This window comes from Saccopteryx leptura, unplaced genomic scaffold (genome assembly GCF_036850995.1).
Source record: "Saccopteryx leptura isolate mSacLep1 unplaced genomic scaffold, mSacLep1_pri_phased_curated manual_scaffold_15, whole genome shotgun sequence".
NCBI lineage: Eukaryota > Metazoa > Chordata > Mammalia > Chiroptera > Emballonuridae > Saccopteryx > Saccopteryx leptura.
The window spans coordinates 2,625,400-2,697,488 of record NW_027095697.1 but is presented as its reverse complement, the minus strand read 5'-3'; the positions used below and the strand labels follow the sequence as shown (position 1 = coordinate 2,697,488).

General features: G+C 41.4%; 1 protein-coding gene and 2 pseudogenes across 1 annotated transcript; all 3 read left to right on the top strand.

The window, feature by feature from the left end:
- Positions 1-14,123: 14,123 nt before the first annotated feature.
- Positions 14,124-24,548, top strand: LOC136386821 (histone-lysine N-methyltransferase PRDM7-like). Its single transcript, XM_066357958.1, has 3 exons — positions 14,124-14,354; positions 14,734-14,801; positions 24,409-24,548. Exons 1-3 carry the CDS (start codon positions 14,124-14,126, stop codon positions 24,503-24,505), a joined length of 396 nt encoding a protein of 131 aa, XP_066214055.1. The 3' UTR covers positions 24,506-24,548.
- A 292-nt stretch (positions 24,549-24,840) lies between these two features.
- LOC136386825 (histone-lysine N-methyltransferase PRDM9-like) lies at positions 24,841-26,102 on the top strand (annotated as a pseudogene).
- Positions 26,103-48,209: 22,107 nt separating this feature from the next.
- Positions 48,210-52,727, top strand: LOC136386824 (histone-lysine N-methyltransferase PRDM9-like; annotated as a pseudogene).
- Positions 52,728-72,089: the final 19,362 nt, after the last annotated feature.

Below are 72,089 nucleotides of genomic sequence, written 5' to 3'. Positions count from 1 at the left end.
TTTTGAATCTACACTATAAAATGGGGGCAGAACGACAGCTTGCTCTCTTGATTCCTGAGATTATCATTAGAGGAGAGAGCAGAGCAGAGAGCAGAAGGAGGCCACATGGAGGAAGCCAGGAGAAGCAGCCAAGATGGTGGATTGTTGAGTGAGAAGCCAGTTTGTGCAGAGTTTGTGCAGGAAGAAGGAAGGAGATGGGGAACAGAGGTGAATAAGGCTGGTGAGCTAGAAACCTTTGATTCTAGGAAACTCGGGTAAGTCAGCAGCTCTGTGAGCACTATATGTGAGTGGGTTTTGGAGCCCACAGTGTATGTTTTTACTTGCCCGCCGGGTGCAAGCTAGGATTAAAGGTGATGGCCCATCAGTTCTTGGCTCCGTTGTTTCTTTACCAACTGTCCAAATCCAATGCAAACCTGCATGGGCCAGGCTGCTGTGATGGTAGTAGTGGCCCTGGCTACTGGCTTTACAGGTATATAACCAGCTCCTGAGATGTATTTGGCGCACATGATTTGGGCCTGCAAATGCCCCATGTCAGCATATGCGGCTGGAATATTAAATAAATCTCCTTAAATAAAACCCTTCAAAACTCATCTGGACTTCTTGTCTCTACATAAACCCACAGAAGTAAGGTACAGTACTGTAAAGGCAGTAATCAGGGCCAGGGCCACTATCAGAGCCGCCTGGCCCATGCAGGTTCGCATTGGATTCGGACAGTCGGTAAAGAAACCATGGAGCCAAAAACTGGTGGGCCATAACCTTTAATCCTACCTTGCACCCGGCGGGCAAGTAAAAATACACACTGGGCTCCAAAACCCAGTCACACTCAGTGCTCACAAAGCCACTGACTTATCCGAGTTTCCTAGAATCAAAGGTTTCTAGCTCACCAACCTTATTCTCCTCAGTTCCCCATTTTCTTCCTTATCCCAGATACAAACTCTACACAGACTGGCATCTCACTCAGCACTCCGCCATCTTGGCTGCTTCTCCTGGCCTCCTCCACGTGGCCTCCTCCTGCTGCTGGCTCTACTCTCTCTGCTCTCTCATGCTAATCTCAGGAACCAAGCGGCAAGTTCCCGTTCTACCCCTATTTTATAGTGTAGCTTCACAACCTTTAATCCAATATACAAAATAGGGTAGTCTCTAATACAAAGTCACTTCTCTGAGGCATGATTGGATTGTACCGCCCTACAGCAAAAAGGGTGGGAAAGGCTTAATCCCAAAACCAAGCCCCAGGTTACAACAATCTCCAACACACATTAATATCACCTGGGCGATGGCCTCTTTAACAAAGTGAGCATAATACATTTTATCTGCCCAACAAGTACTTTTCAGCATCTGGGGTATGCTACTTTACAATAGTAATTAAATATATAGAAATAAAAATGTTGTAAAGTCCTACCACCATCTTTGCTGCTTATATTCTCCTCCACGTGGCCTTTCTCTGCTCTCCTTTAGCATGGGCCCCTCTGCCCCATCTTTTAGTGTAGAGATCAAAACCTTTAATGCAATATACAAAAAAGAAAGTCTCTGATACAAAGCCACTTATCTGAAGCATAAATGGGATTCCTCATAAGAGTGTACCACCCCCTATCATGCAACAGTCAATGGTGTGAGGAAAAGTTTAGGCTTCAAACTAAGCCTTAGGCTATAAGGACACTGCCTGCTTACAGCCTGTCCCCCACATCCAATACAAACTATAAGCAAGCAAACATATATATCATATTTGCAAACTTATTTGACCCATAGAGTTCTTTTTATCTATATATAAGTTCACACACATTAACTGGTCCCTGAGCTAAAGGCATGGTCTTGCTTGTCATATCCCTATACACTAGATTAGCTCCCACCCAGAGGGTATAGCTTATTCACTTACCTTAGTAGCTTTTAATATTATACCTTAACATTTTAATATATTTTCTATATTTTTATATATTTAGTTACTATAACATTATATTACTGTAACATTCTACCCCTTGATCCTGATGAGCTATAAGCTTTCTGGCTTCTGGTGCCTGTCCAGTCATGCTTGTTGTGTTCATGGTGGCAGGAAGGTAGATATTGATGGGGAAAGAGAAGGAAGAGAGTTTCACACTGTATTTTATGAAACTCCAGGGAGAAACCTCAGGGTTCCATTTAGTCTAATATGATAGAAGGCTCCAGTATTCATAGGGTTAATGGCACATTAAAGAAATTCACTGTGTCCTGAGAATTCCATTGGCCTCATCAACCCTCTAGTCTCAGGTTTGGGAGGAGTTTCCCAAAGCACTGCTGGTCAGGTGTTTTGGGGAAGCAAGGAAGAAATGTTTCCATTGTAGGAGACACACCATGGGAGTCAAATGTGGGTGGGAAACACACTGAGTTTCAGAGTTGAGATAGATTATGGTTAAAAAAAAAGTAGTCCTTTCTAGTTGTGGAAAATAGAAACATGATCCATAGAAAGATCTGGGTCTTTTTCTTTATTTTTCTGTCCCTTTTTCCTGCATTTTTGTTTAGAGAAATGTACTAGGCATGTTGCAGATATATCACACCATTTCTAATTGGATTTTAATGTTTTTACATTGATTTGAGAAAGAGAGAGAGAGAAATGTAAAGTCAGTAGTCAGGGCCACTATCACAGCAGCCTGGCCCATGCAGGTTCGCATTGAATTCAGACAGCCGGTAAAGAAACAACGGAGTCAAAAACTGGTGGGCCATCATCATTAATCCTAGCTTGCATCTGGCAAGGAAGTAAAAACACACACTGGGCTCCAAAATCCACTCACATTCAGTGCTCACAAAGCTACTGACTTACCTGAGTTTCCTAGAATCAAAGGTTTCTAGCTCACCAGCCTTATTCACCTCTGTTCCCCATCTCTTCCTTCTCCCTGCACAAACTCTGCACAAACTGGCTTCTTACTCAACACTCCATCTTGCCTGCTTCACCTGGCCTCCTCCATGGGTCCTCTCTCTGCTCTGCTCTCTCTGCTTTCCAGTGCTAATCTCAGGAACCCAGAGAGCAAGCTCCTGTTCTGCCCCCATTTTATAGTGTAGATTCATAACTTTTAATCCAATATACAAAATAGGGAAGTTTCTAATACAAAGTCACCTATCTGAGTCATGATGGGATTGTACCACACCACATCAAAAAGGGTGGGAAAGGCTTAGTCCTAAAACTAAGCCCCAGGCTACAAGGATCCTGCCTGCCCACAGCTCGCCCCCAACACACATTAATATCACCTGGGCTACTGCTTCTATGTGGGCAGCACCATCTTTAAAAAAGTGAGCATAGTATATTTTATCTACCCAACAGAGTAGTATTAGCTTATTTCTCCACTTAGTTGTTCCATTTAGTTGTGAACTTTTTGTTTGCTCTTTTAAATGTTGAGACCTGGGATGGAACCCAGAACCTTGACACACAGGAAGTACACTCCATGCACTGAAACATCTGGTCAGGGCACCATAGGTTTACTTGTTTTTTATATTATTATTATCTTTAAGTTGAAAAAAAATTAGAATTCCAATTGCAATGTATGTTTCAGGTTATTTAAAATGGTATTTAATAACTAAGTAAAAGGACTTCCTGTTTTATCTATTAATACTGATTTCAAGGTTGACTGTTATGAGAGTAGGAAACATGGGTTATGTAATTTTAAATCTTTAAAGTATGTTGTTGTGGGTCAAATAAGTGTAAATATGATGTATATGTTTGCAGCTTATAGTTTGCATTGGGTGTGGGGCACAGGCTCTGAGCAGGTATGGTCCTTATAGCTTAAGGCAGGGGTCAGGAACCTTTTTGGCTGAAAGAGACATGAATGCCACATATTTTAAAATGTAATTCCATGAGAGCCATACAATGACCTGTGTAAGTTACGCATTATCCAATAAAAATTTGGTGTTGTCCTGGAGGACAGCTGTGATTGGCTTCAGCCACCCACAACCATGAACATGAGTGGTAGAAAATGAATGGATTGTAATACATGAGAATGTTTTATATTTTTAACGTTATTTTTTTAATTAAAGATTTGTCTGCGAGCCAAATGCAGCCATCAAAAGAGCCACATATGGCTCATGAGCCATAGGTTCCCAACCCCTGATCTATCCAATTTAATCTGCAACAACAACCAAAAAAAGCCATTGTCATTTTTTATTTTTTAAATTTTAATTATTGATATTAGAGAGAGGAAGGAGGTGAGACAGATAGTCAGAAACACCAATCTCTTTCTGTATGTGCCATGACCCAGGATCAAACCTATGACATTAGTGTATGGGTGTGATGCTCTAACCCAGTGGTAGTCAACCTGGCCCCTACTGCCCACTAGTAGGCGTTTCAACTTTTATGTTGGGTGGTCGCAGAGCAACCAAATAGCACCACAAATACATACTAATTCATTAACTATTGACCAGTCAAGATCAGCGGTTAGACTCTGTTACAGGGCATTTGTATTGGGACCGCTTCGACCTCTTTCACAAGCACCTGCCCCACATCCGCAAGTGGCCAGGTACCTAATCCTTGGGTTCGCACCCACCTCCTGGGCAGTTTATGACCACTATTGTTGCCCCAAAACTAGCAGTTTGTCATTTTATTACCCCGTAGCAAAGACAAAGAACTCCATGGTTCAACACTTCTTTCTACGACAGAAACTGCCAGACATTGGAGATACCAATTAACTCATATTTTAATTTCAATTCCTGGATTTTAGGGTAATAGGGTGACATTCTAACCCCCCCCTTGGACTGCCAAAACTAGCTGATGTCTTGCTACTGCACCCCGATCACAAAGAAGTGATGCCATTGGCCAACACTCGCTACATAAAATTTTATAAAATGCACAACCACAGTACTCACTAACTTACTCTCATCTCAACAAACTCACTCAACCATGACACTTGTATCATCACGACCACACAACAGACTTCAAGAGCATAAGTTTTGTTCACATTTTGTAAGTGAAGCTAAATTGTTATGTAATCAAAACTAAAGTCAGTACATAGTTAGATTTCTGAGAGCAAGCACAGTTTCAAACAAAATCTTGTGAAATATTATAAGCCCATGTCTAAAAAAAAAAAAATGCATGCATGCAGCTATTTGCCAGAGTATCTGAAGATGTGTTTCATAAAATCTCTGGCAAATAAACAACATTCAATGTGTTTATTGTGCCATAAAACATTATCTAATGAGGCAATGAAGTCAAGTCAATTGTGAGAACATCTTTTACAAAGCATCCAAATGACAAGCACATTGCATATTATTTTCTGGAAATATATAAAAAATTTCAAAATTGTTCAACTATTGTTGCATCATTGAAGAAACAACATACAATAAATAAAGATGGATTAATTGCCACTTATCTCATTTCACAAATAATTGCAAAAAGTGGTAAAAGCTATAATATTGGAGAAACTGTAATAATACCTTCTATAAAAGAATTATCTCAACAGTAATGCATCAGAATATACCTCAAATTTTAAAAAGTTGCCCCTAAGCGATAGCACAGTAAAAGCAATGAATTGATAAAATGGCAGTTAATGTTTAAAACAAACATAAGTATTCTCCAAAACTCTTTATTTTCCATGCAATTGGACGAATCTACCATTTCAGATAATGATGCTTTATTGATGGTATATGTATGCTATTTTGATAAAAACAATATATTATGAGAAGAAATGCTATTCTCAATAAATCTCATCACAGATACAAAAAGATTATCTCTTTTTAATACTGTCAGAACATACTTTACAAAAAAGAATATTCCTTTGAATAATGTTGTTGCATGTACTACTGATGGAGCACCATCAATGGTAGGTTGCTATCGTGAATTTGTTGCTTATTTGAAGCAGAAAGTGCCAAATGTTTTATGTATTCATTGTGTGGTACACAAACAACATCTTGTAGAAAAACATTTAAGTACAAGTCTCCATTCATCATTAAATTCATCAAATCCAAAGCAAAGAATGATAGAATGTTTCAGCAGCTTTGCCAGGACAATAATGAAGATTTTATTAAGTTACTTTTGCACAGAGAAGTTCATTGGCTGTCAAAGGGTACATCTTTGGCTAGATTTGTAGGATTATATAATAGTGTCATACAATTTTTTTGAAAGTAATAGTGAGACCAATCTGTGTCAATAGTTAAAAATAGTAAAAAACTGATGCCTTTTACTTGGCAGATATTTTCAAGAGATTTAATGATGTCAATTTGCAGCTTTAAGGAGCTAATAAAACTCATATAGGTTGCCAAAATATTGTGCTATTATTTATTGACAAACTTGAACTACTTCATCATAACCTATTGAAGAGAGAATTTTATCAGTTTCCTCAATTATCTATAAAAGATGATGTAACTCCAGATGATATTGACAGATTGAGTAACCACCTCAACAAACAAATGGGACATGGAAAAACAAATTGAAGATATTTTGAAATTGAAGGTATATGACTAGATGAAAAATCCTTTTACTGCATATTGAAGAGGCTGATACAACTTGCCAAAAAGAACTGTTAGAAACTAGATATGATGAAGAAAGTAAACATAAATTTGACAGTGGTAGATATGAAAACCCATGGCAAAATAAAAAAATGCCGGTCTTATATCAAAATATGTGGAAAATGGTATTCAGCTTATTGATACCTTTCCCTACCTCATATCTTGTGGAATCAAGATTTAGTGCTGTTAATCATATTATGACAGAAGAAACCACCTAAGTTTCCAAAAGGGGAGACCTTTGTTTGTTCCTCACAAAAATTGAACTGGGCCCTGGCCGGTTGGCTCGGCGGTGGAGCATCGGCCTGGCATGTGGGGACCAGGGTTCGATTCCCGGCAAGGGCACATAGGAGAGGCGCCCATTTGCTTCTCCACCCCCCCTCCATCCTCTCTGTCTCTCTCTTCCCCTCCTGCAGCCAAGGCTCCATTGGAGCAGGAATGGCCCAGGCACTGGGGATGGCTCCTTGGCCTCTGCCCCAGGCACTGGAGTGGCTCTGGTCATGGCAGAGCATCGCCCCTGGTGGGCTCGCCAGGGGGATCCTGGTCAGGCAGCATGCGGGAGTCTGTCTGACTGTCTCTCTGTCTCTCCCCATTTCCAGCTTCAGAAAAATACAAAAAAATACAAAAAAAAATTGAACTAAATATTCAATATTTAGTTTCCTAGCATCAGCCTCAAGAATCTCACTAATAATTCAATTAACTAATGTAATTTCTATGTATGCAAAGTATAAATAAATAGATTTAACTATAGTAAGTTTTTTTTGTAAAGATTTATTTTGCCAAACAGCAAAAATCTGACATAAAGTACTTGGTAATTGTTATTATATGCTTTAACTTGCTGAAACCCTGCTTTATAAATTTTATAAAGTAAAGTTACTTCCCTACTTTATAAATCACCATTACTGTGGAACCGGTGGGCAGTTAGAAAATTTTACTACTAACAGAGATACAAAAGTGGGCAGTAGGTATAAAAAGGTTGACTACCCATGCTCTAACCTACTGAGCTTTTTGGTAAGAGCAAGCCATTGTCTTTTGGGGAAAAAAAGTACTAGAGAAAATGTGAGTTAATTAAAAAAATAAAATAATAATCTATCTGTTGTAGTAACAACACTAGAAGTCTTTTCTTTGCTATTGAGAGTCAGGGACGTAAACACTATTTCTAATTGTTTAGCACAAAGTGAGCCCTTTCCTAACATGCACTCTTCTTATGCTGTGGTAGCAGTCCAGACTGAGAGACCTGCTAAGCTCTGGGCATCCAGAATTTATCTGAGCCTGGGTCACCACCTACAAGCTAGGTTATTTTGGTCACAGAACACCTCCCAGGGTATTTGTTTCTTCACTTTTAAATTTTCTCAGTTTTATAGCTGAGAACCTGCACTGCTGAAGGACCAAGACTTAGGTCTCAGCTCTGCCTTCAAAGAAGTTGAGATATTGGACCTGGCCATGATCCATCAAAACTGGGACCAAAGGCATTGCACTGCCAAATCCAGTGCTTATCACAACTTATAATTATTTTATTTATGTATATTTTTCATTCCCTCTGTCTACCCCATGAGAGCATAGTATTCATAAAGACAGAAAGTGAGTCTGTCTCATTCACTATAGGCAACCAGTGTCAAGCACAGTGCCTGGCCCATAATAGAAATACAATAAGTGTTTATTGGAAGAGTGAATAAATACTCATTTGTATACATATACAGATATACACAAATAACAGACACACATGGACACAGAGATATGCTCATGTGCAATGCACATCTATGCACACAGATGTACACACACCCAATCTACCTGGGTACATTTAGAAAAATATAATAGGTACCCAGAGAATAAGGGAAGAAAATATCATAATATTAACAGTAAATAACTCTATGGGAAATTTGTTGGTTTATTTTTCTTATCATTTTTTTAGCATTTTTGCAATAGGTATATTTTTTATAATAAAAAAATTGGTAAAATTCAATATATTTATCAAATCAAAGCACATCATATTTTATAATAAATTAAGGAGATTTAAATTTAAAAAGTTAAAAAGATAGAAATAAAAATAGTAGAACGGGAAGTCCTTGAGTGCAGGGACTTGAGTTCCTAGCACAGTGCCTGGTATATCATGGGCACTTCCAAAGGCTTTATGAGCACTGGCAGAAAGGAATGATGGTAAACAAGATGAAAAGAAGGGTGATACAGAATTCCAGGGAGGGAAAGAGGAAGAGAGAAAGAAATAAAGAGAAAAACAAATCATAGCTTGAGAGAAAAAATGGGGGAGGAAAGAGAGAGATTCATCACAACTATACACATTTATATTCTTTGAGATCCTAAGTTTATGATAAAAGTTCTCTGTATTTACCAAGCATTCAGAAAATATTTTTACAGCATTAAAGAATACATGGAACTTACAGGCTCCACAATGTTGAATTTCTTGAACTCCTTGAACTTCCTGGATTTGATAAACATGATTAAGGAACAACTTGAAAGTAATGTGCCTTTTTTTGTCCACCTGCAGGTTTACCTGTAGAATGGTAGCAAATGTCACAAATTGGCACTGTCTTTCATGCAAGTTAGTGCTTATGGAATGAACAGAATGCTGGAGCTAGAGGAGAGTTTAGGCACCATGGAGTGATCTGATCCCTTTATTTTACAAATAGGGAACAGGAAGCCAAGAGATAAAAAGCAATTAACACAAGACTTTCTGTTTCTGATTTTACAAGTAAGAAGCTTGGAAGTTATCATGCCCATCCTCACAGGAAAAATAACCTAAACAAGGTGAAAATAAAATACTCCTGGATGCAACAAGTAATTGAAGTCAGAGGGAAAACCAATGTCTCAATAATTGTATAGACATTTGACTATGAGGAATAAAAGCATATCAGAGCAGAAGCCTATTGCTGCAGCCAATATCAGACTTTATTTAAGAAGTCTCCAGTGGGTCCAAGATGGTGGCCCATGTAGACGCTGAACTTGCACCCTTTTCAAAACCCATCCAATGTACCCCTTTACTTAGAACAATTCCTCCTGAAAGACAACTGAGAAATAATTAAACAGCTTTTGCACAAGATAGAGAGGAAGAGAGAGAGATAATGCATAGAGAAGGCTGAGGAACCAGGAGAGTCTGCAGGAGGTGAAGAATCAGCTCAAGGACCAAAGAGACCGGGGAGCACCACTGTTTACATCTCCCAGACATGTGAATACAAGACAGTAGCTACATTCAGGCTCTATGGCCACCCACAGGGCACTGCAACACATCCCCACCTACCTCTCCTGGAGCTAAATACAACAGAATCATGAGGGCAGCATAGCTTGTGTAAAGACAGCTTTTCTTTTGGAATATCAGCCCAGCAGGTAAGTATAGCAGGGCATCACTTTGCCAACTGAGCTGCATGTGCATATGGGGCTGCCCCACCTAGAGAGAGTGCAGAGCTAGCAAAACACTCTGGTACAAGCTGCAGGACTATATGATCCATAGAAAGTGCAGAAATAGTGGGTTACTATTGGCATTACCCCTCCTAGAAAATGGGGAGCCAGCAAATGGGCTATGGTCTGCACACTAGGACTGCCTGATCAGAGAAAGTGCAGAAATTGGGAGGTGCTACTGCTCGCACTGCTCGGGCTGCTCTACCCAAAGAAAGCAAGACCTAGCAAAACCTTGTGGCCCAGTGTGGAGTGAAGGGGGGCAATGCTGTGCATGTGCACGGGGCTGCCAAGCCCTGAAAAGGTGAAGAATGAACAAATTAAGGCTGTGTGTGCACCCAGGCTACCCCACCAGGACAAAAGGGTGGATCTAATGGGGGGTGAGATACAAGAAGAATCAGGTAACCCAGTGCAGACCGTGCTCTGACAACAGATAATTAAAACAGGACATGCAAAGCACACACCACTCAGCCTCTTTTACACCAGGAGCCCTGCCCAGATTAAATGTGCAACAAGGCTCCCACACCCAGGTGGCTCATTCAGAACCCACTCAGGCCAGTTGACGAACAGGCACTGCATGAACCTCCCCCAACCACAACCAGCAGCTGAAACTCTTCAACACACAATGTAACAAAGACAACATTTTCAAGACTGGGCAAGATGATTATTTCATTCTACTCAAAGGAACAAAACCAGAAAGTCAAACAAAATGGGGAGACAGAAGAATATATACCCCCAATGAAGGAAGAAGAAAAAACTCAGGAGAAATGTCCTAATTAAATGGAGATGGGTAATTGGACAGATAAAGAATTCAAAGCAAACAGTCATAACGATGTTCCATAAACTTGAGAGTAGAATAGAGGAACTCAAGAGAGCAGCTTGAACAACAAGAAAATGTAATAAGCTCATCCGGCTTGAGCATGGATTCACCAGCTTGAGTGTGGGATCATAGACATGACCCAATTGTTTTGGCTGAGCCCAAAGGTCACTGGCTTAAAGCCCAAGTGGCTGACTTGAGCAAGGAGGTCACAGACTTGGCTGGAGTCCCTGGCCTGGCTGGTCCTTGCTTTCCTGAAGTTGGCCCCACGTGTTCCCTCTCTGTAAACCCCAGCGCAAGCACACGTGCATGCAAATGTGTGCCCCTGGGGCAGCAGTCAGCCTCATCGCTGTCTCCCGCTCAGGCACGTCGGGGCTGGGCCTGCGGGGTGGCCAGGAGCACAGAGGCAGACGGGATTTTGTGTGGGGTGGGAGGGCGCTGAGGGAGAGGTGGGCAGTGGGCTGGGGGAAGCCTGGACCTGAGGAGCCCTGAGGAACCACTGTGCCACCTCACCCGCAGGTGTTGTAAAGTATCAAAAGCTACAGAATCAATATTAATATTTTAATAGACTTAAAGGACATTTTATTAATTTGGGTTAAGGTGTGCAGAGAAATTCTGTGAATAATCTCTGTACTGTGTGATTGGCATAAAACCAGGATGGCCCTTGGCATTGTATTGTAAATGCAAAGGGAAGGAAAACATGGATTCGCTGACATTCCACCACACCTGTGGGGAAAGGGGTGAATGGCTAGCCAGGTGCAGGAAGAGAAAAGCCAAAATAAACCTTTTCTTATAGTACTGAGACATTTATGGGCATTTGTTCCCACAAAAACTACCTCTTCCATATGAATGCATGTAGTTAAGATGTGTGACTCTGGACAAAGAGATGGCGGAAAAACATTAGAAAATATAGTAATGTCTTTTAATATGTAAAGAGACATCTTTCTATCATTGTGTTGACTTATAAATTTTGTTTTCTCCAAAATGATGTATGGCTTGCAAATTGAACATGGTCCTATCATGTTAAAGGACATATGACTATAACCACTAGTGGTAAAGGGCACCTAATTGCAATTTTTGCTTCTGTACTTCCTGCTTGCAAAACTATAAAAACTAGGTAAAACAAAGGGTCAGCGCTCTGCCTTAGATTTCTTTCAAAGTTGCCGCTGCTTGGCTAAGCTAGACTGTAAAGCTTTGGTGTGGAATTGATGGATTTTGTTCATGTCTTCAATGTTTTGAGTCTCTCCATATTAGGCTTAACAGAACAAGCAGGGCGAGCGGCGGTTTCTGCTGCGCAAAGTCACATGGCTGTGTCTCCCCCTAGGACCCTGAAGCCTTCAGGGACATCTGCGCCTACTTCTCCTGGAGGGATGGCCGCCTTGGGTGATTGGGAGAAGGTGTGCTGCCCCAACGTGGAGAAGAACCAGGACTCGCTGCTGCACACAGGTGACAGGGTGCAGAAACCAGGATGTAGAAACTGCAGGCATCTGGCCCACCTGAGTGGGGGCTTCTCCTTCAAGCAATTTGCTTTGGGGACCAGGATTTTATTTCTCCCCAGGCCTCAGAGACCCTCTAACCACTTTTATGGTTTACCGCTTGCAGGACACCAAAACCCTGGCGGTGGACACTGAGGACTCGCATGAAGAATGGACTAGGAGGCAACAAGGTGAGGAGCCACAGGCATGGCGCTGCCCTTTTGAAACTGACAATGGTCAGGTACCAGTGTCTCAACAGCTAACAAGGGACAGAGCTTGCATTTAGCAAACAAGTGCGATGCAAACAGTGCATTGTGCAGTAAGGGGCGATTTGCTACACTGCTTCCATGTGTAAATAATTACACATATTTATAGATGTGTTAATGAGCAGGGATGGTATAGAAGTATAAAATTAGCACATAAGAAATAACTCATTCAGAGCACTTGTCATCACAAGAGGAGGAGGAAGGTCTGGCCGATGAGCAGTGCTCCAGGACAGGGTTGCCTTGGCAGTGCCGGCCACATTGCACATGGGAAAGGATTAAACATGGTGATTAAGCAGCTGGGGTTGTGAGCCAGGGAACATTGTTTCAGGCCCTGTGTCAGCCATCTCTTCAATGTGTCTGGAAAACACTCTAGTTAAAAATTGGTTAAGAGAAAATCATTTGTAGATTTCAGTTCCTCTGAGTCCTCTAGAAAGGCTAATAATTATGGCCTAGGTATGTGGGGTAGACTTTGGATAGGCCTGGATTTAAACTCTACTAAATTCAGAGTGAATTTAACACTGGAGATTTGGGCAAATCTTACAAATTCTCTGAGCTCTTGAATACTAATATGTAAGGTAGATACATGCATATATTCTTTGAAAGTGTTGAATTCAATTTATTTATTTGCATATATATTTGTTTATATTTTAGGTAAGATGAGGGAAGATAGTGAGGCTGACTCTCATATGCACTCCTACAAGGATCTACCTGGTAACCCCAATTTCTGAATACTGAGCTGGTTTTTAGCACCTCAGAATAATGTGCTCCAGCCAACCGAGCTTTCTCAGTGCCCAGGGCCAATGCTAGAACCAATTTAACTGCTGGCTGCAGAAAAGAAAGAAAGAGAGAACTGGGAGAGGGAGGGGTGGAGAAGGAGATGGTTGCTTCTCTTATGTACCCTGACCAGAATCACACCCGGGACATACAATGGGCAAACAATCTATTCACTGAGCCACAGTCTAGGGCTTAAATTAAAAAAAAAAACTGACACTTTCATGTTGTCCAATAAACACACCCCTGATACTAGTGACCATACCCTGTTGGTGTTGTATACTAGGCCTTTCCTCAATACCTTACATATACTGTGCCCTAAATATATATTTTATGAATAACTAAAAGTTGGAAAATTAAACCTCATAATGGGAAGATCTAGAAACAAAGTTTGAATTGACCATCTGTAGTCAGTGTAGAGGCTTACTATTATAGAGGCTTTCTGAGCCAATAGTTAACAAAAGAAAATACAAGAGTATAAAGAAGGATGAATGGTAATTTGATGGGAGGACATTATGTGTTTTTTGACAAAGTAGGGACTAACACTCCAGACTCCACCAAACTCACTCTTCTCCAACTTAGAACTCTGGAGAAAGGAGACTAAAGTAAAGATGTATAGCCTATAAGAAAGAATAGGCCAAGTGTACCAAGAGGTCAGCGAGCCCCAGGACGATGACTACCTCTGTAAGTGACCCTCACAAAGCATGTTATCTATTTATACAATAATTTCATGTAGTCATTTGATCACTAGAGAATTCTGTTTCCCTATGGATCTACACTACAGAATTGAGGCTCAATGATGTGAGTGCCTGCACTCTCTCTGAAGCTTTATATGTCCAGGAACATGCACTAAACCTTCCCTAATCCCTGTTGCTCTCACCCCCAGATAGTGAGAACTGTCAGAACTTCTTCATTGACAGTTGTGTCATGCACAAGCCTCCTACATTTGTAAAAGACAGTGCAGTGGATAAGGGGCATCTGAACCACGCAGCCCTCACTCTGCCCCCTGGGTTGAGAATCAGACCATCGGGCATTCCTGAAGCTGGTCTTGAAGTGTGGAATGAGGCATCTGCTCTGCCAGTGGGTCTGCACTTTGGCCCTTATAAGGGCCAGATCACAGAAGATGAAGAGGCAGGCAACAATGGATACTCCTGGCTGGTGAGAAGTATTTACCTCTTCCTGTCTTGTGACTTCTCACATCCCTGCCATGGTTTTGTGGGACCTGTCTTTCTACATACTAGGACATGGATGGAGACAATATGGTTAGCTCTGGGTACTGAGTAGGCTTTGCAGACCATGGAGCTCCTGTTGAGGATCACAGGTTAAGTGGGAGCAATGTGGTACAGACAAAAAGGAATGCCTCCTCTCAGCCCTAAGTGGACAGGTCAAGTTAGATATAATGAGTAAAGAAAGTATCATGTGGTCATGAGTGGCAATGCATGCAAGCTGAAAGAGCTTTGTTGACAGTAGAGTAAAATAATTCTTCTATTACATCCACATCTATAAAAAGCCTTTATATTTTCTTCCTGAAATGCAGATCACCAAAGGAAGAAACTACCATAAGTATGTGGATGGGAAGGATGAATCCTGGGCCAACTGGATGAGGTAAGGCCAAGAAGTTTCAGGGAGTCGTGGAGAACACGCATCCCTCTCAGGCCCATACATCTTTCCTTCTCATCATGCCGCCCTCAGTGGTCTCCCTCAATTCTCTGTTTCTCTTTTTTTCTCCTCTTGCTCTTTCAAAGCAAGAAGTATTTAGATGAAAAAAAGAGATAATAATATAGCATATGTCCTCAAAATATAAATCTCTATGCTAGACAAAATTTAGGCACTGGAAAAAATTTTTGAGATCCTGGATTACACTTTAATTGATCTAATGAACATTATTTAAGCAAGTCTTTACTATATTCCAGTTTAGAGGAAGGTATTCATTATTAAAACAGATTATATAACCCATCTTCTTATGGAGGATGAATTGCAGACAGAGTAAAACAATTGATTTTAAAAATGTTTAATTCTAATTTTTCTATTTTTTGAGAAGTGCACAGTGCCAGGATACCTAAACCAAGGATAGCCTAAAACTGTGAGGGCAGCAAATTATCCCAGCCTCACTTGTAACTAGAACTGAGTTCTGAAGCCTGCAGAGCAATGATCATTTGCCACTTTCCTAGGGGCTCTTTTACCAGAGGCTACAGAATGTGAATAAGCTATTATTGTTCTGAATGATTTTGCTAAGATAAAGAGACCTCCAAGTTCTGATCAGTTGGCTCAGTGGTAGAGCATCAGCCCAATCATGGAAGTCCAGGGTTTGATTCCCAGCCAGGGCACACAGAAGTGCTCATCTGCTTCTCTACCCTTCCTCCTTTTCTTCATCTCTATCTTTCTCTTCCCTTCCCGCAGCCAAGGCTATATTGGAGCAATGTTGGGCTGAGCACTGAGGATGGCTCAATGGCCTCTGCCTCAGGTGCTAGAATGGTTTCAGTTGCAGTTGAACAATGCTGAGATAGGCTGAGTATCTCCCCCTGGTGGACATTCCAGGTAGATCCTTGTTGGGTGCATGGGGGAATTTGTCTGCCTCCCCATTTCTCACTTTGGTGGGGCAGGGGGACCTCCAGGTGTTTTTGGAAACCTGGGTGAGGCATCAAGTGCTACCTAAATAAAATGTGAGAAGAAATGAGAAAGGCCTCTCAAAAAAAATGAGCTTAGGCTGAGTATTGAATGATGTGAACTAATCTAGACACAGAGTCCTACATCAAGTATCAAGTTCTGTGATATAAACAGGACCTGAGGTAGTTTAGAGAAGTTAGAGGTTACTGGGATTTATGGCCAATCAGGGTGGAGGTTACATCTAAAATTGGCTTTGGAAAATGGTATTAGGCAGGATGAGCACCATAAGCAGGACCTGAAGATAGAAAGTAGTATTGCATTGTGACAGGCTCAGACATTGAATAGAATGTTCTCCAGGAGCACTGTGGGAGTGGGTGACATCAGAGTCCGAGTGTCAGGTTCAGAGCTGGACATGGATCTGAGAGGTAGTAGAAACTCATCATCTGTGGGTTTCTTTTCTCTCACCTGCCTCAATCTTCGGTATGTGAACTGTGCCCAGGATGATGAAGAGCAGAACCTGGTGACCTTTCAGTATTGCAGGCAGATTTTCTATCAAACCTGCCAGCTCATCAAGACAGACTGTGAGCTGCTAGTCTGGTATGGTGACAAGTATGGCCAGAAGCTGGGCATCAAGTGCGGAAGCAAAGAGAAGAGAGAGCTCTCAGCAGCTAGAGGTGGGCACAACCATTCTTCAAAATGGAAAGAAAAAAGAGAACTCGCCTTAGAAATGTTCATGATATACTCTAAAGTCAGTAAGATTTTGAATCAGATGGTTCAGAAATTAAGGATTCATTTCATATGCCTTTGATACTTAGGAGAAATTTTTATATTTTTTAGATTTTTAAATTTTTTTCTTCTTTTTATTTTAATTAATTGTGTTTACATAGATTCTAGGGTGACCCTGAATGCATCTGCCCTCCCCCATTCCCCTCAACATCTCCCTCCCCCCCTCCCTACAGCACCCTCCCCCCTTTCCTTCAGGTTTATCCCATCCTATCATCCCCTTTCCCTCTGTCCTCTTTTCCTCTGGTCCCTTTGATCTCTCCTCTGTCTCAATTCTGTTCCTTAGTTCTCATTATTCTTTGGATTCCTCAAATGAGTGAGGTCATATGATATTTTTCTTTCTCTGCCTGGCTTATTTCACTCAACAAAATAGTTTCCAGGTCCCTCCATATTGTTGCAAAAGGTAATATTTTCTTCATTTTCATAACCCCACAGTATTCCATTGTGTATATGTACCACAGCTTTTTAATCCATTCGTACACTGATGGACACTTGTGCTGTTTCCAGATCTTTGATATTCTGAACAATGCTGCCATAAACGTGGGGATGCATTTTTTTTTCAGTCGGTGATATGGTGTCCTTGGGATATATTCTTATAAGTGGGATGGCTAGGTCAAAGGGCAGTTCCATTTCTAATTTTTTGAGGAATCTCCATACTGTTTTTTTCCACAGTGGTTGCACCAGTCTGCATTCCCACCAGCAGTGCAGGAGGGTTCCCCTTTCTCCATATCTTTGCCAGCACCTATCATGTGTTGTTTTTGTTTTGTTTTTAATTTTTTTATTTATTCATTTTAGAGAAAAGAGGGAGAGACAGAGAGAGAGAGAGAAAAAAGACAGAGAGAGAGGAGGGGGGAGGAGCTGGAAGCATCAACTCCCATATGTGCCTTGACCAGGCAAGCCCAGGGTTTCGAACCGGCGACCTCAGCATTTCCAGGTCAACGCTTTATCCACTGCACCACCACAGGTCAGGCTATTGTGTGTTGTTTTGTTAATGAGCGCCATTCTGACTGCTGTGAAGTGGTATCTCATTGTGGTTTTAATTTGCATTTCTTTAATGATTAGTGATGTTGAACATTTCTTTTATTTGTCTATTGGCCATCTGTATGTCCTCTTTGGAAAAGTGTATATTTATTTCTTGTGCCCATTTTTTGATTGGATAATGTTTGTCTTTCTGGTGTTGAGTTTTACAAGTTGTTTATAAATTTTGGTTATTAATCCCTTATCAGATGTATTGTTGAATATGTTCTCCCATTGTGTGGTTTGTCTTTTTATTCTGTTCATATTGTCTTTAGCTGTGCAAAAGCGTTTTAGTTTGATATAGTCCTATTTGTTCATCCTGTCTTTTAATTTATTTGCCTGTGGAGATAAATCAGCAAAGATATTGCTATGATAGATGTCGGTGAGCTTACTGCCTAAGTTTTCTTCTAGGATACTTATGATTTCACAATTTACATTTAAGTCCTTTATTCATTTTGAGTTTATTTTTGTGAATGGTGTAATTTGGTGGTCTAGTTTCATTTTTTTACAGGTAGCTGTCCAGTTTTCCCAATACCATTTGTTAAAGAGACTGTCTTTACTCCACTTTATGCTCTTACCTCCTTTGTCAAATATCAATTGTCCATAAAAACGTGGGTATATTTTTGAATTCTCTGTTCACTTCCATTGATCTATATGGCTGTTCTTATGTCAGTATCAAGCTGTTTTGGGTACACTGGCCTTGTAGTATAACTTGATATCAGAAAGTGGAATGCCTCCCACTTTATTCTTCTTTTTCAAGATTGCTGAGGCTATTTGTCTTCTTTTCTGGTCCCATATAAATTTTTGGAATATGTGTTCTATATCTTTGAAGTATGTCAATGGTATTTTAATTGGTATTGCATTGAATTTATAAATTGCTTTGGGTAATATAGACATTTTAATTATGTTTATTCTTCCTAACCATGAGCACAGTATATGCTTCCACTTGTTTGTGTCTTTCTTGATTTCTTTTATCAATGTATTATAATTTTCCGAGTACAACTATTTAACCTCCTTGGTTAAATTTACTCCTAGGTACTTTAGTTTTTTGGTTATGATAATGTGAAGGGGATTGTTTCCTTACTTTCTCTTTATGACAGTTTATTGTTCATGTATAAAAATGCCTCTGATTTCTGAGTATTAATTTTATATCCTGCCACCTTGCTGAATTTATTTATTAGGTCCAGTCGTTTTTTGACTGAGACTTTAGGGTTTTCTATATACAGTATTATATCATCTGCCAATAATGATAGTGTTACTTCTTTTCCAATTTGGATGCCTTTTATTTCTTCTTCTTGTCTGATTGCTGTAGCTAGGACTTCCAGTGCTATGTTGAATAAGAGTGGTGAAAGGGAGCAAACCTGCCTTGTTCCTGCTTTTAGGGGAATTGCTTTTAATTTTTGTCCATTAATTATAATGTTGGCTGTGGGTTTGTCAGAAATGGCCTTTATCATATTGAGGTATGTTTCCTGTATTCCCACTTTGCTAAGAGTTTTGATCATAAATGGGTGCTGGATTTTATCAAATGCTTTTTCTGCATTGATTGAAATTATCATGTGGTTTTTCTCCTTCCTTTTTTTAATATGGTGAATCACATTAATTGATTTAAGAATGTTGTACCATCCTTGCCTCCCCAGAATAAATCCCACTTGATCATGATGTATAATGTTTTTCAGTATTGCTGGATTTAGTATGCTAATATTTTGTTGAGAATTTTAGCATCTAAATTCATCAGGGTTATTGGCGTATAATTTTCTTTCTTTGTGTTGTCTTTGCCTGGTTTTGGAATCAGAATTATGCTCACCTCATAAAAGAAACTTACAAATGTTTCTTCCTTTTGAATTTTTTGAAATAGCTTGAGAAGGATAGGAGTTAGTTTTTCTTTAAATATTTGGTATAATTCGCAAGTGAAGCCATCGGGCCCAGGAGTTTTGTTTTTTCGGATCTGTTTGATAACTATTTTGATCTCTTTTGTTGTAATCAGTGTTTTTAGGTTTTCTGATTCTTCTAGAATGATTTTTGGAAGATTATATGTTTCAAGGAATTTGTCCATTTTACCTAGGTGGTTTAATATTTTGGCATACAGTTCTTCAGTGTTTCCTTACAATATTTTATATTTCTGTTGTGTCAGTTGTTATTTCTCCACTCTCATTTCTAATTTTATTTATTTGAGTTTTCTCTCTTCCTTTCTTGGTGAGTCTTGTTAAAGGTTCATTGATCTTGTTTATCCTTTCAAAGAACCAGCTCTTAGTTTCATTGATCCTCTATATTGTTTCTGTAGCTTCTATGTCATTTATTTCTGCTCTGATCTTTATTATTTTCTACCTTTTACTACCTCTGGGCCTTACTTGCTGTTCTTTTTCTAGTTCTTTTAGATGAAGGGTAAGGTGGTTTATTTGAGCTTTTGCAAGCTTCTTAAGGAATGCCTGTAGTGCTGTGAACTTCCCTCTCAGGACTGCTTTTGCTGTGTCCCATAAATTTTGAGTTGTTTTTTGCTCATTATCATTTGTTTCTAGGAATTTTTTTATTTATTCTTTGATTTCATTGTTAACCCATTCATTACCTAATAACATGCTATTTAGTTTCCATGTGTTTGAGTATTTTTCAGTTTTTCTGTTGTGGTTGATTTCTAGTTTCATGCCATTGTGATCAGAGAAAATGCTTGATATGATTTCAATCTTCTTAAATTTGTTGAGACTGCTTTTGTTGAGACCATATGTCCTAACATATGGTCTATCTTAGAGAATGTACCATGAGCACTTGAAAGGAATGTATATTCTGCTGCCTTATGGTGAAAGGTTCTAAAGATATCTATTAAATCAAGTTGATCTAGTGTGTCCTTTAAGTCTGCTGTTTCTTTGTTAATTTTCTTTCTTGAGGATCTATCTAGTGATTTTATTGGGTTATTGAAATCTCCTACTATTATAGCATTGCTGTTGATCTCGCCCTTTATATCCATGAAAGTCTGCTTTATATATTTAGGTGCTCCTATGTTAGATGCATAGATATTTATGATGGTTATATCTTTCTGTTTGATTGCTCCCTTTATCATTATGTAGTGACTTTCTTCATCTCTTACTATAGTCTTTGTTTTAAAGTCCATTTTGTCTAATATTAGTATTGCTACCCCATTTTTTTTTCATTTCCATTTGCATGAAATATTTTTTTTATCCTTTTACCTTCAGTCTATGTATCTTTTGTTTTAAGGTGTGTCTCTTATAGACAGCATATGTACGGGTCCTGTTTTCTTATCCATGCAGCTATCCCATGTCTTTTGATTGAATCATTTAAGGTTATTATTGCTATGTAGTTGTTTATTGCCATTTTATTTTTTAAAGCTGTATTCCCCTTTTGCTATATTCTTTTCCCAATTTGATCTGTTTACAACAGACCCCTTAACATTTCCTGTAAGACTGGTTTGGTTGTAATGAATTCCTTGAGGTTTTTTTTTGTTTGTTTGTTTTCTTTTTTGGTCTGGAAACCTTTTTATTTCTTCTTCAATTTTAACTGATAGTCTTACTGGATAAAGTAGTCTTGGTTGTAGTCTCTTGTTCTGCATTACTTTGAATATTTCTTGCCATTCCCTTCTGGCCTCAAATATTTCTGTTGAGAAGTTGGATGTCATTCTTATGGGGGCTCCTTTGTAGGTTATAGTCTTTTTTCTCTAGCAGCTTTTAATAGTTTCTCTTTATCGCTTAGCTTTGGTATTTTAATTATGATGTGTCTTGGTGTAGGTCTTTTTTGGATTTTTTTTTAATGGAGTTCTCTGCTTCTTGAACTTGTGAAATTTTATCTTGCATCAATTTAGGGAGATTTTCAGCTATGACTTTGTTGAATACAGTTTCTATCCCTTGTTCTTTCTCTTCTTCTTTATGAACCCCTATAATGTGGATATAATTTCTCTTCATGTTATCACAGAGCTCTCTTAGAGTTACCTCAGACTTTTTGAGTCTCTTTTTTCTGCTCTGCTTCCATGCCTTTATTTATCGTGTTTTCTAACTTGCTGATTTGATCCTCAGCTTCATCCATTCTGCTTTTAATTCCTTTTATTGTGGTCTTTATTTCTGATATTGTATTTGTCACCTCTGACTGATTTTTAAAAAATATTTCAATGTCCTTTTTTATACTTGCTATCTCTTTCTTTAGGTGTTTGTAATGACCATCTATTGTTGTTCTAAGATCCCTAGCATCCTAACAATTACTATTCTAAACTATGTATCCAGCAGTTTGGTTATTTCCATATCACACAGTGTCTTTTCTGGAGATTTATTTTGTGGTTTTATTTGGATTGCACTTTTCTGTCTTCTCATTATGTCTGTGTGTTTGGGTGTGTTGTTTGTAGGGCTGTTTGAGTCTAGGTTTGGTGTTGTCTGCCTCCAACTTTTATTTGTGTTATTCCTAGGTCTTCTTGGGTTGTTATCAGCTGTCAGCTGTCGTTTGTAATCCACTGTCAGGTTTGGCTTTTCTAGTCAAATCTTGATTTGTTTGTTTTCTTCTGAGTTATCTCAGTGGTAGTCTTGTTTACTGATCTCAGCAGGGGGCTTATTTGAAACTGTATCCAGGAATGCGGTGGATGTAACCTGAGACTCTGAAGACCTGATCTGCCAGTTACTCTCTCTGGGGTCAGGGTGTTTTCTCAGGTTCAGTAGGGGAGGTGTATCTCAGATCTCCATAGAGATCTGGGTTACTGCCCCTCCTCCCCACTTCTTGTTTTCAGCTTTGTCTTCTTGCATTGATTGGAGCTGGAGAGATATCTTGAGATGGGTGTCCTGGAATCACTTGTTTTGTGTTATGTGGAAGGATAAACCCCTCCCCCAGCTACGGCCTACTCCAGCACTGGATGAGTCAGCTTCTCAGGTCCTCCCATGCATTCCTCTGCCAGTCACTGTCTGTCACTCTTTCCCCTTTCCTTTTGGAAGATAAGCCAGCCCTTTCAACACACCTCATCCCCAGGTCCCAGTCAAGTGGCTGTGAGCAATATTTACTACTCTTTTCCTTGGAATGAGAACCTTTCTGTGCTCTCAGCCCCACAATCCCTTTGTTCCTTTTAGAAAGGGAGACTCACCTCTCCCCAGCTTTTCCTACCAGGCTCAGTGTGACTTCTCCTTTGCTCCTTAGTTTTTATTTTTAGAGCTGTTCTTATCGTCCAGATTTGGTTTTTCACACTGATCTTATATTAATTTGTAATCCAGTTTGGTGGTGTGAGCTGGGAGTCTTTGCATTTGCCTACTTTGCTGCCATCTTCAGGTTTTTCTAGGACAAATATTCCTTGACAAGCCAAACATTTCCTAAGCCATTTTGATTCTATTTGTTCACTGCTCCTGCCATTTTTCAGGCACCAGGTGAAATAAAAAACTGCCATTAACCAATAAGCAAGGAACATGATAGCCTTTTAAAACCGCACTAAACTTAATTTTCTATGATAATGGAACAAATTTAAAATTTTTAATTCTTTTAAGTGAGAGGAAGGGAGATAGATTCCTTTATGTGCCCCAACCAGGATTCACCCAGCAACCCCAGTCTGAGGTCCCTGCTCAGACTACCGAGTTATCCTCAGTGCTTGTGGTCAACACTTGAACTGACTGAATTATCAAGCTGATGATCAAACCAATCAAGCCATTTACTGTGGGAGGGGAAGAAAGAGAGGAGGAGGAGATGGAGGAAAAGAGAAGCAGATAGTCGCTTTTTGTGTGTGCCCTGACCAGAGTTCAAACCTGGGATGTCCACATGCCGGGCCAATACTCTATCTACTGGGAAAAGTAGCATGGGCCTGTTTTCTGAGGGCCACCTCTGTCTAGCATATAGGGTAAGAGCAGAGGTCCAATTGATACCCAGAAGCCTGGAATGCAGTGCTGTGATCTGAGCTGAGGTACTGGAACCTTTCCTGAGTGAGGTGGGATGATGGTGCTGTTCTTGTCTATAGGGTGGCTTATTCTTTAAGTTTTGCTTTGTTAACTTTTAAAGAATACAGTTCAGTGGGAATCCTCTCAGAGATTACTTTATCTCCAAATGAGAGAGGATTATGGATTAGCTGGAGAGGGATGGAATTCAGGCATGTAAGAAATATGATGGGGGGACCTGGCTGGTTAGCTCAGTTGGTTAGAGCTCCAACCTGTAATTCCAAGGTTGATCCCAGGTCAGGACACATACAAGAAATGACCAATGACTGCATGTCTAGGTAGAACAATGAATAAATGCCTGTCTTTCTCTTTTTTTTGTCTTTCCTTCTTCTCCTCTTCCTCTTCTTCTTCTTCTTCCTCCTCCTCTTTTTGTCCTCAAAAAGCAATCAATTTTTAAAAAGTATGGCTAGGAAAATATTTTGAAAAAAAAATTTTCATTGTATATAAAATGGGCTGACACTGAATAAAATCAAGTATGAATATTTGATGTGAAGCTTGAGGAAAAACATATTGTCAGTTTATCATCTGTTGGAAACTATGATGGAAGCAATTTCTAGTTGGAGTCAGTGGTGTCTATAAAAAACTGTGCTAAAAGTTACATGTATATAGGAAATGTCAGCACTGGTCCACCCATAGAAGGGGTGAAACAGCCCCTGATGCTATTTGACAGTCCCTCATCTGGCAATGCATAGAAAGGACCCTTGATTTTGGCTTTCCGAATTTCTAAAGAAGATATAGTACATAAAAATGAAAAGAGAAAACAGACTGTAAAAAAACACTTTGTGGGAGACAGAGATTACATTGTTAACTTCATAATAATGACTCGTGTGACAGGTCTAAACAAAACATATGATCCAGGCAGCCTTATAAACATCTGTCCTGACCAAAATTTTGTCTTTCAGCAGAACCACAGCCAGAGATACACCCATGTTCTTCTTTCTCTCTGGCCTTCTCCAGTCAGAAATTCCTCAGTCAACATGTGGGATGCAATCACCCCTCTGATATTCTCCCAGGAACATCTACAAGAAAACACCTCCAATCAAAGGATCCCTACCCAGAGGATGAAAATCAGCAGCAGCAACATACTGATACACACAATGAGGATGGCAAAGCTGAAGGTCAAAAGGTCAAAGAGAATTACAAACATCTGATTAAAAGAAACAGGCCGAGGAGGATTTCAAGGGTCTTTTTCAAAACTCCCAAAGGACACATGGGAAGCTCTAGTGAGCAAGAGAGAATGATACAGAAAGCACTGAGCAGAGGCCAGAACGGGAATTCAGTGGACACAGAAAAACTTTCTATGAGAGTAGTAATGTCAACAAATGTAGCTATCAAGCATGGAGATTGTCAGCAAGGCTTTGATAATGGGTCAAATTTCCTCAAAAACCAGAGAACACACACAGGGGAGAAGAACTATGTTTGCAGGGAGTGTGAGTGAGGCTTTACAAAAGAGTCAGACCTCTTCAGAAACCAGAGGACACACTCATGGAGGAAGCCCAATGTTTGCAAGGAGTGTGAGCAAGAATTGTCACAGAAGTCAACTCTTTTCAGGACACACTCAGGGGAGAAGCCCTATGTTTGCAGGGAGTGTAAACGAGGTTTTACACAAAAGTCAGATCTCCTAATACACCAGAGAACACACTCAGGGGAGAAACCCTACGTTTGCAGGGAGTGTGAGCAAGGCTTTACAAAAAAGTCACAACTCTTTACACATCAGAGAACACACACAGGGGAGAAGCCCTATGTTTGCAGCGTGTGTGAATGATGCTTTTCTCAGAAGTCAAGTCTCTTCAGACACCAGAGGATACACTCAGGGGAGAAGCCCTAAGTTTGCAGGGAGTGTGAGCGACGCTTTACAGAAAAGTCAGATCTCGTCACACACCAGAGAACACACTCAGGGGAGAAGCCCTATGTTTGCAGGGAGTGTGAGCGAGGATTTTCAAAGAAGTCAACTCTCCTAAGGCACCAGAGAATACACTCAGGGGAGAAGCCCTATGTTTGCAGGGAGTGTGAGTGAGGATTTTCAAAGAAGTCAACTCTCCTAAGGCACCAGAGAATACTCTCAGGGGAGAAGCCCTATGTTTGCAGGGAGTGTGAACGAGGCTTTAAATGAAAGTCAGTTCTCGTAATACACCAGAGGACACACTCAGGGGAGAAGCCCTATGTTTGCAGGGAGTGTGAGTGAGGCTTTATACAAAAATCACATCTCATCACACACCAGAGAACACACTCAGGGGAGAAGTCCTATGTTTGCAGGGAGTGTGAGCGACACTTTTCACGGAAGATAAATCTCCTCTCACACCAGAGAACACACTCAGGAGAGAAGCCCTATGTTTGCAGGGAGTGTGAGTGAGGCTTTTCACTAAAATCAACTCTCCTCTCACACCAGAGAACACACTCAGGGGACAAGCCCTACATCTGCAAGGAGTGTGAGCAAGGATTTTCACAGAAGTCAACTCTCCTTAGACACCAGAGGACACACTCAGGGGAGAAGCCCTACGTTTGCAGGGAGTGTGAGTGAGGCTTTACACAAAAATCACATCTCCTCAGACACCAGAGAATACACTCAGGGGAGAAGCCCTATGTTTGCAGGGAGTGAGAGCAAGGTTTTTTACAGAAGTCAACTCTCCTCAGACAACAGAGGACACACTCAAGGGAGAAGCCCTTTGTTTGCAAGGAGAGTGAGTGAATCATTAGCAATTAATTGTGTCTCCATATTCATAGCTCTTACACAGGTCATACCCCAGCTCTGAGGGGACTTCATAGGAAGTTCACTGACCCCTTACCCTCATTAGATTGTAATTAGTATAGTAATAACTAGTTAAACAACTTCTTCACTTTCATGACAAAAGATGAGCTGGACAAATAGTTCCTCAAGTGATATGGAAATGTCAACACCCATATTCTCCTGGTCTCTTGCCTCCTGTTCTAATAAATCTTATCTTCATAAAACTATGATGCCCATATACCTCATTCTTTCCCTCCCCATCACTGAAAGCAAAGAGTTCCCAGAGGGCCATGGAGAACTCTCACTGTCAAGCACAGAAACACAACCCCTAAAAAACATAGAAATCTGACATCAATTTACAGAGGTTACTTCTCAGGGAGAGGGATTTGAGACAGACTCACCAGGGAAAGTGCTTTTCTTCACTCCAGGGAAGTGGAGGCTTCTCTTCTTGTAGGCTCACCACCCTCCTCTCTTGGGTTTTCTTGGCTCCTGTCCTGGTTTTCTATGACCTCTGTAGTCTCTGGTGAAAACCAGAAAGAAATATGTGCATGTCCATGTCTGTGTCCCTGGCTCAGGCTGGGAAGCTCATCTCCCTCACTCTCTCCTCACTGTTTCTTCAGGGTGAGAATGTTATGGTATACACCACATGGACTCTAGATTATTCCATAGTGGGTTTCAATCTCGGCTCTGCCTTCACCAGCTTTGTGACCTAAGGCAAGATTCTCAACTTCTCTGAGCCTGTTTTTTAATCTATAAAATGGGAATGGTGCCTAACCAAGCAGTGGTGCAGTGCATAGAGCATTGGAATGGGATGGAAATGACCCAGGTTTAAAACACCAAGGTTTCGGGTATGAGCACAGGCTCACCAGCTTGAGTTCAGGGTTGCATACCTGAGCATGAAATCATAGACATGACATTATGGTCACTGTCTTGAAGTTCAGTGTTGCTGTCATGAGCAAAAAGTCACTTGTTCTGCTTTAGTCTCCTGTTCAAGGTACATAATAGAGAGCAATCAATGAACAACTAAGGTGCTCTAACAAAGAATTAATGCTTCTTATCTCATTTTCTTTCTGTTTGTCACTATCTGTCCCTTTCTCCATCTCTCTAAAATAAAAATTGCTTTTCTGTCTCCACACTCTAACATAGATAAAATAAATAAATAAAATGACTAAACTCTCCAGATCAAGGATATATGAAAGTTGATGCTTTCTGCTCTTCCACCTTCTCTCTCTTTCTCTCTCTCTCTCCCTCATCTCCACTCTCTAAATAAATGTTAAAAATAAATAAATAAAATAGAAATTGCTACACGATCAGTCTGCAGGATTGGAGATCTTCCTTCCAAACATTTGGAGTCATTTTGGCTCAGATAAACTTAAAAACTTTCAGTTTTCATGTTTTATATTTCAACAAGACCAAGTACCTAACCTTGTAAAAATAAGCTCTGACTGATATATGATTAGAAAATGGCAAATTCAGACTACTATATTATGGCACTCACATCTGTTAGAACGGCTAAAGTTTAAATATGACAGTACCAATGTTCTCATGCATTCATTAATTCTTAGATGTCCCCTGACTAAGAATTCAGCCTAAAATTTGGTGTATCAGAATAACGCTCTAACTAACTAAGCTTCCTGGCCAGGGCATAACCATGGATTTCATCCAACTCTCATTTAAAGATAGAAAACACCTCTTTCAGAACCAATAGATTACCACAAAAAATGAAAACCAGTAGAGAGAAAACTTACTTAACATAAGCAGGTAAGTGCATCAACTGAGGAAGGAGGGGAGGGGAAGGCTCCCTCTTCACTGAGGAAAAAAAACAACAAGAAAAATGCAAGAGAAGGGAGCCTGCATGGGTAATTGAGTCAGACAGTTCTAGATTCACTACTTTCTATAGTTCTCTGAAAAGGTGCCTGGGACCACTTGCTACACAGAGCAAGGAAGATAAAAGTTATCTGAAAACCCCTTTTTTTCTTCTCAAAAGCATTTAAGAAACCATGTTTACATACCTTAATTAAAATTTTCAACACTTCTGATTACACCTGAATTTACCCTCCCATCCTGGAGTCATGAGAGTTTCATATACCTCTAGACAATGGGATCACAAGCCCCTTGCATGAATATTTGTATTCTGTAAAAGGTATATAAGATGTTAGAAATCTAACTTTGAGGAGCACATGTTTGGTTTCCTCTTAGGGGATCATGCTGCTCCACAAGCTAAATAAATTCTACTTCCTTCATCAAGTTGTCTGGGTGGTTTTTTTGTGCCTTGATTCCTGCAATACAACCAATGACAGATAATACACTGTACCCACCCCTGTTTCTCCTTACTGCCACCAAGGTGATATTCCAAAAATGCACTCGGCCTAACAGCAGTGACACCGATTGAGGACACATTTAAAAGGGACCATATTGCACTATAAAGCAAATGACAACAAACTTTAAAGATTTGAAATTATATAACCTATTTTCACCTCATGACAGCTGACCTTGAAATCCTTATTAGCAGATAAACCAGGAAGTCCTTTTAATTACACTTATAAAATACAATTTTAAATAACCTGTAACATGCATGGTAATTAGAAATCTAGCCCTGGCCGGTTGGCTCAGCGGTAGAGCATCGACCTAGCGTGCGGAGGACCCGGGTTCGATTCCCGGCCAGGGCACAACAGGAGAAGCGCCCATTTGCTTCTCCACCCCTCCGCCGCGCTTTCCTCTCTGTCTCTCTCTTCCCCTCCCGCAGCCAAAGCTCCATTGGAGCAAACATGGCCCAGGCGCTGGGGATGGCTCTGTGGCCTCTGCCTCAGGCGCTAGAGTGGCTCTGGTCGCAACATGGCGACACCCAGGATGGGCAGAGCATCGCCCCCTGGTGGGCAGAGCATCACCCCATGGTGGGCGTGCCGGGTGGATCCCGGTCGGGCGCATGCGGGAGTCTGTCTGACTGTCTCTCCCTGTTTCCAGCTTCAGAAAAATGAAAAAAAAAAAAATCTAAAATAATTTTATCTAATGAAAGAGAATAATTTTTTTTCAGCTTTTAATTTTTATTATTATTTTTTATTTTTTTAAATAATTTTATTTTTTTAATGGGGTGACATCAATAAATCAGGATACATATATTCAAAGATAACAAGTCCAGGTTATCTTGTTCAATTATGTTGCATACCCACCACCCAAAGTCAGATTGTCCTCTGTCACCTTCTATCTTGTTTTCTTTGTGCCCCTCCCCACCCCCTTTCCCTCTCCCATTCTCTCCTCCCCCCCCCCCATAACCACCACACTCTTATCAATGTCTCTTAGTTTCACTATTATGTCCCACCTACGTATGGAATCATACAGTTCCTGGTTTTTTCTGATTTGCTTATTTCGCTTCGTATCATGTTATCAAGGTTCCACCATTTTGCTGTAAATGTTCCGATGTCATCATTTCTTATAGCTGAGTAGTATTCCATAGTGTATATGTGCCACATCTTCTTTATCCAGTCATCTATTGATGGGCTTTTTGGTTGTTTCCATGTCCCGGCCACTGTGAACAATGCTGCAATAAACATGGGGCTGCATGTGTCTTTGCGTATCAATGTTTCTGAGTTTTTGGGGTATATACCCAGTAGAGGGATTGCTGGGTCATAAGGTAGTTCTATTTTCAGTTTTTTGAGGAACCACCATACTTTCTTCCATAATGGTTGTACTACTTTACATTCCCACCAACAGTGTATGAGGGTTCCTTTTTCTCCACAGCCTCTCCTACATTTGCTGTTACCTGTCTTGCTAATGACAGCTAATCGAACAGGTGTGAGGTGGTATCTCATTGCCGTTTTGATTTGCATTTCTCTAATAGCTAAAGAAGATGAGCATCTTTTCATATATCTGTTGGCCATTTGTATTTCTTCCTGGGAGAAGTGTCTATTCATATCCTCTTCCCATTTTTTTTATTGGATTGTTTGTTTTTTTGTTGTTGAGTTTTATGAGTTCTTTGTATATTTTGGATATTAGGCCCTTATCTGAGCTGTTGTTTGAAAATATCATTTCCCATTTAGTTGGCTTTCTGTTTATTTTGTTATCAGTTTCTCTTGCTGAGCAAAAACTTCTTAGTCTGATGTAGTCCCATTCATTAATTTTTGCCTTCACTTCTCTTGCCTGTGGAGTCAAATTCATAAAATGCTCTTTAAAACCCAGGTCCATGAGTTGAGTACCTATGTCTTCTTCTATGTACTTAATTGTTTCAGGTCTTACGTTTAGATCTTTGATCCATTTTGAGTTAATCTTTGTACAGGGGGAGAGACTGTAGTCCAGTTTCATTCTTTTGCATGTGGCTTTCCAGTTTTCCCAGCACCATTTGTTGAAGAGACTTTCTTTTCTCCATTGTGTGTTGTTGGCCCCTTTATCAAAAATTATTTGACTATATATATGTGGTTTTATTTCTGGACTTTCTATTCTGTTCCATTGGTCTGAGTGTCTATTTTTCTGCCAATACCATGCTGTTTTGATTGTCGTGGCCCTATAATATAGTTTGAAGTCAGGTATTGTAATGCCCCCAGCTTCACTCTTTTTCTTTAGGATTGCTTTGGCTATTCGGGGTTTTTTATAGTTCCATATAAATCTGATGATTTTTTGCTCTATTTCTTTAAAAAACGTCATTGGAAGTTTGATGGGAATTGCATTAAATTTGTATATTGCTTTGGGTAATATAGCCATCTTGATTATATTTATTCTTCCTAGCCAAGAACAAGGTATATTCTTCCATCTCATTATATCTTTTTCGATTTCCCTTAACAATGGTTTATAGTTTTCATTATATAAGTCCTTTACATACTTTGTTATGTTTATTCCTAAGTATTTTATTTTTTTTGTTGCAATCGTGAAAGGCATTATTCTTTTGAGTTCGTTCTCAGTTGTTTCATTGTTGGCATATAGAAAGGCTATTGACTTCTGTATGTTAATTTTGTATCCTGCGACCTTACTGTATTGGCTTATTGTTTCTAGTAGTCTTTTTGTGGATTCTTTGGGGTTTTCGATGTATAGGATCATATCATCTGCAAAAAGTGATACCTTTAATTCTTCTTTTCTGATATGGATGCATTTTATTTCTTTGTCTTGTCTGATTGCTCTGGCTAGAACCTCTAGTACCACATTAAATAAGAGTGGAGAGAGTGGACAACCCTGTCTTGTTCCTGATTTAAGGGGGAAAGCCTTCAGTTTAGTGCCATTTAATATGCTGTTAGCTGATGGTTTATCATATATGGCCTTTATCATGTTGAGATATTTTCCTTCTATACCCATTTTGTTGAGAGTCTTAAACATAAAATTGTGTTGTATTTTATCAAAAGCCTTTTCTGCGTCTATTGATAAAATCATGTGGTTTTTGTTCTTTGTTTTGTTGATATGGTGTATTACGTTAACCGTTTTACGTATGTTGAACCATCCTTAAGATTCTGGGATGAATCTCACTTGATCATGATGTATTATTTTTTTAATATGTTGTTGTATTCCATTTGCTAGTATTTTGTTTAGTATTTTAGCATCTGTATTCATTAGAGATATTGGTCTGTAGTTTTCTTTTTTTGTGCCATCCTTGCCTGGTTTTGGTATGAGGGCTATGTTGGCCTCATAAAATGTGTTTGGAAGTATTGCTTCTTCTTCAATTTTTTGGAAGACTTTGAGTAGCATAGGAACCAAGTCTTCTTTGAATGTTTAATAAAATTTGCTGGTATAGCCGTCAGGGCCTGGACTTTTATTTTTGGGGATGTTTTTAATGGTTTTTTCTATTTCTTCTCTACGGATAGGTCTGTTTAGGCATTCTGCTTCTTCTTGACTCAGTCTAGGAAGGTTGTATTGTTCTAGGAATTTATCCATTTCTTCTAGGTTGTTGAATTTAGTGGCATAAAGTTTTTCATAGTATTCTACAATAATTCTTTGTATATCTACGGTGTCCGTGGTGATTTCTCCTCTTTCATTTTGGATTTTGTTTATATGAGTTCTTTCTCTTTTTTCCTTGGTAAGTCTTGCCAAGTGTTTTTCAATTTTGTTGATCTTTTCAAAAAACCAGCTCCTTGTTCTATTAATTTTTTTTTTCTGTTCTCTATTTCATTTATTTCTACTCTGATTTTTATTATCTCCTTTCTTCGGCTGGTTTTGGGTTGTCTTTGTTCTTCTTTTTCTAGTTCCTTAAGGTGGGAAGTTAAGTGGTTCACTTGGGCTCTCTCTTGTTTGTTCATATATGCCTGAAGTGATATGAACTTCCCTCTTATCACTGCTTTTGCTGCATCCCATGGATTCTGATATGTCGTATTGTCATTTTCATTAGTCTGTATATATCTTTTGATCTCTGCACTTATTTCTTCTTTGACCCATTCATTTTTTAAAAGTATGTTGTTTAGTTTCCACATTTTTGTGGGATTTTTTTTCTCTTTTTTGCCGTTGAATTCTAGTTTCAAGGCTTTATGATCAGAAAATATGCTTGTTACAACTTCGATTTTTCTGAATTTGCTGATGTTGTTTTTGTGGCCCAACATATGGTCAATTCTTGAGAATGATTCATGTACCCTGGAGAAAAATGTATACTCACGCACTTTGTGATGAAATGTTCTGTAGATGTCTATCATATCCAGGTGCTCTAGTGTTTTGTTTAAGGCCACTATGTCTTTGTTGATTCTCTGTTTGGATGACCGATCTAGAGCCGTCAGCGGTGTATTGAGGTCTCCAAGTATGATTGTATTTTTGTCAGTTTTTGTTTTAAGGTCAATAAGTAGCTGTCTTATATATTTTGGTGCTCCTTGGTTTGGTGCATATATATTAAGAATCGTTATGTCTTCTTGATTCAGTGTCCCCTTAGCCATTATAAAATGGCCATTTTTGTCTCTGAGTACTTTTCCTGTTTTGTAGTTAGCATTATCCGATATGAGTATTGCTACACCTGCTTTTTTATGTTATTTGTTTGGATTATTGTTTTCCAGCCTTTCACTTTGAATTTGTTTTTATCCTTGTTACTTAGATGAGTTTCCTGTAGGCAGCATACAGTTGGATTTTCTTTTTTAATCCATTCTGCTACTCTGTGCCTTTTTATTGGTGAGTTTAATCCATTTACATTTAGTGTAATTATTGATACTTGTGAGTTCCCTATTGCCATTTTATATCTTGCTTTCTGTTAGTTTTGTGTCTTGTTTGATCCTTCTCTTTCGTTTTTCTATCTTTTGTTTTTATTTGGTTGTATTCCATACATCTTTCCTCTGTTGCTATCTTTTTTATCTCATGTGCTTCTGTGGTGGTTTTTTCAATGGTGGTTAACTTTGAGTAATGGAAAGGGTCCCTACCCTGTTCATTGTAGCGAACTATTTTGTGAGTACTTTTGCACTCCATCGTCCTTTGCTACTGTTAATCTCCATCTTCTCCCCCTCTTTCTTTTTGTTGTTGTCACAGTTTAAATTTGGTTTTATTGTGTTCTTCTTGGAGCTTTTACTTGTGGCTCTGTTTTTTTTTTTGTTGTTGTTGTTCTTTGTATCTGATTGGAGAACCCCCTTTAGTAATTCCTGGAGTGGGGGTTTTCTGATGATAAATTCCCTCATCTTTTCTGTATCTGTGAATGTTTTTATTTCTCCTTCATATTTGAAGGATAGCTTTGATGGGTATAGCATTCGTGGCTGAAAGTTCCTCTCTTTCAGGACTTTAAATATTGGGGTCCACTCTCTTCTAGCTTGTAGAGTTTCTGCTGAGAAATCTGATGATAATCTAATGGGCCTTCCTTTATCTGTTGTATTCTTCTTTTCCCTGGGTGCCTTGAGAATTTTTTCTTTGCTCTTGGTTTGTGTCAATTTCATTATGATATGCCTTGGAGTAGGTTTGTTGGGGTTAAGAAAACTCGGAGTTCTGTTTGCTTCTTGAACTTGAGGCTTTAGTTCTTTCCACAGGCTTGGGAAGTTCTCATCTATTATTTGTTTGAGTATGTTCTCCATTCCATTTTCTCTCTCTTCTCCCTCTGATATACCTATTATTCTTATGTTATTCTTTTTGATGGAGTCAGATAATTCTTGTAGGGCTATCTCATTTTTTTTTAATTTTTGAGTCTCTTTCTTCTTCTCTCCGTTGTGCCTCAAGTTTCTATTCTTCTATTTCACCAATCCTCTCTTCTATCTGACCTGTTCTATTAGCTAAGCTTGTTACTTCGTTTTTCAGCTCGTGAATTGAGTTTTTCATCTCTGTTTGATTTGTTTTTATAGTTTCAATTTCCTTGGACTTATATTTTTTGTGTTCATTGAGTTGTTTTCTGAGCTCCCTAAATTGCCTTTCTGTGTTTTCTTGTATATCTTGGAGGATTTTTAGGATTTCTATCTTGAATTCTCTGTCATTTAGCTCCAAGGTTTCCAATATATTAAATTTTTTCTCCATAGATGTTTCCTCATCTAGCTGTGTTACCTCTCTTTCTTTTGTATCCATGATATTCGATTTTCTCTTCCTTAATGGCATCTGAGGGTGGTTTTGTTGATAGTATTAATGATATTTAATAAAGAATAAAAAGTTAAAAAAATAATAAAAAAATAAAAAATTGAAAAGTTTTTTTAAAAAAATTAATAATGAAATAAAGAAAAATAAAATAAAATAAAAATTTTAAAAAAGGAAATTATTCCCCCCCTCCTTTTTTCCTCTCCTCTCCTCTCCCCTCTTTCTTGAGAAAATCTTGTGGTGAACTGTGAATTATAACAAACAATGCCTGTGATGGAGGGCCTGAATTGGGGAAAAGTAATAAAGGGGCAAAAAAAAAAAAAAAGAAAAGAAAAGAAAAAAGAAAAAACAGAAAAAAGAAAAAAAAAGAGTGTATGAACCCACAAAAAGCAAATAAGGAAAAAAATTGGGTCAAGAATAAAATGATTTGCTTTTAGGTGTTGGTTGTCTAAGAGTTATGATGAGAGGAATAAGAGGAAAACGGAAAAATGGGGGGACAAATTAAAAAATTACTATTGTATTTAGTGGAACAAGAACTATATAAAATGGAGATCCAGGGATGGGACCACTGCTAGTGAGTTAAAAAGGTGAAGTAAACCCCCCCCCCCAAAATGCCACAAACATAAGTTTGAGTCCCAGATAAGATAATTTTTTTATTATTGAGGTTTGAATGAGAGGAGATGTAAAGGAGAAAGGAAGAAACTAATATAGAGGGAGAAAAGAAAGAGAGAGAGAGAGAAAAAGAGGGAACCACTAAAAGAAGAAAAAAGAAAGGAAAGAGAGAGAGAGAGAGAGTTAAGGGTTTTGGAGTGCAACCCTCAGAGAGAAAGGAAGAGAAGAGAAAAAATAATGGGAGATGTAACACTTATGGGTAGTGTAGTTCAAGGAGAGGAGAGAGTAAGACCGGCAGAGAGTTAATCGGCCAAATTGGAGGAGGAAAAAAAGTATCAAGAATGAAGATAAGAGAAACAAACGAACAAATAAAATGGGATAGGTTATAAAGTCTGCAGATTATTCTTGATTTTGAGAGGTTATATTCTTGCTTTTTCTTTTCTCTCCCTCTTCCTGGTCGGTGACTCTGTACCCCGGGTTCTGCCCCTTTGGCACGCTCAGGTAGAGGTTTGCAGTTGATAAGTCTCTATGGCAATGTCATGTATTGTGCTTTAGTCTTGTTGGCAGTTGAGGCTCATTAGCATTTATAGGCTCCGACAGTGAGAGAGTCCGTGTTCCTGGAGCCTTTCTCCTAGTCTTTCCTTCCTCAATTAGTAGCCTGATAATCTAGCTATGGGGTTGCTGCTGCCTCTGCCTGGATAGTAAGAGGCTCAAAGAGCTGGCAACTTCCCACTCTATTTCCACTCAGCACAGGGCTCTGGGTAAGGCTCAGTCAGTCAGAGCTGCTAGCATAATCAGGCGGGCTTTCCACCCACTCAAAGACCTCTGGTTCTGCCACTCTGTCTGGTAGCACAGGCAGGCGCCCACTTCCAGGGCACTTGGAGGAAACTCTCACTCACTGTCTGCGTGTGCAGACCAGGATATCCGGCCAGCAGTCTCACGCTCTGAGTGAAACCCCCAACCGCACGGAAAAGTTGCAGCGTTGGAATTGAGTCTCGCTCCGTCCCCGTGCGCGGCTTTTGCAAGGTGCTGGGGCGGCCCGAGATTCTGCTTTGGCCCACACAAAGGCCCCTGACTCTGCCCCTCTGTGCGATAACACGGGCGCACACTGCCGAGGCACTCGGAGGAATCTCTCATTCACTATCTGCACGCGCAAACCAGGATATGAGGCCGGCCGCGTTTCCCTCTGAGTGAAACCCCCAGCAGCACGGAAAATTTCCACCGTTGGAATTAGTTCTCACTCCCTCCCGTGCGTGGCTTTCCCAGGGTGCTGGGGCTGCCCAGAGACTCTGCCCTCGGCCCACAGAAAGGCCTCTGACCCTGCCTCTCCGTGGGGCAACACGGGCACCCACTCTCGGGGCCTAGGAAGAAATCTCTCGCCCACTAACTGCGCGCACGCCGACCAGGAGACCGGGTAAAATGGCCGCCCCACTTGTCTTTCTTTGTTTGGTTTTGGCGCGAGTGTTAGCTTGTATTGCCCGGGTTGCCACAGGATCAGTTTTTCCTTGGCTTGGATCTCCGTGCCACAGCCTGGTTCGGCCGTTTGTGCCACGGCCTGGATCTATTCACCCCCTTTGCCCACCTCAGTTTCTATATTCACAGTTACCAGAGAAAGCCGCCCTGTTTAGGTTAGTGAGGAAGGTGGAGTATTTCTTACTCCCTATTTCCTTCAGGGTTTGGTTATATATTTAGCCAATTTTTCACTCGACCATACCTTTGGGTGTGTTGCGAAGCATCTGGAGGCTCCAAGTATAGGTTTTTCTGTTTCTGGTTGAAGATCTTGTTGAGTTTTGGGGGAGATTTATTGGTATCGCTTCCTACCCCACCATTACTCTCTGAAAGAGAATAATTTAAAAAAAACCTGTGGTGGCCTGAACAGGTGGCTCAGTGCATGGAGTGTCCCCCTTGTGTGCCAAGGTTTTGCGTTTTGTCACAGGTTTCAGCACCTAAGAGAAGTGACCAAGAAATAATTTTGTATTTCTCTCTCTTTCTCAAATCAATGTAAAAAATTAAAAATTTAATGGAAAAATCTGATAGAGCTGCAACATGCCTAGTGCATTTCCCTCAAGAGAAAGACAGAAAACAAAAGAGAAACTAAAAAATGAAGATATCTCTTCAGACTATATTTCTATTATCATCTAAAAAATACTTTTTTTTTTTTTAACGATCAACAATCTAATTCTGCACCTCACAGTGTTTTCTTCCCGTTTCTGCCTCACATAGTGCCTCTCCTACACTGGAATCATTTTTCTCTCACTTTCCCAAAACACATGACCTGAAGATCCCGTAGTGAAGACAGGTGAGCAACATGGGGCATCCCCACTTTTTGTCTCTGTCCCAAGAGAAGAAAATCTCCATGCAGGGAGTCTTCCCTGATAGAGGTCATCACCACCTGTCAGGGAGCTCCGAGAGAGAGAGTGGAGAAGTTTGGCTAGGCACCTAGTCTTTCTGAGCAGTCTTCTGAGAGTGAAAGTCCAACCCCTTAAAAGCTGAGGCATGTCAGAGAAAACCATCTGACCAGAGCAAATTTTTGTGGAAAAAAGCTGACTGGGGATGGGGAAGGAAGAAAACTCCTTACCTTCTTGTCCGGCAAGGGTTTGGAACATGGTCAGATTGCCGGCCAATCAACCTACAATTACAGAATCACAGAGTAAGCCTGGGATGAGCTGCCACTGCCCATTGCTTCTCTGAGAGCCCCCTCCCCTCCCTTCACAAAAACCTGTTTCTTATCCACCACTGCCATCTCTTTCTTCTCCCCTGCTGGCCAGGGACCCCTCCCTTTACTGTGTTTTTAAGTCCCTCCTCTGTCAGGCCTTTCTCAGCCTGGCATTGGCTCTTACACTGGTTTTCAGGATGTCCAACCCCAATTTTCTTGCAGGAAGTTCTGGCCCTGTCCTGCATTTGGCTCCAGCATTTCCCTGCGGGATCTGGGTGCCGTGCTCCACATGAGCCCTCCTCCTTTTATTCTCAATCCCCTAAACCCCTATCCAGAACCTGTTAACATGGCATTTAAAGTTTTTAACAGTCCCAACTAGTAGAAACAGGCCAAGGTTGTTCGCCAGGCCTGCATGCAGCAGAAGGTAACGCTCAAAACCCCGACTTTTGTGGCAATTCTGAGACCAGAAAAGCCACCAGCAGCTTACATTAATTGTGGCAAGCAGGACCATTGGTCCCAGCAGGGCCCCTGCCTGTGGCTGCCCACTGAGCCCTGCCCTGACTGCAAGCAGCCTGGTCACTGGTGGAGTGATTGCCCCTTTGGGCAACAGGTTTTTCCTCAGCACCTCTACGTGGAGGACAAGCCGCCCAAATGGGAAGGCCAATCCAGCCAGGTGGGTGCATCGCTCAAACTCCTAGGACACGGCCTGGTCTTGGAGAACCCAGGGTATGCTGCAACAAGTGGGTAAGTCCATCTCATTTCTTGTGGACATGGGGGCTACCTTCTGTTTTGCCATCTTACTCTGGACCTCTAGTTCCCTCACAGCTCTCGGTTATGGGAATGAATGGGACCCTGTTTCTTTCCCCTTTTATGCCACTCCTGACATGCAGTTTTGCCTCAAGGTTGCCTCCTTACAGGACCACTGGCAGTCGGAACCACTGGACTCCATACAGCTCCAGCTCACCAAAAGTTTGAACCCTACAAATGCCCCTATTTACTCCTCTTTTTTTAAATCATTACAGGATCGCATTCGCAAAGTTTCTCAATTCACAGCCACACAGATGTTCCTCCTGACACCCCTCCAAACTACCACTTTCTGATCTCCCCTTCCCATGACACCCCTATTCAGCAGGAAGTGGCTAGATGAATAAATGGTGCCCCTTTTACTATTTAACACAAAAGGTCAGAATATAAGGTTGGTGGATAATGGGGGATGGTCATTTGGGGAACTCAGACCCGCAAACTTTGGCTGGGACCGCCCACAGCCAAGCACACCAAGAGAGGCTTCACAGGAACTCTTTGGAAAAAAGTGACTGTCTGCCAGCCAGTGAGATTTCACCACATCATATTAGCTCAACTTCCCTAGAGGGACCCCTTTAAATATCTCCCATGCAGTTTAATCCCTACAACTTCCCTGGCCTCTGTCTTACCTCAGGGCCAGGGAACCTTGCCGGGTGGGATGCATGCTCTGTATTCAATAAAACTTTTTGATATTCCACACTTTGTGGCTCCGGGCCCTCTTCCTTCCTTCTTGGTGAGGAAAAATACCTTACAATTACCCCTCCTGGAAAATGGAGAGCCAGCAAATGGGCTATGGTCTGCACACAGGACTGCCTGATCAGAGAAAGTGCAGAGAATGGGGGTGCTGCTGCTCACAATGGTTGGGCTGCTCTACTCAAAGAAAGCATATAGCTAGCAAAACCTTGCGGCCCAGTGTGGAGTGAGGGGGGCAATGCTGTTCATGTGCACAGGGCTGCCAAGCCCCGAGTAGGTGAAGAATGAACAAATTAAGGCAGTGTGTGCACCCAGCTATCCCACCAGTATAAAGGGTGGAACTAATGGGGGGTGAGATACAATAATGCAATTAGGTAAACCAGTGCACACTGTGTTCTGACAAAAGATAATTAAAACAGGACATGCAGAGCACACTCCACACAGACCCTTTTACACTAGGCATCCCAGTCCAGATTAAAAGGCAAGGAGGCTCACACACCCCAGGCAGCCTATTTAGAACCCACTCCTTCAAGCCAGGTGACACGAGAGGCAATGCATGCACCTCCCCCCAAATACAACCAGTGGGCAGAAACTGTTCAACACACAATGTAAAAAGACAACATGTTCAAGACTGGATGAGGTGACTATTTCATTCTACTCAAAGGAACAAAAACCGAGAGTCAAAGAAAATGGGGAGACAGAAGAATATACCCCAAATGAAGGAACAAGAAAAAAACTCCCAAGAAACATTCTAATGAAATAGAGATGGGCAATTGAACAGATAAAGAATTCAAAGCAAACAGTCATAACAACATTCAATAAACTTGAGAATAGAATAGAGGAACTCAAGAGAGCACTTGAACAACAAGAAAATGTAATAAGCTCATCTGGCTTCAGTGCCGGGTCATAAATATGACCCCATGATTGCTGCTTGAGCCCAAAAGTCGCTGGCTTAAAGCCCAAGTCGCTGGCTTGAGCAAGGGGGTCACTGAATTGGCTGGAGTCCATAGCCTGGCCAGTCCTTGCATCCCTAGGGCTGGCCCCAAGTGTCAATTTTTTTAAAGACTTTATTTATTCAATTTTTAGAGAGGAGAGAGAGAGAGATAGAGAGAGTAGGAGCAGGAAGCATCAACTCCCATATGTGCCTTGACCAGGCAAGCCCAGGATTTCAAACCGGCAACCTCAGCATTCCAGGTTGATGGTCTATCCCGGTGTTTCCCAATGTGGGGCCCACGCCCCACAGGGGGGCAATTTGATAGTTAAGGGAAACAATTTGAAAATGGACTCGACACAACTTTAATTCTTTCGCCCCAGGCCATTTAAATGCAAGGCTAGATATCGGTGCCAAATTTAACAAAAAATGCAATTCTTAAATAATTGCGGTAAATAATTATTAAGTATAATTTCATTTGACGAGACAAAAATATCAACTGGGTGATTGGCGTCGTCAAGTAAACTTCGTCCTGGGTTCACCGTAGAGCGTGCCATCTGCTGAGGGGAACCCCAGATGTTTTAAAAACTCGCTAAACAACGCAGTTATTCTCACCTAATTGGCCCATCGCAACTTCTGTAGTGTTTCACATCATTCAGTTGGTGTTAATTTGAAATAAGTGTCAGTCAAAACTGTTGTAAAAGCTCGTTGATTTAATAAATATACATATATATATTGTATAGATATAATTGGTAAGTATTTGATTTTATTTTTATCAATATTAAACTCTTTATTAAGTAATTCTTGCATCGGGGCTAGAAAGCACTAATATTTTATAAATATTATTAGGGCTATAATAGTGCATGCACAACAATTTTAATTTTAGAATCATAACTTTCCAGAAAATTTTGTCAAGTGGAAAAAATATAGATATCTTTTGATTTGCGGTGGTAGTGTAGTAAATGTGTTATATACATTTAAATAAATATGAATTTTTAGTATATGTTCACTCTATGTCACATTGAATATATTTTAACACATATTTTAATATTAGTTTTTAATTGATCTTATTTTTATTTCTTATAGCCCATAGTAAAATGAGTGGTGCAAGCAAGAAAAAACCTCGTCAATATTCGGAGGAATATTTAAAATTTGGGTTCATACCCACTGTTCACGATGAGCGGATTCCTTTTTGTCTTTTATGCCAGCAATGCTTGTCCAACGAATCAATGAAATGAGGTCATCTTGAGGCGCATTTGAAGGTGAAACATAGTGCTCATATTAATTCAGATTTGAGTTACTTTAAAACTTTAAAGAAAAATTTTGAAAAAAGAACAACATTAAAGTCTCTATTTACTGCTCATACTTCAACTAATAATCGTGTTCTTGAGGCTAGTTATCAAATTTCTTTATTCATCACTAAAACTGGAGAAAATCACACTATAGGAGAGAATTTAATAAAACCGTCAATATCAGCATTTTTTAAAACGGTTCTTGAAAAAGATGACAAAGATGTAAAAGCTATGCCACTCACTGACAATACTGTTAGCAGAAGAATAGACAAAATGAGTGAGAATATTGAAAAACAACTTATTGAAAAGCTGAAAACAAGAAAATTCTCCTTGCAAATGGATGAATCAACTTTGAGAGACAGTGAGGCAATATTGATAACTTACATAAGATATATTGATAAAAGACATTTTGCTGAAGAAATGTTGTTTTGTAAAAGATTAGAAAGCACCACTACCTCCAAAGATATATATATATAATAAGCTAAAAAACTACTTAGATGTCAATGACATACCAATGAAAAATATAACATCTTCTGCTGCAGATGGTGCTCCCAATATGATGGGCAAGAAAAATGGCTGCTTAAAATTGATGAAAGATGCAAATCCAGAAATGATTCTTGTGCATTGTGTTATTCATAGGGAAAACTTGGTAGCTAAAAACATCTCGCCTGTTCTGAATGAAGTATTACATACAGTAATAAAGTGTGTTAATGCTATTAAATGCCAAATGTGAGCGTCTTTTTAAGCTATTTTGTGAAGAACAAAATGAAGACCATGTGAGACTTTTACTTCATACTGAAGTAAGATGGCTATCTAAAGGAAACTGTTTGAAAATATTTATGGAACTGTTTGATACTCTTAGTGATTTTTTAAGCGACAAACCTGAAATGAAGTATCTGTTAACAATAGATGGTAAAGTATTTGTGAGTTATTTAGCTGATATCTTTGAAAAACTAAATATATTAAATAAGCAATTTCAAGGAACAAATACAACTCTTATAATGCAAAAGCAAATATTTGGTTTCATTACCAATATTGAGTTATGTCAGAAACATATTAACAACAAAAACTTTCAACAGTTTCATTGGCTCCAAAAATGTGAAGTAACTGATACCGCTTTACTTGTTATTGTCAATCATTTGAATATTCTATTGGCTGATTTAAAAGAAATATTTTCTGATTTAAAACAAATTAATTTTTCAACATGGATGACGCAGCCATTGTTAGTGGATTTGTCTGATATATCAAATATGCAGTATCAAGAAGAAGTCACAGAATTGCAAAATGATGAGTCAGTTAAAGCTTTATTTAATATCAAAGGAGTGATGGCATGGCTTTGTGAGGAAACAGAAATCAAATACTCAAATTCAACCAAATGTGCAACAAAACTATTGCTACCGTTTCCATCTTCATTTTTAGCTGAATGTGGATTTAGTGCTGTAAATGATTTACTGGTAAAAAAAAAAAAAAGAAATCGGCTGGATATAACACAACGTGGAGACTTGAGACTAAAGCTAACCAAATTGGAACCTAATATAAAATCTCTGTGCAGCAAGCATCAAGCGCAAGGATCACACTAAATTAAAATAATAAATTAATATAGAAAAATCTGTATTAAAATTATTTGGAATTCAAATTTCTGTTTTTCATTATATGTTTTGAAATTTTACTTACTGTGTTTTGTTAACAATTTCATAGTGATTTCTTCCTAGAACCTATCATTTATGTTTATTAAGTGAACAAATCAATTTTTTTTATTTATTCATTTTAGAGAGGAGAGAGAGAGAGGAGAGAGAGAAGGGGGGAGGAGCTGGAAGCATCAACTCCCATATGTGCCTTGACCAGGCAAGCCCAGGGTTTCGAACCGGCGACCTCAACATTTCCAGGTCGACACTTTATCCACTGTGCCACCACAGGTCAGGCAACAAATCAATTTTTTAATGTTAAAAATTATGTATGTTACATGGGGGGGACATAAAAATTTTAGAAAGGTTAAGGTGGGGCATGGCACAAAAAAGGTTGGGAAACACTGCTTTATCCCCTTGCACCACCACAGGTCAGGCCCAAGTGTCGCCTCTTAAGACACCCTATTGCAAGAGCACACGCAGGCATGCAAGTGAGCACCCATGGGCCCAGCTGTCATCCTCAGCACTGTCTCTTGCACAGGCACATCAGGGCTGATCATGCAGGCTGGCCGGAGTGTGGATGTGGAAAGGAGCCCATGGGGTAATGCTGAGGGAGCAGCAGGGAGGGCATGGTGGGCTGGGGGCAGCCAGGACCCAGTGGGGCGAGGGGCGGTTCTGCCGGAGACTGTACGAGGTCATGTGGCTGCATCTTCCCCCAGCCACCCAATGACTTCAGAGACATCCGCACCTACTTCTTCCAGGAGGGTGGCTGCCTTGGGCAACTGGGAGAAGGTGCGCTGCTGCTCAAAGGTGATGGGGCGTGAGGACCAGGCGGGGACCGCGGGGCAGCACACAGGCGGCCTGAGTGTCAGCGTTGCTGTTGGGCAGATATTATGCTCACTTTGTTAAAGATGGTGCTGCTCACGAGGGAGCCCATCACCCAGGTGATATTAATGTGTGTTGGGGGCGGGCTGTGGGAAGGCAGGATCCTTATAGCTTGGAGCTTGGTGTTAGGACTAAGCCAGGGCTTAGAAACCTTTTTGGCTGAGAGAGCCATGAATGCCACATATTTTAAAATGTAATTCCATGAGAGCCATACAATGACCCATGTATGTTACACATTATCCAATAAAAATTTGGTGTTGTCCTGGAGGACAGCTGTGATTGGCTCCAGCCACCCACAACCATGAACATGAGTGGTAGGAAATGAATGGATTGTAATACATGAGAATGTTTTATATTTTTAATGTTAATATTTTTTTTATTAAAAATTTTTTTGTGAGCCAGATGCAGCCATCAAAAGAGCCACATCTGGCTCGTGAGCCATAGGTTCCTGACTGCTGGACTAAGCCCTTTCCACCCTTGTGGGGTGGTACAATCCCATCCTGCTTCAGATAAGTGACTTTGTATCAGAGATTTCCTTGTTTGTATATTGGATTAATGGTTTTGGTTTCTACACTATAAAGTGGGACAGACCAGGAGTTTGCTCTCTCAGTTCCTGAGATTAGCATTAGAGAGGAGAGCAGAGAAAGGCCACATGGAGGAGAGGAGAAGTAGCTAAGATGGCGGAGTGCTGAAGGAAAAGCCAGTTGGTGCTGAGTTTTTGCAGAGAGAAGGAGATGGGAACAGAGGTGAATAAGGCTGGTGAGCTAGAAACCTTTGATTCTAGAAAACTCTGATAAGTCAGTAGCTTTGTGAGCACTGAATGAGTGGGTTTTTGAGCCCAGTGTATGTTTTACTTGCCCACTGGGTGCAAGCTAAGATTAAACATGATGGCCCACCAGTTTTGGGCTCTGTTGTTTTTTTACAGACTGTCCGAATCCAACGCAAACCAGCATGGGCCAGGCGGCTGTGATGGTGGTCATGGATTCTGGCTTTACATGCTCCTTCAAGTGCCTCCTTTTGGGGACCACGATTTTGTTTCTCCCCAGGCCTCAGAGCCCCTGGGCCCTCTTTCATGGGTCACCGCAGGCAGACCACCAGACCCCCTGCAGAGGACACTGAGGACTCACATGAAAAATGGACTCAGAGGTGCTGAGGTGAGGGGCTGCAGGCACGATGCTTCCCTTTAGAAACTGACCTGGATTGAGATCTGCAACCTCTCAGCAGCTAATGAGGGACAAAGCTTGCATTTAGCAAACAAGTGAGATGAAAACAGTACAGTTTGCAGTAAGGATGATTCGCTACACTGCTTCCAAGTGTAAACAATTATACATGTTTATACATGTGTTAATGAGCAGGAATGGTATAAAAGTATAAAAGCACATAAGGAATAACTCATTCAGAACACTTGTCATCACAAGAGGAGGAGAAAGGTCTGGCAGGTGAGCAGTGCTCCAGGACAGGGTTCCCTGTGCAGCACCAGGTACATCGCAGATGGAAAAGGATTAATCATGGTGATTAAGGCAGCTGTGGTTGTGGGCCAGGGTAAGGACCATTGTATCAGGCCCTGTGTCAGCCATCTCTTCAGTGTGTCTGGTTTCATGAGGGTGTGGTCAGTAAGGTCCTTCCACTTTCATGGGTCTAGCACTGAAACACAGCTGATCTCTAACTTGATGCAAATGGTTTCTGTGGTCCACAGACCTGAAGCTTTGTTCATAAGACTGTTTGATGCTGACTAGACTTTGATGATTAAGGAAGGGTAAGGATGGCCAAATGTGTAAGGGTGAAAGTATAGGAAGGAAAGCATCCCTGACCAAGTTGCTTAATTTGTCAGAGTCGTCCCCATACACCAAGGTTATGAATTTGATGTCCACTCAGTGTGCATATAAGAATCAACCATTGAAGCCTGACCAGGTGGTAGCACAAAGCATAGAGCATCATCTAGGACGATGAGGACTCAGGTTTCAAACCCCAAGGTTGTGAGCTTGAAAATGAGTTCACCAAACTCAGTGCATGGTCACTGGCTTGAGTGTGGGACTGTAGACATGACCACATGGTAATTGGCTTGAAGCACAAAGTTGTGGGCATGAGCCCAAGGTTGCTGGTTTGAGCAAGGGGTCACTGGCTCAGCTAGAGTCGCCTAGTCAAGGCACATATATGAAAGCAATCAATAAACAAATAAGATGCTGCAGCTATTGGTTGATGATTCTCATCCCTCTCCTTTTCTGTCTGTCTCTCTAGCTAAGAAAAAGAAAAGAAAAAAGGAAGAATAATCAACCACTAAATGCATAAATGAGTGGAACAACAAATCAATTTTTCTCTCTCTTGCTTCCTCTCTCTCTAAAATCAATAAAAAATTTAATTTATTGACTTTAGAGAGAGGAGTGAGAGAGAAAGAGAGAAGGGGGAGGCAGACAGGAGCAGGAAGCATCAATCTGTAGTGTTGCTTTTTGTATGTGTCTTGATCAGGCAAGCCTGGAGTTACAAATTGGTGACCTCAGTGTTCCAGGTCACTGCTTTATCCATTGTGCCACCACAGGTCAGGAAAATTTTAAAAATTTTTTAAAAAAAGAAGACAGAAAGGAGAAAGTTTTATGTTAAAGAAATGGACTTTCTGTCCAGTTAAGTTACCTTTATTATATTTTTGACATGAATGACCAATTTCTTTTTCTTTTTCTTTTAGTGTGAGATAGAGAGGGAGGGACAGGCTGGCTGAAAAAGAGAGAGATGAGAAGCATTAGTTCTTCATTGAGCTCCTTAGTTGTTCATTGATTGCTTTCTTATATGTGCCCTAATTGGGGGGTTACAGTACAGTGGGTGACCGCTTGCTCAAGCTAGCTTCCTTAGACTTGAGCCAGCAACCATGGGGTCATGGCTATGATCCCACGCTTAAGCTGGAGACCCTATGCTCAAGCTGGTGAGCCTGCACTAAAGCCAGATTAGCCAAAACTGAAGCCGGCAGCCTCAGGGTTTCAAACCTGGGTCCTCAGCATCACAGTCCATCCTCAAGAAGCAAGACCCTCTGGACAACACTCGAGATGAAAATTGGGTAAGAGAAAAAAGTTTGTAGATTTCAGTCCCTCTAAGTCCTCTAGAAAGACTAATAATTATGGCCTAGGTATATGGGATAGACTTTGGATAGGCCTGGATTTAAGCTCTACTAAACCGAGAGTGAATTTAGCACTGGAGCTTTGGGCAAATCTTACAGATTCTCTGAGCTCTTGAATGCTAATGTGTAAGGTGAAGATACATGCATATATTCTTTGACAGTATTCAATTTAATTTATTTCTTTGTGTATATATTTGTTTACTTTTTAGGTAAAATGAGGGGAGATAGTGAGGCTGACTCCCATATACACTCTTTCCAGGATCTACCTGGAAACCCCATTTCTCGAGTACTGAGCTATTTTTTAGCACCTCAGGATGATGTGCTCTGGCTAACTGAGCCATCTTCAGCACCCAGGGCCAATACTCAAAACAATTGAGCCACTGGCTGCAGGAATGGAAGAGGGAGAGAAAGGAAAGACAAAGTGGTGGAGAAGATGGTTGCTTCTCCTATGTACCCTGACCAGAATCACACCTGGGACATACACTGGGAGAACACTCTATCCACTGAGCCACTGGCTAGGGCTTAAATTTAATGTAAAATAACTGACAGATACACGTTGTCCAATAAATACATCTCTGATAATAGCAACCATATGCTGTTGGTGTTGTATAGCAAGGCCTTTCCTAAATGCCTTACATATACTGTGCCCTTAATAAATATTTTATGAATAATTAAATGTAGGGAAGTTAAACCTTATAATGGGAAGATATAAAAACAAATATTGCATTGGTCATCTATAGTCAGTGTAGAGGCTTACTATTATAGAGGCTCTCTGAGCCAATATTTTACAAAGGAAAATACCAGAGTATATAGAAGGACATGTGATAATTTGATGAGAGGAGACTGTGTGTATTCTGATAACATAGGGACTAACACTCCAGCCTCCATTCAACTCATTCTTCTCCAACTTAGAACTCACGAGAAAGGAGACTGAAGTAAAGATGTATAGTCTACGAGAAAGAAAAGGCCATGTGCACCAAGAGGACAGCAAGCCCCAGGATGATGACTACCTCTGTAAGTGACCCTCAGAAGCATGTTATCTCTTCATACAATAATATTGTCTGGTCATTTAAGCATTCCATTCTCTATGGACTTGCCCTACAGAATTGAGGCTCAATAATGTGAGTGCCTGGGCTCTCTCTGAAGCTCTATATGTCCAGGAACATGCACTACACATTCCCTAATCCCTGTTGCTCTCACCCCCAGATTATGAGAAGTGTCAGAACTTCTTCATTGACAGTTGTGATGTGCATGGCCCCCTACATTTGTAAAAGACAGTGCAGTGAATAAGGGGCATCCAAACCACGCAGCCCTCACTCTGCCCCCTGGGTTGAGAATTAGAGCATCGGGCATCCCTGAGGCTGGTCTTGGAGTGTGGAACGAGGCATCTGCTCTTCCAGAGGGTCTTTACTTTGGCCCTTATGAGGGCCAGATCACAGAAGATGAAGCGGCAGGCAACAATGGATACTCCTGGCTGGTGAGAAGCATTTACCTCTTTCCCTGTCTTGTGACTTCCCACATCCCTCCCATGGCTTGGTGGAACCTGCCCTTCTACATACTAGGACATGGATGGAGACAATATGGTTAGTTCTGGGTACAAGTGAACTTTGCACACTATGAAACTCCTGATAAGTGTCACAGGTTAAATGGGAGCAAAGTGGTACAGACAAAAAAGACTGCCTCCTCTTAGACCTGAGTGGATAGATCAACTCAGATGTGATGAGTAAGAAAAATATCATGTGATCATGATGGCAATGCATACAAGCTGAAAGACCTTTGTTGACAGTAGGATTAAATAATTTCTCTATTACATTCTCATTCAGAAAAAGTCTTTATATTTTTTTCCTGAAATACAGATCACCAAAGGGAGAAACTGCCATGAGTATGTGGACGGGAAGGATGAGCCTGGGCCAACTGGATGAGGGAAGGCCAAGAAGTTTCAAGGCGTCACAGAGAACACTCGTCCCTCTCAGGCCCATACATCTTTACTTCTCATCATGCCTCCCTCAGTGGTCTCCCTCAATCCTCTGTTCTTTTTTCTCCATTCGGTACTCTTTCAAAGCAGGAGGTATTTAGATAAAAAAGATAAAAAATATAGCATATGTCCTTAAAATATAAATCTTTATGCTAGACAACATTTAGGCACTAGGTAAAAAATTTTGAGGGCCTGGATTACACCTTAATTGACCTAATGAACATTATTTAATCAAGCCCTTACTATATTCCAGTTTAGAGGAAGGTATTCATTATTTAAAAAGATCATATAACCCATCTTCTTATAGCAAACAAATTGCAGACAGAGTGAAACAATTGATTTTAGAAATGTTTGACTATAACTTTTTTATTTTTTGAGAAGTGCACAGTGCCAGGATATCTAAATCAGGAAAGCCTAAACCTGTGAGGGCAGCAAATGATCCCAGTCTCACTTCTAACTGGAGCTGAGTTCTGAAGCCTGCAGAGCAATGATAATTGGCCACTTCCTGAGGGGCTCTTTTATCAGATGCTACAGAATGTGAATAAGCTATTATTGTTCTTTATGATTTTGCTAAGACAAAGAGACCTTCAAGTCCTGATCAGTTGGCTCAATGGTAGAGCATCAGCCTGACTGTGGAAGTTCAGGATTTGATTTCCAGCTAGGGCACAGAGAAACACTCATCTGCTTTTTTGTCCTTCCCCAACTCCTTTATCTCTCTTTCTTCCCCTCCCACAGTTAAGGCTCTATTGGAGCAAAGTTGGCCTGGGTGCTAAAAATGGCTCCATGGCTTCCACCTCAGGCACTAGAATGGCTCTGGTTGAAGCGAAGCAACACCCCATATGGGCTGAGCATTGCCCCCTCATGGGCATGTCGGGTGGATCATGGTCAGGGCTCATGCGGGACTTTGTCTGTCTGCCCCTTTGTTTCTTACTTCAGTGGTGCAGGGAGACCTCCAAGTTTATGTTGGCACCTGGGTGAGGAATCAAATGCTGCCTAAATAAAATGTGAGGAGAATGGAGAAAGGCCTCTCAAGAAAAGATGGACTTGGGCTGAGTATTGAATGATGTGAACTAATCTAGACACAAAGTCCAACATCAAGTAGCAAGTTATGTGATGTAAAACAACCTGAGTTAGTTTGGAAAAGCTAGAGGTCACTGGGGTTTATGGCCAATCAGAGTAGAAGTTACATCTGGAATTGGCTTTGGAAAATGGTATTAGGAAGGATGAACACCATAAGCAGGACCTGGAGATAGGAAGTCGTACAACATTGTGACAGGCTCAGATTTTGAACAGGAGGCTCTCTGGGAGCACTGTGGGAGTGAGTGATATCAGAGCCTGAGTGTCAGTTTCAGAGCTGGACATGGATCTGAGAGGTAGTAAGAACTCATTGCCTGTAGGTTTCTTTTTTTTTTTACCTGCCTCAATCCCAGGTATGTGAACTGTGCCCAGGATGATGAAGAGCAGAACCTGGTGGCCTTTCAGTATCATGGGCAGATTTTCTACCGAACCTTCCAGGTCATCAAGCCAGACTGTGAGCTGCTAGTCTGGTATGGTGATGAGTATGGGCAGAAGCTGGGCATTAAGTGCAGCAGCAAGGAGAAGAGAGAGCTCACAGCAACTAGAGGTGGGCACAACTGTTCTTCAAAATGAAAAAAGAGAACTTGTTTTAGAAATTTTTATGGTATGCTCTAAAGTCAGTAAGATTTCAAATCAGATGCTTCAGAAATTAAAAATTCATTTCATATGCCTTTGATTCTTAGGTTAAATCTTTATATCGTTTTGTTTTTTATTTAATTTTTTTAAGTGAATGGAAGGGAGATAGACAGATTTCTTCATATGCCCCAACCAGGGTCCACCTAGCAACCCCAGTCTGAGGTCCATGCTCAGACCAACTGAGCTATCCTCAGTGCCTGAGGTCAACACTTGAATCAACTGAGCTATCAGGCTGATAATCAAACCAATCGAGCCACTGGCTGTGAGAAGGGAAAAGAGAGAGAAGGGGGAGAGGGAGGAGAAGAGAAGAAGATAGTTGCTTTTCATGTGTGCCCTGACTGGAATTCAAACCTGGGATGTCCACATGCTCACCAACACTCTATCCACTTGGAAAACTGGCATGGGCCAGTTTTCTGAGATCCACCCTTGTCTAGTGTATAGGGTAACAGCAGAGTTTCAATAGATGCTCAGAAGCCTAAAATGCAGTGCTGTGATCCAAGCTGAGACACTGGGGACCTTCCTGAGTGAGGTGGGATGATTTTGCTGTTCTCGGCTATAGGGAGGCTTATTCTCTAAGATTTGCTTTGTTAATTTTTGGAGAATACACTTTTATGGGGAATCCTCTCAGAGATTTCTTTATCTCCAACTGAGAGGGGATTGTGAATTAGCTGGAGAAAGATAGGAGTCAGCAATGTAAGAAGTATGACTGGGGACCCTGGCTGGTTAACTCAGTTGGTTAGAGCACCATCCTGTAATACCAAGGTTGAGCCAGGTCAGACCACATATAAATGACCAATGACTGCATATGTAGGTAGAACAAAGAATAAATTTCTCTCTCTTTCTTCTTTTTCTTTTTTCTTCTCATCCTCTTCATCTTCTTCTTCTTCCTCCTCCACTTTTTGTCTCTCTAAAATCAATAAATTTTTAAAAAGTATGTTTGGGGAAATATTTTGAAACAGGACTTACCATCGTATATGAAATGGGCTGACATTGAATAAAATCAACTATGAATATTTTATGTGAAGCTTGAAAAAGGACATGTTTTTAGTTTGTCATCTGTGGGAAACTATCAGGGAAACAATTCCTAGTTGGGGCCAGTGGTCTTTCTAAATAACTGTGTTAAAAGCTACATGTATATAGAAAAGGTCAGCATTGTTTCATTCCTACAAGGGGTGAAAGAGCCCCTGATGCTTCTTGACAGTCCCTCATGTGACAATGCATAAAAAGGACCCTTGATAAGGACTTTCTGGAGGTCTAAAAAAGATATAGTACATAAAAATCAAAAAAGAAAATGGACTGTAAAGAAACACTTTGTGGGAGACAGAGATTATACTGTCAACCCTATAAGAATGACTCGTGGGACAGGTCTTAACAAAACATATGACCCAGGCAGCCTTGTAAACATCTGTCCTGACCAAAATTTTCTCTTTCAGCAGAATGACAGTGAGAGATACACCCATGTTCCTCCTGCTCTCTGGCCTTCTCCAGTAAGAAATTCCTTACTCAACATGTGGGGTGCAATCACCTCTCTCAAATTCTTCCAGGAACATCTGCAAGAGAACACCTCCAATCAGAGGATTTCTGCCCAGAAGATCCAAATCAGCATCAGCAACATACTGATACACACAACTGGGATGACAAAGCTGAAGTCAAAAGGTCAAGGAAAAGTCCAAACATTTGCTTAAAAGGACCAAGCAGAGGAGGATTTCAAGGGTCTTTTTTAAACCTCCCAAAGGACACCTGGGAAGCTCTAGTGAGCAAGAGAAAATGATGCAGAAAGTGCCCAGCAGAGTCCAGAATGTGTATTCTGTGGACACAGAAAAACTGTCTATGAGAGTAGTAATGTCGAGAATTGTAGCTGTCAAGTATGGAGAGTGTGAGCAAGGCTTTGATGATGAATTACATCTCCTCAGACACCAGAGGACACACTCAGGGAAGAAGACTTATGTTTGCAGGGAGTGTGAGTGAGGCTTTACACAGCAGTCACATCTCCTCAGACACCAGAGAATACACTCAGGGGAGAAGCCCTATGTTTGCAGAGAGTGTGAGCGAGGGTTTACACAGAAGTCACATCTTCTCACACACCAGAGATCACACTCAGGGGAGAAGCCCTATGTTTGCAGGGAGGGTGAGCAAGAATTTTCACAGAAGTCAACTCTCCTCAGACACCAGAAGACACACTCAGGGGAGAAGCCTTATGTTTGCAGAGAATGTGAGCGAGGATTACACGAAAGTCACATCTCCTCAGACACCAGAGAATACACTCAGGGGAGAAGCCCTATGTTTTCAGGGAGTGTGAGCGAGGCTTCACACAGTAGTCAACTCTCCTCACACATCAGAGGACACACTCAGGGGAGAAGCCTTATGTTTTCAGAGAGTATAAGCGAGGCTTTTCAATGAAGTCAACTCTCCTCAGACACCAAAGGACACATTCTGGGGAGAAGCCCTATGTTTGCAGGGAGTGTGAGCAAGGATTTACACAAAAGTCACATCTCGGCCCCGGCTGGTTGGCTCCGTGGTAGAGCATCAGCTTGGCGTGCAGAGGTCCTGGGTTTGATTCCCGGCCAGGGCACACAGGAGAAGCGCCCATCTGCTTCTCCACCCCTCCCCCTCTCCTTCCTCTCTGTCTCTCCCTTTCCCTCCCACAGCTGAGGCTCCACTGGAGCAAAGATGGCCCGGGTGCTGGGGATGGCTCCTTGGCCTCTGCCCCAGGTGCTAGAGTGGCTTTGGTCGCAACAGAGCGACGCCCCAGAGGGGCAGAGCGTCGCCCCCTGGTGGGCATGCCGGGTGGATCCCGGTCGGGCGCATGCGGGAGTCTGTCTGACTGTCGCTCCCCGTTTCTGGCCAGAAAAATACAGAAAAAAAAGTCACATCTCCTCAGACGCCAGAGGACACACTCAGGGGAGAAGCCCTATGTTTGCAGAAAGTGTGAGTGATGCTTTTTACAGAAGTCAAATCTTCTCACACACCAGAGAACACACTCAGGGGAGAAGCCCTATGTTTGCAGAAAGTGTGAGCGACGCTTTTCACAAAAGTCAAATCTTCTCACACACCAGAGAACACACTCAGGGGAGAAGCCCTATGTTTGCAAGGAGGGTGAATGAGTCATTAGCATTAACTTGCATCTCTACAGCCATAGCCACCACATAGGTCATACTTCAGCTCTGATGGGACTTCAGAGGAAGGCTACTGACCCCTTACCCTCCTAAGACTGTAATTAGTAAAGAATTAACTGATTAAACAAGTTCTTTACTTTCATGACGAGAGATGAGCTTGACAAATAGTTTCTTAAGTGTTATGGGAATGTCAAAACCAATCTCCTCCATGGTCTCTTGGCCTCCTGTTCTAATAAATCTTATCTTTATAAAACTATGATGCCAACATACCTCATTCCCCCCTCTCTATCACTGAAAGCAGAGAGTTCCCAGAGGGCACAGAGAGCTTACACTGTCAGACACAGAAACTCAACCCTGGAAATGTGGAAGGCTGGAGTTAATCTACTTAGGTTACTGCTCAGTGAGAGGGATTTGAGACAGTCTCACTAGGGAAAGAAATTTCCTTGACTTCCAGGAAGTGGAGCCTTTTCTCCTAGTAGGCTCATCACCCTCCTTACTTGGATTCTCTTGGTTCTTGTCCTGGATTTCTCTGACCTCTGTTGTTCCAGTGGTGAAAACCAGGGAGAAATATGTGCATGTCCATGTGCCTGGCTCTGTCTGGGCACCTGGTCTCTATCACTCTCTCTTCACTGTCCCTTCAGGGTGAGAATCTCATGGTATACAACACATGGACTCCAGATCATTCCATAGTGAGTTTAAATCTCTGCTCTGCTCTCACCAGCTGTGTGACCTAAGGCTAGATTCTCAACTTCTCTTTGCCTGTTTTTTAATCTATAAAATGGGAATGGTGCTTGACCAGGCAGTGGTGCAGTGCATAGAGCATTGGACTAAGATGGAGAGGACCCAAGTTCAAAACCCCAAGGTCGTTGGTTTGAGCACAGGCTCACAAGCTTGAATGTGGGGTTGTAGCCTTGAGTGTGGAATCATAGACATGACCCCCATGGTCACTGGCTTGAAGCCCAAGGTTGCTGGCTTGAGCAAGGAGTCACTCGTGCTGTAGCCTCCTGATCAAGGCACACATGAGAGAGCAATCAATGAACAAATAAGGTGCCCCAACAAAAAACTGATGCTTCTCATCTCATTCTCTTTTTGTCTGTCACTATCTGTCCCTCTATCTCTCTCACAAAAAAAGAATTGCTTCTCTCCACACTCTGACGTGAATAAAATAAATAAACAAAAAGGCTAGACTTGCCTGATTAAGGCATAGATGAAAGTTGATGCTTCTTGCTCCTCCCTTTCTCTCATCTCTCTATCTCCACTCTCCAAAATAAATTTTAAAAATAAATATATGAAATAGAAATTGCTAAACTATCAGTCTGCAGGATTAGAGATCTTCATTCAAAAGAGTTGGAGTCATTTTGGTTTGGATAATCTTAAAAACTCCCAGTTTTCATGTTTCTTATTTCAACAAGACTAAGTATCTAACCTTGTAAAAATAAGCTCTACCTGATATATTATTAAGAAATGGCAAATTCAGACTACTATAGTATGGCAGTCACATTTGTTAGAAGAGCTAAACTCCAAATATGATAGTACCGATGTTCTCATGCATTCATTATTTCTTAGATGTCTCCTAAGGATTAAGCCTATGACCTTGGTGTATTAGAATGACATTCTAATAACTAAGCTTCCTGGCCAGGGCATAACCATAAATTTCATCCAACTCTCATTTAGGAATAGAAAATACCTTTTTTGGAACCAATAGATTACCACACACAAAAAAATCAGTAGAGATAAAAAACTTAACATAAGCAGATAAGTGGACCACCTGAGGAAGGAGGGACAGGTCCCCTCTTCACTGAGGAGAAAGAAACAAGACTCATGCAACAGAAGGGAGCCTGCATGGATAACTGAGTCAGACAGTTCTAGATTAACTATTTTCTATATCCATGATGGCGAACCTATGACATGCGTGTCAGCACTGACACGCGTAGCCATTTCTGATGACACGCTGCCGTATACCAGAAAAGCATGGGGCTGCATGCTGAGAAGGACGTTTTATCCTCGGCTCCTGAATGGCCAGGTGCAGTAGCCAAAGATAAAGCACTTGCTGCAGTGTAGACACTCTGTGCCGGAGGTCTGTAGGCCAAAACAACAGAACTCTGGCACAGAGCCTCTAGTTCTGGGACTTCTGGTTAGGCCCTTTTTCTTGAAGTGACACACCACCCGAGTTATGCTCGGTTTTTTGGCAAATTTTGACAAACCAAGCTCAAAAGACTGCCCATCACTGTCCTATACTTCTCTGAAAGGGTGCCTGGGGTCACTTGCTACACAGAGCAAAGAAGATAGAATTTATCTGAAAACCCCTTCCCCTTTTCTCAAAAGCTTTTAAAAAACCATGTTTACATATCTTAATTAAAAATTCCAACACATTCTCTGATTTCACCTAAATCCACCCTCCCATCCTGGAGTCATGAGAGTGACATGTACTTCTAGACAACAGGATCACGAGCCCCTTGCATGAAAACCTGTATTTGATAAAAGATATGTAAGATGTAAGAAATCTAACTTTGGGGAGCACATGTTTGGTTGCCTCTTTGGGGGTCACACTGCTCCATTAGCTAAATAAATCCTACTTCCTTCATCAAATTGTCTGGGTGTTTTTGTCCTCCTTTGATTCCTGCAATACAACCACTGACAGATAATGTACTGCACCCACCCCAGTTCCTCATGACCATCACTGAGGTCTTGTTCCCAAGATGCACATGACCAAAAAGCAGAGACACAGATGGAGGACACATTTAACAAAGACCACATTGCACTAGAAAGCAAGTGGCAAAAAACTTCAAAGATTTGAAATTACATGGCCCATTTTTCCTCTTCTCATGAGAGTTAGCCTTTAAATCATTAGTAACAGATAAACCAGGAAGTCCTTATACTTACAAATATAAAATACAATATTAAATAACCTGTAACATACAATGAAATTGGAATTCTAAAATAATTTTATCAACTGAAAGATAGTAATTTTAAAAAAGCCTATGGTGCCCTGACTAGATGGTTCAGTGCATGGAGTGTCCTCCCTGTGTGCCAAGATTGTGGGTTTTGTCACAGGTCTCAGCACCTAAGAGAAGTGACCAAGAAATTATTTCATGCTCCTCTCTCAAATCAATGTAAAAAATATAAAAATTTAATGGAAAAAGATGTGATAAATCTGCAACATACCTAGTGTATTTCTCTCAACAGAAAGGCAGAAAATAAAAAGAAAAAAAATTCCAAGTATCTCTTTGACCATGTTTCTATTTTTCACACAGAAAAGACGATCATTTTTAGTTATCAACAATCTAATTCTGCACCTCACAGTGTTTCCCACCCATTTCTGCCTCCCATGGTGCCTCTCTGACACAGGAACCATTTCCCTCTTGCTTCCCCTCTCACCTGGCCAGCAGTGCCTTAAGGAAACTCCTCCCAAACCTGAACCAGAGGGCTGAGGAGATAATGGACAGCTCAGAACACAACGGATTTCTCTAATGTGCCATCAAGCCTATGAATATTGCAGCTTCTATCAGATTTGACTAAATGGAACCTTGAGACTTCTCCCTGGAGCAGGTATTCCAAGTTATATAAAATAGAATCTTCCATTTGCTTTGCTCTTTCCCCATCCATATCTACCTTCCTGCCTATATGAACACAACAATCATTAGTGAACAGACACCAGAGTTCTAGACAAATCTGGGACCCATGAACCCTAGATGGCTTAAACTGAGCACTGGTTCAACCCCCAAACCAAAAGGGGACTTGGCACGAAACACTCGTCTACAGACCGAACCAAGACTAGGACACACCCATGCCAGAAACTGACATTGCACTTTGGACACCAGAGTCCATACATCATACCCTAGAACTGGAGCTGCTTGTGGGCCCCACACTGGAACTCAAATACAAGGCTACATGCAAAGAGACCCCAGGTGCACAGCAGAATACAGATTCAACAACAAACCCTGGATACAGACTTCTGATCTGTACCCAAGACCCCATAACTGAACTTCTGACATGGAGCCAAATGACTGACCCCACTTACTGCATGACAGATGCAGGAGCTGAACCTGATACTCACAATGCAAACACAGCCAGGACTCCATAAAGGACATCTCATGACTCCCTAAGTCCAAGCAGCGAGCTTCACAATATATTTCACTACCAATGTAAATGTAGAATACAGAAAAATCACTAGCAGCACTAACACATTCTACCAAACCCTCAAAAATAAATCAAGAAACTGACAGATGGAATAGAAATAAAGCTTACCCTTAGCCAACACATATTCATGATCTCAGCTGCAGGACTCTACAGGACTTAGTGCACCAGCTATTCATGTCACATGCCTGGCTCATCTACACTGTGGGGAATTAAATAAAAAATGTCCTTATACTTTGAAAGTTCTAGCAGGTGGGCTAATAATCAAGTGAAATAACAAGGGATAGTCAATGTGTAGTAAATGCTCAAGAGGAACTGATATTCCCTGTTGTGGACTATAAATGGCAGAAAGCCATTGTAAATTTGAGGCTTAGCAAAAGCTAAGTTCTCCCCCCTCCATTTCCATATTGGCTGTGATGCTGAGTATTTGCAACCACTTCACTTGTTTCCTTGGGTTGCTGGAAGCAATTTACATGCCCTTACTCTGACTCTTTGTTTGTTTTCAGATGTTGTTAGATTTCATTAATGCATCCTGTTTATGCCTTGGGAGAGTTTCTGTTTTAGCCTTGGATGTGTAACTTTGTATCAAGGACTTCCTTGATTTGCATATGGCTATATAATCAAGCAAACTGGAGCTATGGGGCACTTGGATATTGCCATCAGCATTTGAAGATTTCTCCCGGTCCCATTTTTTCTTGATGAGTATATTTCCTTAATTCTGCACCATTATTAGGAGCTGTGCTTGTCCGCAGCAATTCCCCAAAATACAAGACAATGAGGTCATACTGGGGGTACAGATCACTTCCAAAAACTGAATTACAAAATCTAAGATATTCTGAAAAAAGTTATTGATTGATTTTAGAGAAAAGACAGAAGAGATAGAAAGGGGGAATGAGCAAAAAGCATCACCTCAGAGGAGTTGCCTCTAATATGTGCCTTGACCCAGCAAGCCTCAAGTTTCAAACTGGCAACCTCAGCATTCCAAATCAATGCTCTATCCACTGCACCATCACAGGTCAGGCCAGAAACTTAGTTCACAAAGGTGACATAAATAACATGCAGCTAATTTGAGAACATGTGACACATCTGACAGATTACTTTTTTTTTTTTTTTTTTGTATTTTTCTGAAGCTGGAAATGGGGAGAGACAGTCAGACAGACTCCCGCATGCGCCTGACCGGGATCCACCCGGCACGCCCACCAGGGGCGACGCTCTGCCCACCAGGGGGCGATGCTCTGCCCCTCCAGGGCGTCGCTTTGCCGCGACCAGAGCCACTCTAGTGCCTGGGGCAGAGGCCAAGGAGCCATCCCCAGCACCCGGGCCATCTTTGCTCCAATGGAGCCTTGGCTGTGGGAGGGGAAGAGAGAGACAGAGAGGAAGGAGGGGGTGGGGGTGGAGAAGCAAATGGGCGCTTCTCCTATGTGCCCTGGCCGGGAATTGAACCCGGGTCCCCCACACACCAGGCCGACGCTCTACCGCTGAGCCAACCAGCCAAGGCCTGACAGATTACTTTTTGTTAAAAAACCCCAAAACCTATTGGACAGAAGAAATAAGGTAAGGGGGTCAACAAGCTGCTCCCTGCAGTCTTCATGTCTAACACTAAGGTGATTGTACTTAAGTTCTCTTCTGAAACTGGCATGTGCACAATGTGACAGAGAAGCACACTTCACACATATTTAAAGAGACCACAAAGCAACAGAAAGTGACCTTCAACAAGCTTCATGGTTTGAAAGAATATAAAGTATGTGTCTTGCTGTCATGGCCATGAACCTAGAAAATATTAATAAGAGGGACCTACGAGCTCCTTATTATTTAAGGCAGGCGTCCTCAAACTGCAGCCCATGGGCTGCATGCAGCCCCCTGAGGCCATTTATCCGGCCATCGCTGCACTTCCAAAAGGGGCACCTTTTTTATTCGTGGTCAGTGAGAGGAGCACTGTATGTGACAGCCCTCCAACAGTCTGAGGGACAGTGAACTGGCTCCATGTGTAAAAAGTTTGGGGACCCCTGATTTAAGGTATAAATGAAATTTTCTAAATAACCACCAAATGTATCACAATTGGAAACATAAAATAATTTCAATTGAATAATAGTTAATATAATACATTAAAAAAACTCTATGTGGCACTGGCCATGTAGCTAAGTGCAGATACCCTTTTCCCAAATGCCAAGGTGACAAGTGTGAGCCCCATTGTCGGCACCTAAAAGGAGCAACCAATGAGCACATAATTAAATGGAACAACTAACTAGAGCAATGAGTGAATGCTTCTCTCTCTCTGTCTCAACTGAATGGATAAATTTGGAAAACTAATGAAACGTGGAGTGATGAATACACAATGTGGCCACTGTGTTTCTCTCACCAGGAAGGCAGAGTAAAATGACAAACACAGGGCCCAGATCTCTATTAGGACCATGTTTCTATTCTTCAGCTGGGAAGGACATCTTTATTGACCATAAACACTCTGGATTCTGAACGTCAGTGTTTCCCACCCATTTTTTACTCCGATGGTGCCTCTCCTAAAATGTAACCTTTTCCCTCTTGTTTCCCCTCTCACATGGCCAGCAGTGCCTTAAGGAAACTCCTCCCAATCCTGAGCTGAGGGGACAATGGACTTCTCAGGACAAAATGGATTCCTCTAATGTGCCATCAAGCCTATGAATACTGAAGCCTCTTATCAGATAAGACTAAATGGAATCTAGAGGCTTCTCTCTGAAACACATTTTTCAGTTTTTGTTTGTATGTTTTTGAAATGAGAAGCTGGAGAGGCAGAGAGACAGACTCCTGCATGCGACCAACCAGAATCCACCCAGCAAGGCCACTAGGGGGTGATGGTCTGCCTATCTGGCACATTGCAGCTGGAACCATCCTAAGTACCCAGGCCAATTTTGCTTCAATGGAGCCTCTTCTGTTGAGAAGAGAGAGATAGAGAGAAAGGAAAGGGGAAAGGGTGGAGAAGCAGATGGGCACATCTCCTGTGTTCCTTGGTCGGAATCAAACCCAGGACTTCCACATGTAGAGCTGATGCTCTACACCTGAGCCAAGTGGGCAGGGCCTACATATTATGTTTTATAGAATAAAATCTCCAGTTCACTTTGCTCTCTTTTCCTATCAGTATCTACTTTCCTGCCAATGTGAATATAACAACCACTACTGAACAGAGCTTTTAGACAGAATCAGGACCCAAAAGATTCTAGACGACTGAAGCTGAGCACTGGACTGACTCCCAAACCAAAAAGAGGACTTGGCACTGAACAACAAACACTGCTCTACAGAGCCAACTGAGACTAAAAAACACCAATGCCAGAAACTTACATGGCACCTTGGACACCAGAGTCCATACATCATGCCCTAGAACTGGAGCTGCTCATGGGCCCCACACTGGAACTGGGACACAAGGCTATATGTAAAGAGGCTTCAGACACCAGATGCACAACAGAATACAGATTTGACCACAGACTCTGGAGACAGACTCTTGATCTGTAACCAAGACCCCATAACCGAACTTCAGACATGAAGCCAAATGCCTGACCCCACTTGCTGCAAGACAGATGCAGGAACTGAACCTGATACAATGCAAACAGAGACAGGTCTGCATAAAAGAAATCTCATAACTCCCTAAGTTGAAGCAGGAAGCTAAAAAGTGTATTTCACTACCAATGTAATTGTAAAACAGATAAACATAACTCACAGTGTTACCACATTCTACCAAACCCCACAAAAATAAACCAAGTAACACAAGAGATAACAGAAATAATGCTTACCCTTAGCTGACACATGTTCATGATCTCAGCTGCAGGACTGTCGGGAGCCGATCAACAACTGTTGGCTGACAAGGTCACAGCAGAAGAAGACCCACAACTGCTGGCTGACAAGGTCACAGCAGGAGAAGACCCACAACTGCTGGCTGACAAGGTCACAGCAGAAGAAGATCAAAAACTGCTGATTGACAAAGTCATAGCAGAGAAGACCAATGGCTGCGGGTTGACGAAGTCACCCAAAGGAGAGACACAACGATACTTCCCCCTTTGACTTTTTGAATTAATCTGGCCTTATATCCCCCCTTTTCTGGGTGTGTGCTATTATTTATGGCACAGGGGTAATAGTACCGTGCTTTCCCTGTAGATTCGTAGTGATTTCTTTGGAAATGAGACAGAGGGTGTGAGTTCCACAGAAAAGCCTGTAAGCCCCTTGAACTGGGCTCATAAACATAAGAGGCTGGCTATGATATCCCTCATAAAGGGTTAAGTCTGTAGGAGAATTCCTTCTTAATCATGTTAGAAAGAATAGATTGTGACTTGTGTATGGGTAGAAGGCAGTGGCTGTGCACAGAGCACCTTTCGGCCTTCACTTAATTCAACATTTTTTCTCCCTAGCCTTTTCATGTGATAGAGTAGAGAAACATTCCTTTCTTCTTGCTTATTTGATCTGCAGATAGTGGTATACTCTGAGAAGAATAGAGTTAGAACTTAACTAGTGTTTAAATATAATAAATAAGTAATATTTGACTAGACAATAGTATCTTAGGTAAGGTATAGTAGAATGGCCCATTGTGTGGCCTAGGATGAGAGCGCAGTCGGCAAGAAAAGAATGTTTTACTAAGAGAATTGTCTTTTGACTAAAGGCAATTGCTAGGCTTTCTCAATGAGATGTTCTCATGAGATTTATATGCTTTCCAAAATTCTTTGATAATGAGAAAAATGTAGGGGAATTCATAGAAGTAATAACAGTTAATGTCTTATGTTGCTACTAGGCTATCTTGCAAGTACACTCTGTATATCTTTGGGTGAAAGCTACTCTTAATGTTTTGTCAATTTCTTTATAGGCAAGCCTTTTAGAATCTTGTGAGAAAAAGTAGGACACTGCATAAACTTAAAGGCATTTACCTAAGCAAGCGGTGGTCCATTGTTAGTCCTTAATGATTTTGTCTGCTAATCTCTCTCTGCCCCTTAACTCACAACAGCAGTAAAGTTAGTTAACTATTAGTACTAATACTTTAAAAGCTTTTACCGATGTTGTTATCGCTATTCAAGTTATTTTGTATTTTGAATGATTTGCTACCTGGTTTGTGATTTATAGATATAAATTAACTGTTATCCGGAAACATGTAAACATAGTGAAACAGAAGCAATGATTAACACCATGTAATTGTAACTCAGTGTGTGTGTATAAAAAGGGAGCTATACTAGCATTTGGCAGAGATGCCTGGCAGTAAATGCTAACCAGAGAATAAAGAGAAAGAAAAGAATTCGGCTCTCTCACTCGATTTTGCCGATGCTGTCTCCTCCTGTGGGACCCCTGGATCCCCCCCCGGGGCTGGACCCCGGCACAGGACTCTCCCAAAGTTAGTGCTCCAACCATTCATGTCACATGCTAGCTAATAGACACTGTGGGGGATAAAATTTAAAATTTTTCTCATACTTAAAAGTTTTAGCAGCTGGGCTAATAATCAGGTGAAATAATCAGATGGACAAGAGATATTCAATGTATAATACATGCTCAAGGAAAATTTATACACCCAAGAAATCAAGACAATGAAATTGTATTGCATATATAGGACATTTCAAAAACCTGAATAACAGAGTCTTAGACTTTGGGGAAAAATTATAGATTGATTATAAAGAAAAGACAGAGAGAAGGGGGAAGAAGTAGAAAGCATCACCTCAGAGTAGTTGCCTCTCATGTGTGCCTTTATCCAGCAACCTTAGTGTATTAAACCAGCAACCTCAGCATTCCAAATTGATACTCTATTCACTGTGCCACCACAGGTCAGGCAAAAATCTTGAATTCTTTTTTTTCTTGTTTTTTTTTTTTTCTTTTTCTGAGAATCTTGATTTCTTAAAGGTGACATGAACAGGCCCTAGCTGGTTGGGTCAGCAGTAAAGTGTCGGCTGGACTTGTGGAAGTCCCGGTTTGATTCCTGGTCAGGGCACACAGGAGAAATGCCCATCTGCTTCTCCACCCTTCCCCCCTCCTTTCTCTCTATCTTTCTCTTCCCCTCCTGCAGTCAAGGCTCCGTTGTAGCAGAGTTGGCCTGGGCATTGGGGATGGCTCCATTGCCTCCACCTCAGGCACTAAAATGACTCCAACTGCAGCAGAGCAACACCTCAGAGGGGCCAAGCATTTCTCCCTGGTGGTCATGCTGGATCCCGGTCAGGCACATGCAAAAGTCTGTCTGTGTTCTCCTGCTTTTCACTTCAGAAAAGAAAAAGTGACATGGATAACATGCAGCTAATTTGAGAACATGTGGCACACCTGACATATTACTTTTTGTTGGGAAACCCCAAAACCTATTGGACACAAGAAATAAGGTATCATCAAGCTGTTCCTTGGAGTCTTCATTTTAACACTAAGGTGATTGTACTTAAGTTCTCTTCTGAAACTGCCATGGGCACAGAGTGACAACAGAGAAGTACATTTTAAAAATACTGAAAAGGGCCTGACCAGGTGGTGACACAGTGGATAGAGTGTCGGACTGGGATGTGGAAGGAGCCAGGTTCAAGACCCCAGGGTTGCCAGCTTGAGCACAGGCTCATCTGGCTTGAGCAGAAAGCTCACTAGCATGGACCCAAGGTCACTGGCTCGAGCGGGGGGGGGGGGTTGCTCAGTCTGCTGAAGGCCCACGGTCATGGCACATATGAGAAAGCAATCAATGAACAACTACGGTGTCACAACGAAAAACTGATGATTGATGCTTCTCATCTCTCTCTGTTCCTGTCTGTCTGTCCCTATCTATCCCTCTATCTGACTCTCTCTCTGTCCCTGTAAAAAAAATAAAATAAAAAAAATAAAAATACTGAAAAGGGACCAAAAAGCAACAGAAAGCAACATCCAAGAAGTGTTGTGGACCATTGATGGCAAAAAGCCATTATAGATTCGAGGCTTGGCAGGAGGCTAAGTTCACCTCCCTCCATCTCCACATTTGGCTTTGATGCTGAGTATTTGCACCCACTCCACTTGCTTCCTTGGGTTGCAGGAAGCAATATACATGCCCTTCTTTGACTCTTTGTTTCAGATGTTTGTAAATTTCACTAATGTATCCTGTTTCTGCCTTGGGAGAGTTCCTGTCTTAGCCTTTGATGTGCAACTTTGTATCAGGGCCCTTTATTTGCATAAGGTCTATATAATAAAGCGAACTGGGGCTGTGAGGCACACAGATACTGCCAGGCAGTTTGAAGAGTCCTCCCAGTCTCATCGGTTTTGTTTTGACAAAGTGTGTTTCCTCAATTCCGCACTGTTATTTGGAGCCGCGCTGGTCCACAGCAAGTGGCACCTGAACAGATGACTTGAGTATGAGTACGAGGAAGCTAAAACTGAAGGAAGGTGACAGAACTCCCCAAAGTGAAGTGCGCACAGTGAGTAAAGAAAGTTTTGGGGAAAAGTGTAGTTGGGAGTAAAAGAATATGGGACAGATAGGGTCAAAAGTAAGAGACCTTTATGTAGGAATGTTTCCATATGAAGGCAAATTGTTGTCTGAAGAGTATCAGGGTGAGCCAGAAACAGAGAGATGTGAATACAAGGATAACTTGGAGTCTGAGGATGACAGAGGGGATGAAAAATCAGTGGCTATGGCTGCCTTAGCCGCGGGGCCTCTGCTGCCCTCTGCTCCTCCCTACATTCAACCCTCTGCTCCTCCATTCCCTTATCAGGCTCAAAATGTAGGGGAAACAATAAATGATGGCTTTACCCATTTTCCTGTTGTAGAAATACAGGATGATATGGGGAGACTATTGTGAGAACATGAACCTGTACCTTTTAAAGCTCTGAAAGAGCTTAAACTTGCTTGTGTTCAGTATGGGCCTACTGCCCCCTTTTCACTTGGTTTATTAGATACTATTAGGGCAAAGGCTCTTCCCCCAAATGGCTGGAAGGCGATTGCTTGTGCTTGTCTCTCCGGGGGTAATTATTTGCTGTGGAAGTTGGACTTTCTTGAGAATGGATAGGAGATTCAGGTATTAGGAAAGTTACAGCTTTTCCTGTCCTGATCTGATTTTCTTTAATGTTTTAACTATGATCTTCTGAGCTATCATTTTGTTTCTTTCTTGTTCTTTGCCTGAAGGTTGAGGCAGGGGACCTGTGTTGGATCTGACTATGGAAAATATCCCAGCAGTTGCCGAGAGGAAATTTTCTCGGGGAGATTTTGTTTAGTCACATCCTTCAGTCTCTCTGTCAGAAAATGCCCTAATATCAGGCAGGTATTTTTCTAATCTGGATGTGCTCTGAAATCCCGGGTTTCTCTCTGGTTTGTCTGGTTCATCTAATTCTTGTTTCTGTTTAGTCTTTGTTTAATGTTGTCAAAATGTGTCTGTTTTTAAGGCCTGAATTAAGGGGTTTTTTTGCATGCAAAAATTGGAAATGCTGGCTCTAATATTTAGAAAAAATAAAATGTTTTTATAACTTGAAAGGAGCGCTCATTTAAATTTAAATAGAATAGAATGTAGATCCTTAAGACTTACTGATTTGGTTAGTGCATTGTGAGGTGTAATCAGAGTTAGGAGCCAAATAGCAACTTAATTATTAGGAAACTCCTGCAAATCTTCTTTGTCATGCTCTTTTTACTATAAATTTTTTGAATACTGATGTACAGGGTCATTCAGCAGCAGAGAGACTCTGGAACCCTGCAAGGAAAACCTTCCCTGAAGTGCGATGGAGGGACTCGCTCACAGGAATCTGGCAAGGGCCAGACTGTGTTCTGTTATGGGGCTGAGGATATGTGTGTGTTTTTCCTAGGTCTGCTGAAGCTCCTTGGTGGGTCCCTGAATGACTGTTGAGACACCATGATTCTAGATGAGAGACTCACTTCACAAGAGCAATTGTATGAGGCTTATTTTACTATGCTCTCTTCCCTTTCTCAATTATTATCTAATTTTTTTAATGCTTTAGATCATTTTATTTCTTTCCTGCTCCATTGCTTGAAAAGAGGGCAAAAGGGGAGCCTGATTTGGGTGTTGCTGAACAAAAATCTCATACAGCCATCTTGAGATTTTTCAGAGAGATCTCTGTTTAGTATATGTCCTTATTACATTCCTATTAAGGTAGCCCTACTTAAGATCAAGCAGGCCATAGTTTAAACTCTAAAACCCCAGGTTTCACTCTTGATTTGTGTGATTGTATGTAAAGTCTTTGTATAATGTCTAAGTGTTTTTGTTTATAAGGCCTGAATTAAGTCCTTACATGAAAAGTAATAATGATAATAGTTTTAGAAGTGCCGGCTCTAGTATTGAAAACAAAATGGGGATAATTTCATTTCCCTATATAAGTATAATTTTGTTGGAAAAAGTAAAGTGCACTCATTTTGTATCCAAAAGACTTGCTGGTTTGGCCAGGCTGCTCCAGGGTGCAAGTTAAAGGCTTGAAGCAGCATAGATTTACATAATAAAAGTGTAAAGATATTTTTTTTACTATAGGAGAATAGTGAAGATCACACTGGGATTTTTCAGTTTTGATATGTATTCCTTAAAGTGCCTGTTAATTAATATTAAGGGGGTGTTTTGATAAGTGTGAGAATGTTGCTTGAAGGTGCATTTACTCTATTTTTGTTAAAAGTTAACAGAGTCAAGAATTTCTTGCAATCTTTGATGTCAAAATATTGTAAAGTGTGCTTAACATTTGCTTGAAGATTCAATTGTAAATAATATAAAAAGAAAGGGGGGGGGAGTCATGTCCTGGAGCTCCTGCAGGTCTACCCTGTCATGCTTTTTACTTCAAACAGTTTTTTTTGAATGCTGATGTACAAGAGATGCCAAATTTTTTTTGTCCTGCAAAATTACTACCCCTTTTTTATTTTTATTTGATTCAGCTAATAACACTGTCTTGTCTTTTTCCAAATAGCTCCAGATATATAGGCAGATAGGGAGCCTCAAGCCCCTCAGCGAGATCTTCTGAGCATGGCTTTTAAGGTACCAAGAGGCAGAAAAAGTCCAAAGGAGATCAGGTAAAATACTAGCTCTTGGCATACACCCTCAAAGGCTCTAACTGGACCTCATAGGACTCCATCAGGGACCTGCTTCAATAGTGGAAAGGATGGTCATTTGAGCCAAAGCCTGCCAGGCTTACATGCTTTTGCTGTGAGGAAGAAGGGACACTGGAAGGTAGGCTTCCCCCTCGCTCCTCTAAGGGATGGTTCAGTCTCTTCCAGCCCTGCTCCAGCCTCCTGTGACCTAACCTTGCCCAGAATGCTGGGATTTGCCACTGAAGGCTAAAAGGTGCCCAGGGCCATCAGCCCCATCTACGACACTGTGGACGAGCCTGGGGTATTTCTTCCAAGTAGCCGGTAGACTGGTCTCATTTACACAAGGGCTATTTAACTATGTCTTGTCTGAATATTCAGGTTTTTTATTCTTCCCTTGAAGATCTCTGTTGTGGGCATTCATTGTCCTGTTTTCTGCTGCTTTGTTTAATATATATAGTCTTTCCTTTATTCCTCCTGCCTCAATGCCCCACTCATATTTTAGGCTAGGACCTACTCCTAATTCAGAGCTCCTTTTTTCCTTTTTTGCCAACTTACAAATTTACCTCTGCCAACCAGCTTAGTGTATCCCAAGGTTCTCCTCACCACCCAATGGCTGTAAAGCTCCAGTATAGAACCCCTGGGTTCATCTTTCCAGTTTAAAGAAAACGGAAGCTCCATCTTCATGCATGCTGCGGATGGCTTTTCCAGTCTACCTGGGTCATTGCCAGCTGGGAGCAGCGGTCATTGAAACTTTGACACTAGCTGCAGAGTGTGGAAGTGTGATGGAAATTTCAGTGCAATGTGGACTTCTCCTGAATGTGGACTTTTCCTGGACTCCTGCTCCTGTGACAGTTTTTGATGGACTGAACTGGGGTTGGGTTGCATTTGCAGAGATTTGGAATGGTGTTGGTGCCAGCTTGGACTTGGTGAACACTTTAAGGACATTACTCTTTTATAGATTCTTGTTGTATTAGCTTAAAGAGTTTGCTTAAAGGCTGTAATCACTGTGATGTATTAGTATACTTGTTTTGGGTATCTGTTAGCATTGACTATACTAATTTTGTGTTTGTTCTGTATTTTTTCTGTCTGCCTCCAAATTAGAAAATCAGATGAGTGCAAATCTCAGCACACAAATTAAAAAGAAAAGGGGGATATGTTGTGGACCATTAATGGCAAAAATCCATTATAGATTTGAGGCTTGGCAGGGGGCTAAGTTCTCCTCCCTCCATCTCCATGTTTGGCTTTGATGCTGAGTATTTGCACCCACTCCACTTGCTTCCTTGGGTTGCAGGAAGCAATATACATGCCCTTCCTCTGACTCTTTGTTTGTTTCAGATGTTTGTAAATTTCACTAATGTATCCTGTTTTTTGCCTTGGGAGAGTTCCTGTCTTAGCCTTTGATGGGCAACTTTGTGTCAGGGTCCTTGATTTGCATAGGTCTATATAATAAAGCAAACTGGAGCTGTGAGGCACTCAGATACTGCCAGGAAGTTTGAAGAGTCCTCCTCGTCCCATCGGTTTTGTTTTGAAAAAGTGTGTTTCCTCAATTCTGCACCGTTATTTGGAGCCGCGCTGGTCTGCGGCAAAGAAGCTTCCAGGTTTGAAAGAATATAAAATGTGTGTTTGGTTCTTGTAACATCGGTGGGCAATGGGGGAAGGTCACGTGAGGAACCAGACTGGGGAACTTGGCTGGGACTGCCCACATCCATGTGGGCCAAAAGAAACTTCCCAGGAGTCCTTTGGAAAAGAGCAACCGTCTGTCAGCCAATGAGATCTTGCCTCATCATATCAACTTGCCTTCACCCTGCAGACCCTATAAATTTCCCCCTACATGAATTTCTCCATGTGACTTCTCTTGCCCCCATTCCCCAGACTAGAGAACCTCATGGGGCGGGAAGTGCTGTACTAAATAAAGCATTTGCTTATCCATACTTTGTGGCTATGCCCCTCCTTCTTCTTTGGCGCAAAAAAATACCTTACATTTGGTGCCGAAACCCGGGAGGAGTTTGAAGTCCACAAGGACTGCTCCTCTGCCCTTCCCCTGAGAACAAAACAGAATCTTCAACTTTTCACCCACTCTGGCACATGGTGTGGTAAGTCCTCTGCTTCCAGCCTCCTCTCAGTTCTTTCTGCTGAGACTCCCTGTTCGTAATTGCAGCTGCATCAGGGAATTCTTTTTCATTCCAAGTGTGTGTGTGCCCATGGAGACATCCTAGGCACATCCACTTTACCTAACTGTCTGGTGGCCAGAGCTTGAATTGCAGGACACCAATTCTCATCTCTGACAACTCTGAGGACTCAGGGTGGCCATAGAGGCACAGGAATCTAAACCTGATCCCAAAACACTCCTGGAGTGCATTATCTGAAATCTCTCCCTCCCTAAAGAAAAAGAATGTGTTCTTCTTCTCTGCTGTGGCAAGGCCATAGAACCCACTGGATAATCAAACCAGGTAGCCTCCTGAAGGGACTTTCAATTTTAACATTCTCATCAATTTAACTAGTGCTGAAAAAACTGGGAACTGCTTGGAATCCCTTAAATTCAGGGCTTCTAGTATTTGCGCTCTCATCCTAATTTCTGTGCCGCCTGCTACAGAGTGCAAGCTCTTTTTGGGCAGAGAAACCTCACCTAAACTCTCCACTCCTGATATTTTCTCCTTTGCCAACCCCCAACTTTCTTCCCCTCCTGCATGGCTCCCTCTGTTCCTTTGGGCTCCTCCCCTCTCTTCATGAATCCTGTTTCTTATTCACCTGCAAATACCAGTCCCTCTTTCTCCTCTCTTGCAAGCTAGGGGCCCCTCCCTTCTCCAATGTGTTCTTAAGTGCCTCCCCCATCAGGCCATCCTTCACTAGGCATTGGCCCCCACACGGGTTTTCAGGGCTCCTGACCCCATTGCCCAACCCTGGTCTTCCTGCAGGAAGGCCTGGCCCTGTCCTGCCTCTGGCTCCAGCATTTCCGGCTGGATCTGGGTGCTGGGCTCCCCAGGAGCCCCCCTCCTCTTATTCTCAGCCCCATACCCCTATCTGAGACCTGATGAACATGGCATTTAAAGTTTTTAATGGTCATGGCTAGTAGAAAAAGGCCAAGGCTGTTCACTAGGACCATAAGCAGTAGAACGTAACACTCCAAACCCAGGCTCTTGTGGCAGCCCTGAAGCTGGCAGAGCAACAGGGGCAAGGCACAGGAAGTGCCCAACCCAAGTCTGGGCCTCAAAGAAAATCCCCACCAGAAGCTTGCTTTAAATGTGGCAAGCAGGGTCACTGGTCCCGACAGTGCCCCTGCCCGTGGCTACCCACTAAGCCCTGTCCTAACTGCAAGCAGCCCAATCACTAGCAGAGCAATTGCCCCTTTTGAGCAACAGGCTTCTCCTTAGCGCCTCTATGTGGAGGCCAAGCTAGCTAGGTGGGCCCACCACTTGAACTCCTAGGCTTCATGGATGACTGACACTGCCAGGACTCAGAGACCCCCATCACCCATACAAAATCCCGGGTAATGCTGCAGGTAGTGGGTAAGTCTATCTTATTTTTTGTGGACTCAGGGGCTACATTCTCTGTTTTGCCATCACACTCTGAACCTTTAGTTCCCTCACAGGTCTCAGTTGTGGGAGTGAATGGGACCCCTTCTTTTCCCCTTTGCATGCTAGCCCTGATATGCAGTTTGGACAAAATCCCCTTTTTCACACTCGTTCTTAGTTATGCCATCATGTCCTCTATTCCTCCTGGATCAGAATATTCTACAAAGTCTCAGAGCCACTATCCAGCTGACATTTTTCTCACTACCAAGGGCTCCCCCATAATCAATACTACCCTTATTTCTAACCATATATTTTGCCTCAAGCTTGCCCCCATGCAGTACCGCTAGCAGTCAGAGCCACTAAGCCCTGCCCATCTCTGGCTCATCAAAAGTTTGGGCCCTGCAAACCCTGCTATTGCT

What these genes read in the sequence shown, in the direction of transcription:
- LOC136386821 (XM_066357958.1), top strand. Translation starts at nt 14,124, where the DNA reads ATGCACAAGCCTCCTACATTTGTAAAAGACAGTGCAGTGGATAAGGGG. An exon ending in ACAATGGATACTCCTGGCTG is followed by an intron (nt 14,355 to 14,733) that starts GTGAGAAGTATT and finishes CCTGAAATGCAG; the next exon opens with ATCACCAAAGGAAGAAACTA. An exon ending in TCCTGGGCCAACTGGATGAG is followed by an intron (nt 14,802 to 24,408) that starts GTAAGGCCAAGA and finishes GTCTTTCAGCAG; the next exon opens with AACCACAGCCAGAGATACAC.